We start from the raw sequence: 72,089 nt of genomic DNA on the forward strand, positions 1-72,089 counted from the left end.
GCTGGCAACAGAGATGGTTTTGCCCTGGTTGACCATCAGGTAAAGCACCAGTGATTGGTACCAGATTACTTTTCTGCTGTTCACAGGAATAATGGACTAGGAATAACAGACTTGGTAAACCCAACACAGTTTTTTTCACTAAGGCAAAAGGATATGAATTTCACATGCCTATTGTCACACCAAAGATCTTTATCTTGCCCAAATGGCTACAGCCTTATCAGAGCTGTCATAATTTACACCTGGTGAAGATGTGCTCCCAGTTGTTTGCACTCAGCTGCACTATTAACTGCAATGTTAACTATGACACACATGAAACTTCTATATTTATATCAATCCCAGTTTGACCTGTTTTCTTTCATTCCTTTTAATGTTTTAATGCACAACTGCCTGAACAGTTTTTGTATATGCATACACCTCAGAGCTGGACCAGAGTATGCTTCTGAAATCATCTCCCAGAAAAGATGTGGTACTGGCTGTATGTTTAAATATATGCCTGTGCTCCTTTCTCTTTAATGCTCCTCTTAGAAATAGTTTTTTTTGTATTATTTTTTATATGAGTTTATCAAAAAGTGTAACATTTCATTTTTTTAAAAAAGTTGTGGCTGATTGTCAAATTAGCATACCTGTTTCTGTGAGGATCTACTTTTAATTGGAAAAAAAAATCATAAACTTTCTTGTCCTCACAAGCTATTATTCTTTACCAATGCAGCAATACAGAAAACATAGCTTGGCTTACTACAGTGAAGGCTCTCTTTCAGCATTAGCATCCTAAGTTCTGTCACTGCAGATCTCTGTGCATTGTAGCAGGGGAAGGAAAAGAAAAAAGGAAAACAAAAATTTGTGTTCTTCAGGGGTAAATGATAAAAGATCTCCTAGCTGCAAACACAAATACTTCACTCATAACCCAAGCACCAGACCATTTCTTTGAAGAAGCTTATGAGGCATTTAAGATATACAATGGCACAATATCATACAATGGAATTGAAAGAATTTTCTTGAGAAACCATTAACTTTGAAGGAATGTCTAGACAACTGTGTCAACAAAATGCAAATAATTCATGCTTCTCAGCTTCTATCCAATGGATGGCCCCATGCTGAGTATACACAAACTCAGAAGAAAAAGGCATGTCACAGTCATATGACTATGGAGTGTAACAGAGTCACACAGAAATTCAAGTCAATCTTGGAAAAAAAAACACACAAAACCAAACCTTCAGAAAGCTCTTCCCCAGGGTAAGCCAGCAGTGGGGTAGGCTTCTGGTCATTTTGGCTACTTTAAAACAGAGACTTACAGCTGCTGCACCCTGGCTTCAAAGCAGGGGCAATGGAAGAACCAGCTGTGAGTCATGGCCACTCACTCTGCTAGAAAAATAAAAACTAAAGGACTCCAAAATACTGTACAACCTCTTGCAGTAACCAACAAAGTGGCTTCTGGAAACAATGCTTCTGCCAAGAATGCATCTGTAAGGCACTTAACAGGTATCTTTTATATATATATATATATGTATATATAAAAATAAAATATGCACCGAAGCAACATTCACAAATATCCATCTGTCTCACAGTATAGTACATATATACATTCACTGCGACACAGCCATCTCCATCATCAGACCTTCACTGGTGCTTTGGGCTGCCTGGTTAACTTCAGTGCCTGCAGATAGTAAACAAATGAGTCACTTTTCTCTGTTCTTCAAACACAACCACCAGCACAAGATAAGATTTTGGTTTATGAGGGGCAACAAAACACTGCGTGCACTTCCACAAGGCTGAGTGAGGTGTTAGCACCCAGCTCTGGGTTTTGTCATCATCTTTTTATCCTCCATAGCCCATGCCAGAGGAACCACAAGGAATATATATGGTTGCCCTGTCCTTTAAGGAGGCAATTGTTGGGACCCCACTCAGGAAGCCACTTGTGGCACAGACAAAAGACCTTCTGACCTCCTTAGGGAAAGGGTGTGAAGAAAACTTCTGTCAACACCTCTGTCCCCCGGGGGCTGCTTCCACATGTCTCAAAGCCTGCTTGTAGTCACGTCACTCCTGCAGTGGGGGATGTCACACACCTCCAAACCTTACACCTTCCTTTCTGAGAAAAGGTGAAAATAAGCCAAAGTCCATCCATCCAGAGGGGACCTTAGGCCAGGGGACACCTGACATCTCTGTAGCTCTCTGCTTTTACCGAGCAGAGAAACCACATGCCTTTATTTGGTGGCAAGGCCCAACTCTGTTCCCCTTAGGTCTGGCCAGTTATGTTAGCTGAGCTATTTATTCAGTGTGTGAACCTCTCTAACTCAGGAGGCAAACACGACAGCCTCAGAACATGCCCAGTTCTCAGCTGCCCCAGTCCACACCGGGAGGGATGCTGGTTGGTGTGCTCTGCAAGAAAATAGCTCAGTCTTGTCTTGTGTGGAACCAACTGGCCAAATTTGCAAAGTCCTGCAATTCTGAACCTCTGTTTCCCTCAGCCTTTTGGGGGATAGTGTCCTGACAGACTGGCACTTGCCTGCCAGTCTTAGCATTTCTGGGGGGGTTGACTAAACAAACAATTTTCAGCCTGAGAGATCTCTGATGGGCCTTCCTATTGTAGATATTAACCTTTAATATTGTACATTTACAGCTTGTAAGCACTGCTTGAAAAACACGGCAGCACAAATGTAAACCCTTGAAAAAAATACAAACCTTTAAAAATAAATAGGCTATATTCTCCTTAGAAACACCAGCATTTAGCTATTGTTAAATCTAGCCATTAGAGATTAGTCTTTTGGATATTATTCAGCAAGAGACTTTGGAGAGAGACATCATTCTACATTTTGTTGAGGGAAACAATTTTTTAACTTTGTAGTTTGGCACATTCTGCTGCCATATTTACAAACTAGAAATACCTTAGAGTAGATGAACCTCTAAATATTTAAATTCAATTTCATACAAGCAGATCACTTGTACTATCATAATTAAGTAAGAATGTCACTGCAGTTGAGTACTGTGACTGGATACCCGTCTCCTCCTGCAAGAGAGATGCCAAAATGAAGCCAAGGTGCTTATAGAAAATAAACATCAAGGGTGATGATGACATGTTTATTTTCAAAGCAGGAGGCCATTATCCAGTCACAGCATTCATTTCTATTATACTTATTGCAACCGTACCAGATCCAACCTCATTGATTTTTTTCAAGGAGTAATTAAAATAACATTTGTGAATAATACACAAGAGCAACTGAAGAAACTGCTGCAACAGAACAACAATCCTCCAAAGTGACTCTACAGTCTGATTAAGCACAGGAGGTTTATTTGATGCTTAATGAATAAGAAACTACTGCTGGTGAACTGTAAATCTCTCCAGGACTGGCTGACTTTCCTGATGCCCTGTTTAAGGGCTGTGTTACCTTGCAGCAACTGGCAGCAGTCCCTAAAGGCCATTATGGCCCCTGAGGATCAGGGCAGTCTGGATGAGCTCCAGCCCCACTCCTGGTCTTGGCAGCAGAGATCAATAAGATGCTGAAGAGAAGCCAGCATGGCAGGGATCATTCTGTCACCAGCAGTGTCAACTTTAGGTTATCTTGCTGTGGGAACAGCACAGAATTTTCTTTACACAACCTGTAACGCCTGCTGATAATTTCTGATTTAAAAAGTGACTTTCAGAGAGATGGAGAAATTACAGGATTCTCAAATTTCCATTTTCACACGCTATGATAAATACATCTTAGCAAGAGATGATTTTTTTGGACTCAGTCTTCCTGATTTCTACAATTCAGGTAACCAAAAGTGGAGCCACATAAAAACCACTCACTTGGGGAATTTTAGAGTTGTAGTTAGCACAGTGGAGTGAAGCTGATAAAATGGCAGCCTGTTGGGTTTTGCTGGAAGTTGGAAACATGGGAGTTATGATACAAAAACGTGTACACAGACAAGTGAAGAGTGTGGGGTACTGGTTGTGCTGGGCTTCCCACATTAGATCTCAACCTTCACCTAAAATGGCTCTCAAAGGCTGCTTTCAGTTGCCACAGCTTCTTGATCCCTGGTATCTCAGACCATTACAGACAGCATTTAAATCAGTTGTATGGAATAGCTTTCTGTGAGTTACTTACTACTGTTCTGAGAACCTAAAACCATTGTAATCATTTCATATAGGTAACTAAATGTCTGTCAGATGCCAACAGCTTCCATTTGTAGTAAAACAAGCAGAATTTGAATCAGTGATGTCAATACAAAAACCTCTACGTTATAGGCTACCTACAAGCTATCCCATGTCATAATTTGGCCATGAAATGTCATGCATCAGACTCCTGTAGACTTCTTGCTATTATAAAGGGTGACCCAAGGAAAAAAAAGAATGAAAACTTTTCATTCTGTTTCAGTTCAATTCAGAACGTGCCTTCATTTACCTGATTTCCCCAGCTCCCATGCCAGTGGACAGATCTTTATCACTTCTCCACTGGGAAGATCCAAAGCTGTAATAATTAGCTGGAGACATTCCTATTGGGCATGATCTGAATTCATAATTTGAATGAATTCATAATTTGAACTAACTGTATAGGTCTTACTTCAAGATTTAAACCTTTTCAGAGCCAAAGGGAATAAAGTTCACCATTTTTGATTTGAAAACACTGTGACTATGGTTGCCCTAAGGGAGGTAAAGAAACAGGAGAAGTCCCAACCATGGCATCTCCAAGGAGGAATCTGAGGAGCTTAAGACATGTTTAAGTATTTTTTTCTTGCAAGCACACTTCCTGTTATAGATCAAAACCAGCAGATCTTACCTTTTGCCTAGAAACCATCCAAGATTTTATTGTTGGTACCAACAGACTTCCAAGAAGAATCTGAGCAGGATGATAGATGAGCAAGGGGACAGAAATTAAGGACAGGTGCTCATAACCCGCAAACACAATCTTCAGCATTGGGATGCCTGCAGGCACAAAAACAGGAAACAGACTCTCACCTCAGACTTCCAGCTCCAGAGAAAAGTAAAGCACTTTATGTTGCATTGACATTTCACTCCCCCCTCCCCCTCTGCCAAAAATAAAGAAAGAAACAAAATGAAGACTGGGAAATTTTATATATAAAATCAAACCAGCAAGAATACGAACAAAGAAATATATAGCAGAGAAAAGTCTGTGGCAGAAAGGAAGGAGTAGGGGAATGCCATAAAAGATCTTTTAAAATTACACTAATAGCTGTCAAAGTCCCGCTGAAGACTTGATATAAAATATGTCCTGCTATAGCATGGCTGTTCAGTTGCTGAGCTCTACTGTTTAGTTACTGCTTCATCTCACTGTACATAATTTTGTGTTGTCATGACTGCTTTCCATCCAGCCTGCCTGGATGCTTTCCTTCCATCCAACTTCTTTTTTTAGGCTTTCTTCAGCCCATTCAGCACTAGAGGAGAGTTGTGTTTTCCTGGCAGACTCCCTGCTGGTTGGAGAGTACCCAAATGACAGCCTTGCCTGCTTTGACTGCTTCATGGTAGAGAGTCTAGTACTCTGTATGTTAGAGAAAACAACTCTTTGCTCTACCTGTGTTTCAGAAGAGATCCAGCATGAGAGGAAAGGTTTGCTGAGCTGAGTGAGCAATATGAAGTGGCTGAGCCTATGAAGAGTTAGGGAACAGCTGGAGCACAGAAGTTGCTAGATGCTAGAAGTGACTGTCAGAACTAGACATGGGCCATTTTTCCTAAGAGCCTGAATCTGCACTGAGCAGTGCTAATTCTATCAGACATCTCCCTGCATAATCTTTGCACTTGATGATGTGAAATGTAAAATTAAATTTGACTCAGTTTTGCAGTAATGAGTCAATAATTTGCAGTAATAATTTGCCAATTATGTTTACTTTGAACTTGTTCTTGTTCAAAATTATCTGTTTCAATCTTGGAACTTTGCCACCATCCTCCACAAAGCATGGGTGTGAGCACCCATCTCTGTCTCTGCAGAGTGGCCAACCAAAGCAGCTGGGATTCATCAGGACCCCCTTGAGGATAAATCTTATTTTCTCCTTCATCTTCAGTGTTATCCTAGGAATCTTTCACCAGCATCAGTCTTGCAGCAGAGCAGACTACACACAGGGTTCATCTCTGTGTCTCTTTTCTTAGCAATAATAAAAAGAAGAACTATGCCACATGCCCTTCATACTTCCATTAGCAGATGCTTCAGATCAGCCAAAGCTGGCCTGTTTACATAGACTTTTATTTGTGCCTTGGAAAAACTCCCATCCTCAAAAACCTTTCAGGTTCCCCCTAATAAGAGTTGCTTCTTCCCTGTGTGATCAAACAGATTATTTGTTGAATCTTACTGTTCAGCAGTGCCCCACTATTGCTGACACATGTCCAGACTTACTGAAATCCTCATCATGCTTCCACAGCACTACTTCTTGTCATTATTTGATTAGCTTCATCACATTACACCACAAGTAATCTTGTCCATAACTAGTAGCCTTTACTTTTGTGGATATTTCCAGGGAAAAATTAAATCAAATAAAAAAAGGCTTGCATGCTTAATTTCAATATTATAATTACCTTAACGATGACATAATGAACCTATCACAGTGCTTATTATTAACACTAATTTCTGGGGCTTGGGAATAGGTAGTATTTCAATAGAAATTAAATGGACATTTGTATTACATTAGTAGTGCAATTACTTCAATTGCCCATCACACTGTTTTGTAAGAAGATAAAAGTTTTTATTGCCTGCTTTAAAGTCTTAACTTGACCCCTGTGGGTCCTTTTCAGTTCTATAACCACAGAAAAAAAAGCTGGAGTCCCAAGCTATGAACATGCTATATTTATGTTTGTAAGACTAAGACAGTACCTGGTGTTTTGGCAGTGCAATTTCATCCACAGATCCAAAACCACTGCCCAGGACTCCTACAGAGAATCAGAGAACACTAAAGTGACTAGCCTAGGATCACACAGAAAACTGAGGGTGGAGATGTAAACAGAATGGATCCAAAGTGACTGAGACATGCTGTAAATCACTGTGCACTTTCTGAAAGAAAAGAGGAAGAATTCCAGCCTAAAAGGTAAATCCTCTGGAGGAAAGCTACTTTGGTATACTAGGAAAAGAAAATTAAAGTTGTCAAATATAGATATAAAATACTACAATTACTGTGACAACATAATTAGATCAATGGGTGGAAAGAGGTTCTTAATTCACAGCTTGTTTAAATACACGTCACAACAATAGGTTTCTGTAAGCTACTAACGTGCAATTAAAGTTCCTGTGATTTACCAGGAAAAACTAACTGGTGAAATGAAGAAATACTAAGAATTTTTTTCAGATAAGCATTAGTTCAATTGAAAGAAAAAGCCCCATTGCCTTTCTATGCAGACTTTTATAATTCCAACATTGCCAGAATGCAGCCCTCTCAGAAAATATTTCATGACAGATCCAAAGACTCCAGTCACAAATGCTTGTGTCAGTACCCTTACCACAAAGCTAAACAAAGCAGCATGGGTTTTACTTATTTTTTAAAATCTGTAAACTTTTTTATAGTGACTGCAAGCATCAGTATCACTGCTAATGTTTTCCAAATATATAAAGCTCATGCAAATTCCTAATTAGTAAAAAAATATTTTAATAGCCACTTTTGCCTCTCTTTAAAAAGTAGTAATAATAGTAACAAGTAAACAAGTAACAAGTAACAAGTAAAAAGTAGTAATAATAATAACAATAATAATATATAAAACACTTGGGGGAAAAAATTAAAAAAGGAAAACCAAATACCAACCAAAGGAAGAAAAGTGACATTATAATGCCTGGGCTGAAGCTCAAATGCTTTTTTACAGTGAGATTGTGAACTAGCACTAAGAGAAGCTAGAACAAAACCACTGAGGGTAAAAGCAGTGACATGAACAGGTGTGACTTTAACAACACTAATAAAGTGAATTTAAACCTTATGGATGGCAAGAAATGAAAGTACTAAGCAAAATGGATATGGTTATCTTTATTCTGGGCTGTCAACTCCTTTTTTCCTCATCTTTTACAGAGTATTGCTTCCAGTACTGATGGAGTATTATAGCAACACTAAGACAAATAATTTTTTCCATAGGATCAAATCACATATATTAAACCCCAGACTGCTACTTTGCTCAAAAGTTTCCTTGAAGTACACAGCTGCTCTTTACTCTCCCCACCCCCAGGTATTATTAGGGTATTTACTTGCCCTGCAGAGCATTAAGGCTGCTTCCACATATATAAAGAATAATGCCTGTAAGGATTTTTTAGTTTTGTTTTCACAGAGCCATTAATCATGCTTATCTGCATTTCAGGGTGATTGAACTGACTTTTAGGGGTTTTCATGTTGATTGACACGGAACTGAAAGAAAAAATGCTTCTCTGTGGTTTGGTGCCAGCTTGGGCAGCTTTCCTCCAAGCAGGGGTGTAACAAGCTGTTGAGTTGCCAAAAGTCTTTTGAACAGCCTTTTTGCATGTGTCCCACTCCTGGACCAGAGCTGAGCAAACACTGTGACAGTCACAAGTCAGGGTTGTAACCCATCCCACTCCAAAGAAAGAGGGAATGGGGCACCCAGCAGTGTGAGAAAGCAGGACCTGACCTGACCAGGACTGCAGAGAGCTGGAGCAGACATAAGGAGGAGGAAGTACTGAGATCATCCCACAGATATCCCTTACAAACAAGATCACTGGCATTCCCAGCTTTTAACCTTGAATTTCCCTTTTCTCCTTTGGTTGGTTATGTTTATCCTACCAGTCTGCTCTTGTGTTCCCATCTTCCTCCTTGCTCTTTGGCAAGAGGCTTTTGTTTTCTTTTTCTGTTCCTATTTTTCTCCTTCCTCTTTCCTCCTCTTCTCTACTCCCATGCTTCTATCCTGCTTGGCTTTGCTTCCCAAGACCTTGATTCTGCTCTCTTACAGAAGTGTAAATTTTAGGTACTTGCACTAAAATCACTAAACTCCACTAAATGCAGTGGACACTGTAATCAGAGTCACAATGCAACCCAGAGAAGTGAGTTAAGGCTGTGACATGGAGAACAACTAATTACTAATTTTTCTCCCCATTTGTGTCCTCCATCAGCCCGTTTCACACAAGAGCTTTGTAAACCTGAGGAAGAGCTAGCAAGGAAAAAGCTGTTTATCCATGACCTCCAACAGTGGTGAGGAAGAGTGGGAGGGCTGCTCTTCCTGTCTGGGATAGGATAGGAGAGCCCTGTTTGCTCTCCATTGCTCCAGGGTGTTCCAGTTTTGCTCCAAAGCTGTTTTATCAGCCCTGGGCAAAGGCCACTGTTTCTCTAGTAGACTCCAACACCTGAAACTTATTTATCTTTACTCCAGACCTGCAACCAGTATAACCTCCCACATCCTTCCCTTTTCCCCTCTGCTACTTTCATATTTTGTAGTCACCTTCCTAAAAGATCCATGAAAATATTATGCTGCACTTCACCACATTTAGTTAACTGTAAAATAATAATAATAAAACAATCCTAAAAAGATTTGATGGTATTTTTAAGAGAATTTAAATATAGGGCTCTTTTCATCTAGCTATCACTGCAGTAATATAAATGAAGCAAATTAATTTTAATGCTCCAAGGTACTGATTCTGTGTCACTGTCATTGACAGGATCCAACTAGACTTTATGAGATGGCATTTGACTTTATGGAAGTGAGCACTATGCACGCATTTACAATTTTACTGGGACTTTAAGCTGTCATGCTGAAAAATGTTTATAAAACATTAATCAAAAAATGCCTCTTTAATACAATGCATTGTCTGAAAGATGTTAGAAGGCACATATTGTAAATGGATTCTTTTTCTGACTGAAGTAATTTCTACCAAAAGCCTTTCCCCACTGCTATGCAAGTACACAGTGTGGAGAGATAAAGAGCACTTTCTCAGCACATTACTACCTGATCCAAACACTTGGGAAATCACTAATGTACAGCATGCCATATTTCTGTGTCACACATGACACATTTGTCTAAAATTACCCAACAGAGTTTGACATTGCAGCATATTCCATAGCAGAGCTTTCAACTGACATCTGCCAAGTAAGAACTTCAAGTAGGAGCTTTATTCTTCTAACAAGCGAGCAAGAGTTTTCTTTTATCCTATACCCATGATGGAAGTGATAAAACAATAAGTACTGGAAATCAGGGTTGGGGTTTTTTTCTATTTTAATATGTTTATTTTATGCTCACTGAATGTGTATGCTCTGCTCAAAGCACTGTTTCATCATTTGCTGTTTTCTATCACATTGCAATGGGTTCAGAGAACTATTGGAACATTTTTATTGCCCCAGAAACACAGGCCATTATTTTACACAACCGAAGCAGATGCTCTACTTATATACTTTACTGTATAGGTTTTCCACCTTCAATGTCTTCATAACAAACAATTTATCCTAATACTTTATTGCTTACATTACTGAAACACATTCCAAATCACAAAATGCTGCAGCATTTCTTCTTAGGAGAAGAGATTTGGGGCAAAACAAAGAGGTCATCACAAGGACTGCAACAACTAGGCATTCAGGACTCAAAATGCCAATCAACCCTTTGCAAAGAGGCAGTGGAAATACTCTGAAGTAAAGCCTTAGCTTCTGGATTTTCAGTTCCCCCTTCTACTCACCTATGAATTTCAGAATTGCAATGTACAAAATGAATCAAGTGTATGACAGTATCTTCTCTGACACTCTCCATGCTTCTCTCTGAAGGATCCTGTCAGAAGCTGATGTGAAGGGAACATCAGTAGGTCAAATAACTTTTTTTTTTTTTTTCCAACTGAGAAAAGTCCTGCAAAGGGGCATGTATTGCATAACACCCCCCTGAGCTGCCGAAGTAGGGGGTTTCTGAGCTTACCCCTGGCAAAGGCAGTGCCAAATAAGCACCTGAAATTTTAACACCAAGCTTCTGAATAGTATTGCATGTAGCCCAGTGACTGCATGGTGGGAAAGGATGCTGAGATCTCAGTAAAATCCAGTTTAGAGGATAATAAAAAGTTGTTCATGCAGATAAGTGCCAGAACAGCAAGCTGTTGCTAATCTCCTTTGAAAGCTTTCTTCAGGGATTCCCTTTTTCTGCCCAGGAGAGTCACATTGCTACAGTTAGTTTTGAGGAGACAAGTTTATCCACTAAGTCTTATCCTTAGGCAAAGACTAGCCAGGGACAGAAGATGTTTCTTCCCCTTGTTCAGACTGTTATGAAATACTCAGATCACAACAGAAGATGCTTTTTACAAATAAACTGGTTCAGGTTTCCTTTTCCCATGCTCTCTCCAGGGCATTCACTGAACTCCAGTTAAATGCTCTTCCTTCAGGACCAGTTTCTTTTAGTTATAGGAATAACTGAATGGTATCTGACAACCCAGAACAATACCAACATTTGCTTACTACTGAGTATACTCATTTCAGCTGAAGATACCATCCTCCAATGGACTATGGAATCACATCACAGGGAGAACGGGTTACTCAAAGCTGACCATACATCTTGTATGAAGACTTAGCCTTAAAATATTTTCAGGGAAAAAAGACAATTTTTTCAGTATATTTTCATGTTTCAGGTTAGTGATCTGTGCAGTGGAAAGCATAAAACAGGTACACAAAGTAGAAAAAAAAAAGACATCTAGCAAGGGAGGTTTTGTAAAGGACTGGTGAAGAATTACAGGGGTCTGGAAGAGCTGCAGGAACAAAACTGTAAAATGGAGGAGTATCCTAGTTCCCTTTGGAGCTCTGCATGGACCTTAATCTTCAAAAACATTTTCACTGTAATCAGACTCCTTGGGAAAGAAAAACAACTCACCAGAATATCCAACAAACCCTTGCATTACATCCAATAACTTATGTTTTGGACATAGAATTGCTATGAAGGCTCTGAGCCGAATCAGTGGTATGGAAACACATTGGCTGTATAGCTGTGCCAGGATGCAGGAATTTCCCCAAGACCCACACTATGGTAAGGAACTGGACTGGTCAAATATTTAAGTAAAGAAGGAAGATAAATCAATGAAACAGAATATACTTGTTTTGCCCTAACTTTAACAAGAACAAAAAAAAAAAAAAAAAAAAAAAAGAAGAAAACCTAATATGCTTTGAATACTTTTACTAATCCTTGTTCTTCACGTAGCTGGCTCATTATACTCATCATAGAAAGAAATAATTAAGTGCAATGTAAGTACAGTTACTAAGAGAGAACATCTTGATAATATCAATTTAAAAAAAAATGTAAAAGCTAGAGGAAGAAAAAAAAATGCAGTTTGTCTATTTCTGGATTTTCAGTGGGTACATTCAGATTGGAATTGATGTTTAGTGAACACCACAGGCAACCTTACCACTTGCTAACAATGAAGCATTAACACCAACAACTGAAGACCAGTGCCTTAGACTCCAAAAGACCTCTGCCTGTCTGCCAGCATCGTAGTGATAATTAACAGGGAACTGAAGAATTAATTCAACCACCTTAAGTCATATTTTGAATGTGACTTACCCTGAATTAGGTACTTCAATTTGGGCACAGCAATGTAAACTGATCCTCACACTTTGGTGCTCTGTTTGTTGCTTAAGTTTGAGTTCGTTTTTCATACACATAAGAATATGGAGATTATGCTCCAAACTGTTTCACACTATCTTTTAATTAGATTTCTGAAAGCTTTTTTTCTCCTGAACCCGTGATGCAAGGGAAAACACAAAGCACACATTCATGATAAATGGTAAAACAAGAAAACACTTTTCATAGGGAAGAAAGTATTTTCTAGGAATACTAAAAATTTCCTCTAACTCTCTTCATCTGTTTTCTGTGGCCAACAACAGAAGATATGAGGCCAGAAAAGCTTCAATGCTCCAGTCTTTTGGAAGGCATTTTGAGAAAACTGCTAACTACCTAGAAATACTGAGGGACACAATTTCCTATCCTAAAACTCTATGGTCTAGGGTTATGTGCTCGCAGTGCTTGTGGCAGTGTTTAGAGAAGGAACTCTTTTTCAGATTCCTAAGACCATCCTGCAATAGGAAATTTCTAAATTTTGCTGCTGCTGCTGCTGTTTTTTTTTTCACATCTTTGCACCCACTGTTCTGAGGTGCCTGGAGTCAGGAGCTGAGCCTGGCTGCCAGAAGGTGCCCTGAGAACAGCAAATGTAGATGCAGCTCTCAGGGAGACTTTGCATCAGCTTCAATACTCAACAGCTTTAGTGTGGGTGACACTTGTAGCCTCTGCCAGCTTGAGGTAACAAAAAAAAAAGTAATCTTGAGTCATGTCCAAATGTGGGTCTTCCCAAGGGTAACCTGTCAGCTATCTGCTGAATATAATGTAGTTTCTAAAAGTAGATAAATTAACTTTAACTGGTTTTGGTGGGGAGGGAGGGCTCTTGAGTCATTATAATTTTACAGATGGGTATGTGTTTTTATTTTTATTTTTTCATTACAAAGACATATGAGCTTGCTGTCATTAAAAACCTGCAATCTGGTTTTTAGTGTCTGGTACAATTACATGTACATCTAGGAAGACACACAACCAAATAAATAATTGGAGAGATGCAGCTCTGAAATGACAATTGTTATTCATCGATCTCTTTCTGCAAGTGGAGATTGAGAGATGTAAACTTCAAGTGAATGAGATCTCCTGGGTGAGATTCTTCAGTTCAAACACAGTAAACAACTGTTGTCCTCTGATGCACATTTTAGTACTGCTGGAGGCAAACTTTCTAAATATTAATAAAAAACCTACTACTGGCAGAGTATACAGATGAAAAGGAATCCCTGGGAGATGGTACAGAATTTCTTGCCACATTCTGAGTCTAATCAAAGAAATGTATGTTTCAGGTCAGAGAAGAAAGGAGATTCCCTAATATATTCTAGTATTTCCCTTTCTAGAATCACACAGAGGTTAAATTTGAGTAAACTGCACTAGATAAGTGATGTTATATTGTGAACCTTGTGATTAAAATCAAGGGAGAATCTGGTACTCTGTGTACACTGGACAATGCCATCTCCTACTTTGATACTGGCCCACCAGCACATTCCCTTCCCAAAAACACAGCCCTGAGAGTGCTCTGGTCTGAAGGAGAAAAACAGGGGGTGCTTTCTCAGCCACATACGTGATTAATAAGGGAAAATAAAAGAGAAGTTCAGGCAGAGACTATCCCAGCAACCACGGCCCACTCAAAACTGTGAGTTTGACTTCTTGTGGGGACAGCCCCTTCAAGTCAGTGGTGGCCTTAGCTTTATAGAAATGCCTACATATGCAAAATGGCAGCTGCCCTTGGGTGGATCTGTCAGTTCAAGCAAAAGACATTTAAAACTGTTCCCAGTTACAGAAATCTTTGTTCTGTATCTGGTTTTGCTAATATTCTGGTATGGCAGCCACACTAGAAATAGAAGCAGTTCCTGGGCTTGGTTTGGGGTTTACTGAGAAAGGAGACAAGCCAATTAAGTGGTATCAACCCGACTGGTAATATTGTTTGCTAAAAACCAAATGTTGGTCCTAGAAGACTGCAGAACTAGTGAAGATGATCCACCTGCCCTCAGGTTGGACAAGAGAAAAAAGATGCTGACCCGAGAGAAGTGCAGTGGATCCAGGTGCTTATTCCCCCTATCATCCCATGTTAGCATAAATCCTTCAGATTTTTTTTGTTTGTTTTTTTTTTTTTTTTCTAAAGAGAAGGGGAATAACAGGCCAGAGGAAAAAGCCCACTGAATCACTAGCTGTTTCTTCCAACCAAATGCCGAGCGAAGACTGAAGAGAAAAAAAAATTCATTTTGGCCCCAAGAATCACAGAATCAAAACTCATTAAAGGTTTCAGCAGCCAGTAACCCCCCCTGGGATCTCAGGGACAGGAATGGGAGAATTTTTAACTCTCTAGCAGTAGTGAGGGGCTCATATTGGCTGCCACAAGACACTGATTCTATCAAGCATATTCCTCCTATCAGCTTCCCTTCTGCCCCAATGGTCAGCACCCACCAGTTCTGGGCAGAGGAGCAGCCAAATCATTTTCACTTGTACTGTTCTATTGGACATCTGGGCAAGTAATTAACTCCCCCAGGTGTTCAATAGACACAATAAAATTAAATTTAAAAGATGTTTGTAATATATAAGTAAATACACAAGTTCAAGCACTACTAACACCAAGAAGTATGACATGGTGCCAGCAGTTATGTCTCCTGTTCAACATCCACAGGACAATTTTAAAAGGAACAGTATAAGAAGTTGTACTCTTCCAAACCCACAGATCACATAACCAAGATTATTTTCCATATCTTCATGTGAAAGTCAGAGGAATTATTCATACATTTATAGCTAGCCACAGTCAGTACCTTGATGAATAATTGCCTTAGAGGACAGTTCTCTGCCAGGAGCAGAGAAAAAACACCACATTTTAAAAATAGCACAGAGCAAAGCCTGAATGCTCACCCAAGGCAACACACCCCATTTTACCATCTTACTCTCTACTGTAGAATTATTAAGAAATGCCTCCTTTTTAGAAAATCAGAATTACCAACCTTTTATCTTGACACAAGTTTGAATATTTTGGCATTTTTCTCTCTAAAAGGGAAAGCTGATTATCACCATAAAATAAGAAGTGTCTTGCTTAATTAGTACATTTCAGAGTTTGGGTCTAGGAAAAAAAAACCAAAAAGATGAAGCAAAGACCCAGCTACTACTAAACAGCAGCAGTTTAAGCTGTGCATATATATTATTTATCTCTGAAAAATCTTGTAAGGAGATATCTGTAGAAAACATGAGGAAACTATATATAGCTGTGAGCAGGCTGGAGCTCTATGTGAGCACGATGCTCTCTGTCACATCCTGCAGCTGGGGACCTCAGGGGAAGGCACAGGCTGATTAATCCACAGCCTGATGAGCCCCTCACAGACAATTGAGTTGTCTGGGAAGCTACTTGTGTATTACAGGAGGCTTTTAACAATTGTTCAAGCCCAGATCACGAGTTTGAGACTTGTGCAGTAAGAAGCCAAATTTATTTTTAAAAATAAATTTGAATGAAATCAAAACAATAGATAAGAAAGTCAGTCCTTTCGCTTTTGTTTGCAAAATTAGCTCCTGTTATTTCCTGAAAATGTTTTGTGGCCCAGGGACTTTGATTGAATCGCTTCAAGAATTCCATAGTGAAAGAACTGCTACACTGATAAATCCAAATGAGGAAAAATACACTCTGCATCACAAACAGTACCTTGTTTTTATAATAAAGTGGGGTTATTGTTATTTTTCTTTTGGTATTTTATGAATCTGATGTTCATCAGACCTACACTAATAACATTTGCACTTGCGCTAGCCAAAGTTGATAGCAGTACTCCATTTTTTTGCTGATAAAATAATTTTCCACAGTAAATACAAAGAATTAAAGTGAATATATTTTTTTACAGTCCTGCATTTTCCTTTTGGAACTGTTGTAGCTTCTAGCTAGCAATTGACTCTTTGCATAATTATAATAACGTTCTGTACCTGGCTACAACTTCTGTGCAAGCACAAACACCAACTCTGCAGTATTTTTCCAGGTGAACCACACTGATAGCTTTGCACTTCCTTGAGGCCTCTTCTCTTTTCACTGAATGAACTCCAGGGAATGGCATCATGTTGGGCTTTCCAGATGGATTATGTGAAGCCATAGCTCAATGTCATTTTCAATAGCAAGGCTCATAATTAAAGGTCAAATAGTCACTTCATCTGCAATCAATCAATAGAAGAAGTACTAATACTAAGTACTAATCAATCAATGGCAAATGCACTAATAAAAGCCATGCATCAAACGTCCACATATGTGTGTGCTCACATGTCCTGTGCATATATGTGAGCAGGGAGAAGGAGAGAAAGAGAACCGAGTGGGTGAATATGCCAGAGGGCATTGTGAATACTGTATTTATCTCTGCTACTTCCAAGTTTATATCACTAATTAACTGAAATACAAATATACATTGGCTTTTCTGCATATGTGTTGAAAAACTTTCCAAAGCACCCACCTCTATGCAGAAATACTGGCTTGTGATCTGAGCTAAGAGACACAAAGGCACCCACCCTGTGTAATTTGTCCTTACACAAACATGCCCTGCACTCTGATCTCTGAGACAAAAAGTGTGTCAACTGTTCTGTCTACAAAATAAAACCCAGCATATGGGAACAGCACTCATCTCTGTGCAGAGCAAGCACTTATTCATGGATTCAGCACTGGAAGTGGCAGTTGGCCTCATGAGCATGCAGTGCATGGGAATTAGCTGGTTTCATAATATGGTATGGGAGAAAGTGACTTAGAAAAGTCTTCTTGTGCCTCTCCTATTACCACTTCTAAAGCTTTAAAGCTGTCAGCTCTTCTCCCACTTTAGTCAGTGCCGTTCTGAGCTCCCCTGGGAATGGGCCAGACATACCTATTTGGAGTTTCACCTGCCAAGCTGAGAGAAATCAGTTTCAAAGTGAAAGAACAAGTGTTGGGGGGTCATTTATACACTACTGTTGGAAACCCAAAGACAAACAAAGCAGAGCTCCACTACGGATGTGAAACCAGACCCTGAGCCAGGCTTGTGCATTCGGGCGTTTTAGTGATGGAGGGTGAAGGAAAAACTCCCTCTGCTACAGGAGAACAGAAGGTTCTGCTTGCATGTTTTATAGTAACACCTCAGGACAAGGAGAAATGTCACAGAACAACAAAAGACTAAGGGCCAAAATGCCTAAGTCTTCTTTTTCCTTCTAAGAGCAGGGTGGACAAGGCTGTGTTGCAGATTAAACTGTCCTCAGAACAAATCACAAGTACTCTGCTTTCACCTGCACTGAGGGAATAAATGCAAGCTGGAATGTTAACAACATTCCTGTGTACATCATCAGCTCAGGGTCCTGCCTCCTTGCACAAGGAGAAGCTGCAGGAACCCTTGAATTCAAGGAGGCCCAAGTATTTATGTTTGTGTGCCTAGGCAAAGAGAGCTGCAAAATATAAAGCTTGACTCACTGCGTGCTAATGAGAGCAATACTTTGGAATTGGGAAAATATAAGCCAAAAAAGTCCAGCAAACTAGGGACCTCAAACTAGGCTCTTCTAAAGGAGAAAATAAAATATAAAAGAATAGTGTTGTAGCAGAAGAAAAGTGATCCAACTCAGCTGTGTGCAAGGCTGCATGAGGATACCTGGTAGAATAAGCAAAAGAAATGAAGTGTCTTCATTTTTTTCTGGACAACAGCAAGCCCTGCTAGGATTTGAAAAAAGAGCTTTGTGCTTATTTTCTTAGTATCATAGCAAGCTGCAGAAGTGTTTAACACAGCATATACAAAACTATTTTCACTGGGGATGCAAGGGGAGCCTTAAACACTTGTGCTGTTAAACACAACCAGCTCCTCTTCTGTAGCATCAGAGTTGTGTCCCAAGTTTATGTTCACCTCCAAACACCAGTGCATTCTGACTTAGGTGTGGGATTGCTTTCTATAAACACAAGTGTAACTCTCCTAAATACAAGCTCTTTTATTAGTTGAAACTTCATCTTCATAGATCACTTGGCTGAAAAAGCCCTACTATCATTTAATCCGAGTTCTGCTTCAAGGCAGGATCAACTCTAGTTATTTAATTCCTGTCTGAGGCTTGTCTGCAATGATAGGATAATTCAAGACATCAATAGACAACATATTCCAAAGCTAAGGTGTTATACAGGTTTCCCTGACTGCTATCTTAAATCATCATCACTGTAAGAAAGTTTTTTTTTAAAAAAAAGTCCACTGTGAAAGAATAACTCCTTTGCTTTCTTTCATTTTAAACATTCAAAGACCACGACTGCATTTCCTCTGATCTCTCTCAACCATCCCAGTTGTTTCAGCCTTCCTCCAGGGTCATGTTTTTGAGATCTATGATCATTCATGGCACCCTCCTCTGATCTCTTTCCAGTCAGTCCACATAATTTTTGAATTGTGGATCCCAAAACATCATGCAAATGTCAAAAGAAGACATAATGCTCTTAAGCCATACAACTTTTGCTACTTCTCTGCAACCCACAGGACCTTGTGTGAAAGGAAATTAAGTTAGTTTGGTATGATAGATACTGGACAAACCTAGAAGGCTGTTACTCATTTCCTTCCTTCTTCCTACACTGCTAAAATCATTTATTCAATTATTTGTTTCAGTAGTTTTCTACAAAATGAAGTTAAACTCACTGATCTATAATTCCTCGTCCCCTCCTGGTTTCCACTGTGAAAAAGAGGCATTATGTTTGCCTTTTCCTTGTCTTCCAGGAACTCCTTCACTTCCCACAGACTTTCAATGGCACTTGCTAACAGTTGTGCAGCACAGGCCTGGCTGAAGCAAAAAACCCTGAGATGAGTTTTGCTGTATCAAACTGACTTGGAAAACATCTAACTAATCCCAACTTGTTCTTCCCCTGCTTCAGGCAGAGCTCTTACCTTTGTTATTGACACCATCTGTGTTTATCTTTGACAGATACAGTCTTGAAAAGGCATTTATTCAGTCACATATGCTTTACCAAATACGTGTTTTCCCATTTTGAAAAACAGTAAAAAATATTCAAGTACTAATCATTGCACTGGCTGAGCATAATGGATGAAGCAGCAGCAAGAGGCTGCAAGCATAACTGATTTAGTAGTGTTTTGTGAATTTCTATCTGAACATCTCAGTACCACTAAGGAGTCATAAGTGACAAATATCTCAATGATGTTTTGATAAATGAATTCTAATAAATAGAAGTATCCAAAACATCTGCAGACTTGAAATAAACACATACATTTTGCTCATGTTAAGAAAAAGACAGTATGCTCTATTATTTCTGCTTTCTGAATACCCTGAATGCTTTGAGTTTTCACTTGCACATCCCAGCTGTTTGGTATAAGATTTTACTGTCAGACTGGGTAGACACACCTTACAATATTTTCAGTAACAAACCTGAAATTTTATCAATATTGGATTAGGAAAAAGAACAAAATGAGAACAGAAAGAAAAATCCAGCTTTTCATAAATAATGTAGTCTTACTGTATAACCTCTAAAATCTCTATTGTCTGCCCTCCAATAAGTAAATTCTGTGCAAGAATGTTATCTGCTATTAGTATCATACTGGTAGCATCACTTGACACACTAAAACCAAAACCATTTAAGCAGAAAAGCCAGCAAGCAACAACATTTTTTTTTTCAGCACAGCTAGGTATGAATGGTACTGTGGTTTAGCTCAAAAGCTTATCTCCTGACTTACCCAGGGTGAGGGATTTGTGTGTGGAACAGAAAATGACAGCCACTGTGTCTGCTGGTGTGAAACTAGAGTTATCCCTAGAAAAGAAAGAGTTTTAATGACCTCTGATAGCAAAAATCTTCTTCAAACATCATCGATCAAATATATTACTTTGAGGATCTATATGCACATTCACATCACTTTGATCAGGTCTGGTGACAGAAATAATTCTAAACACAAATGAAGAGTAGTGTTTGATTTTATCTTAAAGGAGAATTGTTTCTCAGTTGTGGCCAGCTCCCTAATGAATATGCTCCCATGTGAAGGAGAGAAATTCTGAACACATGGTATGTAGGAGACAACTTTATTCCAGCCAAGGTTATTATTGCAAACGTGCTATATTACAGCTGCAGCCAGCTTGATCTCTGATTTCTTTTCCCATTATGTTAACAAAATGCTCAGTTTTGATAGTGTATTGAGACTATGCTCTGAGCACTGGTTAGAAGATGGAGGTACCTTGCACTTCAGAGAAAAAAATGCATCTGGGGATTTATACACTGGAAGTAAGGCCAGAAAAGATAGAAAATTGACAGAGTATGGCTGACCAATGATTCATCCTTTAGTCCTAATTAGGCATCATTTTATGAGATTCTAAACATTTACCTTACTGTCTGAGTTGGTGGCTACTTGAGGCATTTTAGATTTTACAGCTGGGACAGATCTTCCCTTCCAGCTTAGGTCTAGAAGTTCAAAAGTTACTTTAAAATGCTTTTTAGAGGTATGATCTTGTCACTGAGAAATTTTCTTGTGGAACTGTAGAAGCTCTAAGTAGCTCTAAGATACTGCAACTTTGTGATTCTCCCTTACAGATATTGTATAATTTATATAAAGTGTATGTCTGGAGTCTGCTGTATTGCAGCACTTCCCATTCAGCAGAAAATGTTCCATTGAGCCTAAGTGAGAGGACAGTGGTGAATACTCTGATCAGCTGCACTGATGTTACAAAGCCACTGACCAACACCTTTCTCAAGGTATCATTTTTTGAGAAGTGAATGTAAAACTGCTCTCCATGGTTGATACTTAAAAAGAAGAAAAAAAAAAAAGCTCTACTAAACATTAGTTCAGGACAACTGTCTTTTAAGAATCACCACATAAAAGTAATACATTTGACATGTACAGAGGAGAGTGAATTGCCAGCCCAGCAAATGTATCTTGAGATGTAAAAAGTCAAACTGAGCTCACTCTCTCATATGTCATCAGCATGTCTGCAGGGCAAATTATACCTTCAGTGACATCTGTGCAAATCCATTTTTTTCAGTGGATGAGGTATAGCAGTGATTGATTGAGATTTAACAACTCTGTAATTAACACACAAGAAAGGACAGAATTCAGGTCCTGCTCTCTCAGCCTATGAAACTCTAACAGAGAAAAGGCAGTAAGGACAATATGAAATAGCAAAATGAGGTCACCCCTATTCAGAAACCTGCCCTTGAACATTTGCATAAACCACATCACCCAAAACAAAGACATTCCATGCAACAAATATTCAAAGGCTCTGATTCAACACATTCAATTACCTTGTAGAGAAGAGGAAAGTCAAAAACATGAAGCTCATCTGAACAGAGAATACTGAAAGAGAAACAAGTTCAAATTAGACCAAGAAGCAGAGATCAAGTGAATTTCTGTAATTGCTGTGTACTTTGCCTTTTGCCCCCATACAGCAGGTCAGAAGCTGGACCAAGTCTAGCCAGAGAAATGCAATGAGAGGCAACCCTGAAAGACAATCATGCCTGGAAGAACAGTATCTATCACTACATGCAAGAAAACCAGAGCTTTAGCTCCACTCGTCTTGGATACACGAGTTCTTTCTGAGGTAAGTCTTCTGAATCAAGTATTTCTTGCCATTAAGAAAGGCACTAAATTTCACTACTGCATGCTGCACATCTGTGTGCACTACAGTTTTGCTTATTGGGCTGACAACATAAAATCTCTCAGACATACTCTGGTTGCCAGAGTATTTAAAGTTAGCCCCTCTCTCTTCAATGGGAGAAAGCAGCATGTGCAAGCAAAACCCCAACAAATATCCTCACCCCCTGGGTATATCATCCTCCTGACGAATGATCACAATTAAGAGAATATCATCACAGATATTTGAATTCCCTCTGAGACAAAAGGCTAACTCCTGAAGGAGCTTTCATTCAAGCCCAGGTCAGCTTTGTGCTGACAGTGCAGGGGATTTCTGAGCATCCTGAGGGGAGTTCTCCTCTCTGGCCACTCTCCTGACACTTCCAGGGGATGTGGGATGCACAGAGCCCACTGTGGACATGTTGAGGGAAAGAAGTGGCTTTCCTGCTGTGCCCTGGGGTGGCTCCTGGAACTGCAAGGACTCAGCATCAGTGCTGGAACTCCCCACAGAGCTGGAGAAGAAACCCTGTGCCCTGCACAGACCTTTTCTGGGTGTTTGTGGGTTACAAGGGAAGAGTTTTCACTTGCAGCAAAATCTGGGCTGGATGCTCTCCCTTCTTGCAAAACTTGTTAATGCAGTGAGGCTAACAGGTCCCACAGGGTACTGCCAGCAAAGACAATATATTTGATTTTGACCCCAGTTTGCAACTGGACAACATAGCAGGGATACAAGCTATTACTTGTGACATTTCCCATTCTCTTACATTTCCTAGGATGTATAAATGGCACCTCAGAATGCACTTCATGAACCAGGGAAGCAACCCATTGATCCTGAATTTCAATTTTTTTCTGCATCTAAGTACATTAATTTGATATGCATAAAAAAAATATCTCTTAATATGTATAATTCTGTAAAGCAATAAGCATGTGTTGCTACCAATTATCTCTTGTGCATATTTTGCTGCAGCTAGAATATTAACATAAAAATTACATAAAAAAACATTATTCAGCAGAATAATAAATGCAGTTTCATTTAAACTCTTTGTGTTGGTCTCACATCCTGGAATAAAACAACACCCATCCAGCCAACTTTTTCTAGAATACAATGTGCATATCCATCTCCACTACATCCCTGGTTTTTGGTTTCATACATATTTTAGAAAAAACCCCAAATGCCTAATATGCTTCAAGCAGTTTCAATGCTTATGTTAATATTCTTACTAAGAAACTGCAGTTATGCACACTGGCAATGAAAATGGATATATAATGATTTTCAGTGTATTGCACTGCAAGTGGTATGTATAATTACATATGGCACAAATGCAGAGTTGTCTCAGAGAAATAAAAGAAAGGACAAGAAAAGCAAGGGAAGCAACCACATTAACTGTTCAAGGAAGAACAAGTATTTTTAACTAAAAAAAGAACTTTTTTTTTTTCAAAGTAACAGTCAGCACAGTAATATAAAATCACTTAATTCCAAGTTTCTTTGAATGTTCCATATCCCTCTTTTTTGCTGACAACTCTGCACTGATCTAAGTGCATCTGGGATGTGGCCCTTCTCAGGTGCCTATGCAAACAAGTATTTGGAAAAAAAAGCTCCCTAGCATGGCTTACTTATCCTTTGCTTTTAGAATAAAATATTTATACAGTACCATTTATAATTCCATGTAGTATTTTACACACATACACATAATCCAAAAACCTGCCATAATTAGGACAGAATAAAAACTGACCCACAAAGGGCAGGGGTAGATTTCCTACTGACTTGAGCAGAGGCTGAATTTATAGAAGATATACTGATTTTTTTTTTTTTTGGACAGAAACATGCACATATACACACTTCAAGGTAGGTGATGTGTTGATTTCTTGGAATGTAACAGTTTTAAAGTGTAGGGGATGTGATTTATACTCTAGTTACCTCTCCCCTAAGCAAACTGAAACTCCTGTCTCTGGACAGTCTGAAGCAAGACAGGAATTCCCTGCTGGGAGAGGAGACAGAGCCTGTACAGCACTGCCTGTCCCTGGGAGGTAGTGATCTGCAAGTGTATTTTTAACTGATGGCAAGGATACCAGCAGTCTGCTCTCATGTGTATGTTATTTAAGGCTGAGTGACTAGAGTGCTTCTAAAACAAACTCTGCAAGAAATGTGTTCATCCACAGAAATATATCAACTTATTTAAACTCCCAAGTAGTTTCTAGGCTTGTAATACAGTAAGGAAGAAATATTTAAAGATATAACAGTGCTTCTGAGTAACAGCTCAACCCCAAATCTTCCCTTTGTGTTTGGAATACATTTCTGGTTTAATAACAAAGCCCAAACAGAATGGTTGTAAACACTTGGAAAGTTATGCTGTGCCGCTTTAGAGATGGAGGACAACTGAGCAATATCAGGCACACCTAAATGGCAGGGTTCATCCCTCTCTGAATGCTTATTCAATCCCCTAAAAGCATCCAACCCCTGAGAAGTCTGGTAATCTGGTTTAGCAGGCACATTAAGAGCACAGACCCCAGCCTCATGCATGCAACCCCCCCCTTTCCAGTACATACAGCTCATTGCACCCACGAAACACAGACAACAGAGATGCTTTAAGGCTGAACTTACTTATGAACACGATTATAATCAAGCTAAATTTATCAAGGTCAATATTTGGATTGGCAAAAGTATCACAGAATGTTGTGTAGATGATCATCAGGAGCACACAGCTGCTGATAGCACCAAATGGAGGCTTCTTCCTTTCAAGCCAGTCCTTGATGTATCTTCGGACAATCTGAAACACAGAAACCAACAGGTTGCCTCTTTTCAAAGATGCAGGGAGCCAAGTTGGGCATCACAAAGTGAATCTGACAGCAGAAAGACACAAAGAGAAGAGAGTAATTTGGATGACGGCCTCAGTGGATTTCAAAGCTTCCCTGCCACACAACTCTTCTTCTGGGGAATTTAACATTTGTAGTGCAACTTCCACTGGGCGTCCATAATGAGAGTATATTTTCAAGTACATTCAAATCCATCCTTAATCATGCCAAATGTTCTTTGCTAGCTGTCACTGAGACATGCCCATTAAGCCTCCCCAAAGTTTATCTCCTCTGCTGATACTAATGGATGTATGTAATTATCACAGTCCCCTTTGCATCAACAGACAATTCCAAGTGCAACTTTGGGAATCTTAAGAATCTGACATCTTCAGGAATTTCACAATGGTAGATAATCGAAAGTGATCCATGGAACATTTTAATATTTAAATAGCCAGCGATGCACCAGAAGTTTTTAATTAAATTATAACTCAAGCTTGAAAAGCAAAAGTGCATGTGTTGTGGGAGTTTAAATAATTCAGACTCTGAATATCTAGAGTTTTTGTAAATCCAAAGACAAATGCCATTTGCACGCTTTTAGAATACCAGAATTAACACATGAAAACAAGGAAACCTGCTTTACTTAGAGGAACTTTTGCACTTTCAGGAAACAGAATCTGTAGGTTTTTTTCAAGAACTTCTTAGAAACAACTATACATTTTAAAGTAATTTCAACTTCCAAATTATATCAAATACTACAGGACTAAGCCTGAGCGGATACAAGGCATCTATTTCAGCCCTGCCTGTGGAGTCACTTCTAGTTTTTCCCTTACTTTGAAAAAAACTTTTTAAACCTCCTATCATAAAGCTGCTATTTGTGTTAATTTCTCAGCAGTCCCATTATCTTGCCTAATTTCTCCCGAGGCCTCCTGATGTTCTCTGTTACCAAGCTGTTTCAGAAATAACAGCATAAAATCCTGAAACATTTCTACCAGAGAGCTCTCAAGGTGCCTCATTACCTTCCCATAGAGGTGCCACTCCTAAACATCCCCACCACCAGCTGAACAACTCAGAACATTTTAGATCTGTTCCAGATTAATACTGAAGCATCACCACCAATGCTACCATAGGACCTTTCCACACATTAACTCCCAAAATTGTGGGCCTGACCTCCCAACAGTCTCTCACCTAGCAAGGTGTGGAAGCAGCTCTCCCAGTGACTCCAGCAAACAGACTTCATCACCCACATGGCAAGGAACATATTAAAAATTTGGCACATGAGGTTCATGCAAACCTAAGCAGTCTGAAGACCAGCACTTGCCTCCCAGCACTTTGAAGTTTCTTGCTGATGAAAAATAACAGATTTACAGGAAATCAAGAAAGGGAATGCTCAGCACCCCAGTGAAAACACTCAACTTTAAAATTTCACTCTTGCCAGATGTTAAAGAGAGAACACAATTCAGATTATATGGCCAAACTTCTGAAAGAGCATTCACTGGACCTCCTTCAGCCACATTCTTTGGTGAAAGAGAAAACTGATGAAAAAGAAAAGCAAGATAACTGAGTGAAGACATTCAGTGTGCAGAGTGGAAGACATCAAATGGACAGACTAGATTACTCTCATCTCAGCAGATTTGGGAGCCTGTAAATATGAGAAGCAAAATACAAATTCTTTTGCCTCTAAAGTGAGTGTCTTCTAAGAATGTTTAATAAAAAATCCTAACTATCCCCTAAATTAAAGTCATATTGGAGAGAAAAGCTACTTAAGACCATCTATTTATGGTCCTTCCAGAAGATTTATACTGGAAGTAATGAGATGTTGAGAAAAGGATGGTTAATTAAGCCACAGTATAACTTACACTTTAGGTATTTATCATTCAAGTTATAACCTTGTGTCTGTATACAATGATAATCCGACAAGAATAACTTTATACACACATTTATCATGGACTGACAAATAAGAGAAAGAAAAACATTTAAAAATGAAACTGCAACCAGTATTTCCTCCAAGTCTTTAATTAGCTAGTATCTTCTTTACAGATACAGCTCTATCTGGTCTGGAATTACTGTGAATTAACTACCATAAATATGAGTAGGGCCCCTTATTGCACTTTGTTCTTTATAAAATTTACACAGTTGGACCCTGAAGAACTATATTATGGCATCAGGAAATCATATAATGAACCAAGTGTCATGCTGGGTGTATACTGTTAAAACACAGAATCCCATACATTTTTATCTTCTCACAAGACTCTGTAACTTCAGAGGTTGACTCAGCCCATGGTCACAGGTTCAAGGTAATCTAAATTCTTGTATAACTTAAGAGAGGAGAAATATAACCCTACAGGTATCTGTAAAAGCTCAACTAAGTTTTTTCACAGGGAAGCTCACGTCAGCTGATTCATTTTGACTGAAAAACAACCTATTTGTTACTTATTCATGACATGCAGAAGTTGTTTCAGGACAAGGATGCTTTGAAAGCCTTTTTAATTCTTAATCAAATTCTGTAACTTTTCAGGGTTAACTCAGACCTTAAAAAAATTGTGAAGATTTGAAGTGGAATAATGATAAAACCCAGAAATACAATGAAGGCAACACACAGTTAAGTACAGAGCCAGCCAGAGAACCTTGATGGTCTGTGGTGTGGGTACTCTCTAACAGAAAGTCTAAAAGGAGTTGAAAAATCACAAGCAGCAGAGATTGAAATGATTAAATAAAGACTCTCATATGTAATTCAGACCCTGGGCAGAGATATTAAAAGCTTCATTTGTCTGCAAATACAGCAAAAGTTAACACAATCATTTCTGCATGTACAAAAGAGGCCAGACTCAGGCACCATTCCACTGTGCCACCTCCCAGCTGAAATAACAAAGTCCTGTATTTTAAAGTATTTATCAGTGCAATGAGGAGGGAAGGGAGAGACAAGCACCAGAGAAACAGGCAAAAACATCTCATCAGGAAAGCATCTGAATTGATGCTCCTGTGAGAAGATGAAGTTAGAGCATGGAGTAAAAATAGGAATGACTGATATCCAAAATAGATGCACCAGATTGTGACAGTGATGGAAGAGAGCAAAAAGGGGAGTACTCTTCAGATTCTATAATTACATGGTTGCTAATTAAAGGGAATCCCTCACATGAAAAATGCAGTTTAAAAAAAAATTAAAAAACCAACCAGCCTGAGGGGAAAAGGGGAGTCAGAGATATTAGAAGAATAATCATTATATGAAACATATAAGTATCTTAAAATGTTCATTGGGAAATGCTGCAGGATGCTACCATGCTGCAGAGAATACACACAGTTTTTAAGGTAAATCTCAAGGTGCAAAGGCCTTGCAACCAAGATCCCTGGTAAGGCTCCTGAAGAATTACTTCTGTGAGGAGGAATTTAGGGCCTCTGATCTTATGGTATTAGGCATGATGAACTACAAAGCTTTTTGTGCAGATTTAAATGTCAGCCCCAAAGAGAGCAGGGAATTCCTGATGGCTGACCCAGAGGTTGCAGATGAAAGTGCATGGTGAATCCTCTCAAACCGTGGCTCAGTGGAGAGAAGAGAGGATGATAAGGAGAACTTTATAGTAGGTGGTGTTTTACACATAACCTGAATGATGAACATTATTTACAAACTCACTGAAAAGTTGGGCAACAAAAGATTATAAATGTTCCCGTCAGGCAACTACCACCGGGTTACTACACCCTGGCAATCCCCAAAGGTTTTTGGAAAGGCATAAGCTCAAATTTACTTTAAAACAGTTCCAAGCTCAAACTTTCCTCTTGCTCCAGATTTAATTCTTAACAACAAAGGACTGTAATTACACATGAATTAACAGTGGTGTCCCCATTTCAATTTAGTTCTTCTACCAGAAGGGTTATATTCACGGCATTTTTCCTCCAGACAGCTCCCTATCCTTCCATAACCTTTTTGGCTAAACACCAGCCTCCCAAAGCAAACAGGATTACTGCTCAGATGCTTAATTCACTTAACATCCCCTCTACAAAGATACATGATCTGCTGTTCCAGGCAAGCAGGTAAATAATGCTCATCTGTTCTAGCATCACACATGAAAATAGCAGAAGATGTATTTATAGAAAAAACAATTCACTTAGCTAATTGTAACTTTGATAACAGTCACACTCCATACCCAGAGAAATTTGTCAGTAAAATACAGTTAGACTCCTTCCACCTGTCTGCTCAAGAGCTGGACACACAAAATAAAAAATGCAATAAATAAAGTAATTCATTAATGTTCATTATTAATTGAACTAAATAGGGCAAGGAGCTTCCTACCCATAATAATTTCTGACATTTGTAATACAGCACATGTTTTAAAAATTATCTAGACTTTTTTTTTTTAACTACAAAATTAAAAGAAACAGGGGAAATGGCCAGGAAGCCAATATTGTACACATTGGAATATCTCTTGCTCTTTACATAATCACACAGACTTTTCCTTTTTTGACTGATTTAATATTTAACAGGATTTACATTGTTTTTATTGTATTTCTGCACCTCTTTTTTATTATGTGTTTGTATGTACTTCTGAATAGCTGGCTAACACACCTGGGGCTTTACCATTTCAACAAAGAAACACAAGTCACTTTTCTGGTATGTTGAAACACACAAGGAAACAAGCTGAAACTATGCTGGATTATCAGCTATCAACTGCAGCATTTACCTTATTTATTTGCCTTCTCAGGTAAGTTTCCTAACTCATTCTTAACTAATATTATTACTACTTATACCACCAGACCTTTGCAATCAACTCTGCAATGCAAAATTTTCTTTTGGAAAGGTTTGAGTCAGGCAAGGTATTTGGAACAGTTTGATAACTTCTCAATATCTCCTCTTACACAGCGATGGCAAATCAAGAAATAAGACTAAGTAGAATATTGTGAATTACTTCAATAAAGCTTGGATGACATGAAAGGAAAACTAAGATGACAGCGACTGAGAAAACCAGCAGAAAATGTAAGATACTGGAAGGGAAGGGAGATTATTTGGGTTGTAAAAATGAAATAAATATGATGGAAGATCCTTCATAGATTCCCATAGCACAGCCACTCCCCAAATACCCAGGGTCTGCATCACAGCTCAAATGCACAGACCCTTTTCCAAAGCAGAGTTCACAGAATTTCACCCAGAGCCTGTCCTGATAATTTTACAGGTGTGACACTGTGTGAATGTACAGATTCTCACCTGCTCCTCTACACATCTATACACTCCCAAACTTTGTACTGGTTCACCCACCTGTTTATACCTTCTAGAACATCAACAAATGTCATATATATTCTTATTCTACAGTGTATGCAATCTAGTATTTCTTTTCCGCAGATGGGATGGCAAAAACCCAGCTTTGCCATCTAGGGAAAAAAAAAAATCTTTTTTTACAAGCACCTTGTTTTAGCTCAGCTTACCTGACTCCCCTAAAAGCCATCTTACTCCATTATATCAGTCAGTTTACTCCCAAGAGAGAGCTCCTGACACATATATGTCTTCAAAGGAAACTTCATAAAACCCACATGAGGCTGTTTCCTAAATTATCTTTCACATTTACAACTGGTGCTTTAAAACCTTACAAACAGGTGCAGCATGGCAAACAGGTAAAGGGAGCCTGTAACAGTGGCACAGGTTTTCTTCATTTTTAAATTTTTTTTTTTTCTTTTTTTCCCCAGGGAGACTGAGTTCTGTTCCTCATTTGCATCACACATCAGAAGGGAGCAAACTGAGGTCTGAGGCTGTTTATCTGCCAGCTCAGTTTTCTGCAACAAGCTTCTAGAAGCACTCATATCCCAGGGTACCACTCCTCCTCTCTGCAGCTCCCCTGGACTTTGAAGGGAAACCAGGACTGCTTCCATGTAGATTTAAGTTACAAGAACTAAAGGATTTGACACTGTTCCCTTTTTGTAACAGTTCCTTTAACTGCTGTTTTCCTCATCCAACCACCCTAAACAAACATTAGGCCAGGTGAATCCTACTACCCCAAAACTGCCACCTACATTTCACTTTCAACTTCTTATTCTTTAAAAAAAAAATGAATAAGTTGCTAAGCATTTTAGTTTCAATATCACTGACAACTTGTACCATACCACCCTTTTAGAGCTGTGTTTATAAGCACCTCCCAAATGCCATCCAAGAGGGTTCTTCTGGAACGTTTTGGGCAACACCACATAAGGCACTTCAAATCCTTTAATTGTAGGGGACCAGGGTTTTTTCTGTGTGACTAGGTTAGGCAAGGATTTCTGTACAACTGGCTATATTTTATAGATTTGGGAAGAACTACTTAGGATTGTAACATTAATTTTACCTTCAGTTAAGGTCTGTTTAATGTGAAGTGCCCACTTTACGCTGGCAGACAAATTACCAATGGGGTAACTAGAGAATGCATGAATGATAATGTACAGACAAGCTTTTTATTATTTATTCATAGAAAACAGTGGGTTTTAGTGTGCTGCTTTGAAAAATGTTCAAACTAGTAGAATATAATGAAAGCACAGTGAAAATTCTATTTCATTAACATTTAATCATAAATCCCTCTTTAATATAAAACATAAAATAAAAGTCTGTCATAAGCACTTAGGTGTAGAGAATGGAGAAAGTCTGCAAAAAGCATAAAGGAAATATTGCAGTGGTTTTCACTATTCCTGTTATCTGTCACCTCAGAAGAAAAGAATAAGCAAAGAAACAACAGTCTTCAGCCAAATCTCACAACTGGTCATGAACAAACTGCTTAGATATTTCTTGAAACCCTATGTTCTGCTTGCTACAAGTACTACCAGCATCTTGAGACAAAAAAACAATTATTTCAGTAAAATCACAGCAGCTCAGGAGCAGCAATCTTTATGAGAACTCTGCTGCTCAGGGAAAAAATAATCCCAACTTCAAGCTGCCAGAGCAAATTCAAAAATCTTTGCCGTGAAGTATCCATTACCACGTTTCTCGTGTAACAAGGATTCTCAGATTCCCCTTGAAGATATACAAGAGGGGTGCACAAATAAACCCTTACACACTGCAAAGCTTCAAGGCTTACAGAACATTTGATTTTTATAAAGTCCTACAGATTATGTCTCTTTTCGAGGTCTCTTGTCAGAGAGGCAACACTGGGCTATTAATACTGATTTGAGTAACACCACTCTGTCAATCAGCACAATACATCTGTAGGTGCAGAGAAGCCAGAATGATTTTTGGCTTTAGACAACCTGCACACCTCTGACAAAGAACAGAGCCATTCTCCTTATTGAAGCCCATCTGATTAACACAGCATCTTTCTCCTTTTTTACCTAACAAATGTGGCAGCCACCACCTGAGCAGAGCCTGTGCCTGCAGCCCCTTACACATTCTATTGTCAGAGGAGAGAAAAGCCTCTTTGACTCCTGTCAATGGGAGGCTTCCTATGCTGAAAAACTGTTCAAGAAACGGTGGAAAATAAGCATCAATTACACTATTGTGACTTCTTTCTCCCAGTCATCATTAAAAATTCTGACAAGTCAGGTAAGCAACCAAAACTCTTGATACATTTTGCCATAAAGCAAATAAAAAAGACCAAACAAAACAAATCTAAAAGCACCTTCTCATCTGCTTTGCTTGTTTCCCAGGGGCTGCTCAAACAGCCAGCTCTGCAGCCTGCTCAGGAAATGAGCATTTAGGCAACACAGTTTTCCCAGAGGCAAGATTTTTTTTAAAGGAAAATAAAGCCCTTGGAGAATGCTTCTTTTAAGCAGCCTTCTCTGTTTTACACTTACATGGATTGAGAGCAAAGCCTCAGTTGATCACAGCTGAGGTAGGAAGGCTGAAGAGAAGCAATCCTCCAAGCAGGCAGGTTCCAAGGTAATTTTTTTTTTTTTCCCCCTGATCAAGCTCTTTGCTACCAGGTAACATCACCAGGCAACCTTCCCCTGGCTATATTGCTGAGCAGGCTGACTGTGCATGGCAAGGAATGGGCACTGTGGGCATGAAATGATAAATTAGAAGTAATTGCTGAAACCATCATTCATGAATTGTGGGCCATTATATCTTAATGCATCTGGAGTCCCAGAGTGAGCAACTTGGGATTCACAAAGCAATGTTGCTGTGCCACATCTTCAGCAGCAATTCAGTAATGAGTGAGTAGTGGTCTATGAACTAAATGCAAAACTTCCCATTTAATCCAAACAGATCCACACCACCTCTGGGTGAAGAGCAAGCACACCTATCACTGCATCTTTCTTTTCTCAGTCCTTTTCTTGCTGGTTGGTTTTTCCTCATTGCTGCTTATTATTTTGGGACATCTGCCATCACAAACTATTTCTATTCCTATCTGGGCAGGTTGGTTTACCTTGGTACAGTTCTACCTAATCAAGATAATCATAAACTACTCTGGGCATTTTTGATCTGTAGCTATCCTGAGCATTTCCTCTCTTTCATATCCCCTAAACACATAAAATCCAGCACAATAACTTAGAATCAAAGTCTGCATGATTAGAAGGGTGTGAGCCATTTCTGTTGACCATTCAGTTCCACAAACTGCTTCAAACACTTTCAACACTTTAAAGAAGAATCATCCTTTTCCTTGTTGAAATGTATGTATGAAAACCAAATTCTTAAATTTGTGGTTAATGCAAACTTCAAGATTCTCTATTTTTTTCTTTCAGTCTTTATCAGCACTCCTAAATAACATCTGTTTTCATTTAAGTCTCATGAAAATTCTGATTTTGAACTTAGCATCACTTAAAGCACTTAATTGATACACTTGCTGCTTACTTCATATTGCTCATTATTTGGTGCAATAAAAAAACCTCCCAACTCCACCAGTAAGCTCACATAGCAATTTCTTGTAACATCTTCCCAAAAGAACATGTCATTATGAATATACATATATATATATATATGAAAGTTCTCTTGAAATTTTGCATTCACTCTGTCCAGCCATCTTCCCTCATCTTCTCCATAGATTCTTGACACTCCACCACTATAGGTTACTTTATTGCTAAAACTGCTGCTGTGGTATTTGTGTCCTAGAAGTTTCCACCTGATAGCTTCCAGGTTTTGGACCTCTGAGGATGAGAGGATTTAAGCACTTTTGCTTGACTGCTTGGCTACAGCAGGGGAGATGTAACAACTTTGTTAAGAATGTGACACACAGGTAGGTTCATCAGCAACCCTCTGTGGTCTAAGGAGATGAATTAATAAGGAGATTCTTAGGCATTTAACTCAAATCATGTGAGCAATTCAATAGCCTTCAAGGTAACAGAGGTTATGTCCATTTTCCCCATGGTATGGTTACAGCCAGGTTAATCAGATAGTGATGCTGGTGGCTACTGTCATGCTTATCATTATTAGAATTTAATGGGGTGGTTTTTTATCATATAAGAAATAAACTTGACTCAGACTTCAGTGAGTCACAGTACATGCCAATTCTGAAATGTGCAAGTACAGTTTGATATAAGACTGGCAATGGCAGATATTCTTAACCTTGTCCAGGGTGTTCCTGTAGAGACTCCACTTTCATTCACTTCCATTTTAACCACGTTTTCCATTTGCAAGTCTGCTTTAGGCTGACAAAATTCAGAAAGTTCCAGCTGAACCCAGAGTTAAGTTGGATGCTAGAATCAGCAATAGTACCCCTTGGGAATAAAATTCCCCAGATATTCCTTTCATGCACTTCTCAATGAATACTTAAAAGTATTTAAGAATTAGACTTTGGTTGTTTTGGTGTCCAAGAGCAGTGGACACTTCTGACAACTTTTGGTTTCAATATAGCTATTTCCCACCATGACGTGGAAGAAAACAAAAAAATACCCCATGAACACTTGTGCAAACAGATACCACATAAACAAATATCGCAGAAAATCTTATAATTAATATCTTCACACTCAGTGAAAGATATCTATCATATTCCAGGAACAAAAAGACCTTGTGTTACAATATGAACAATGAGTATAAAATGAAATGCTGCCCAGCTGCTCATTCCATGAATCCCCTCCATCCAGTGTAAAACATGTCAGAGGAGCCATGCAGAAAGAACAGTTTGCATTTGTGCAATTACAGCCCTTATGGAAAAGTACACACAGCCTTCATTTCATGATTTCTTAACTTCTGGCTGCTAAGCCCTTTTATGTTTTCTTAAAGCTGAGAATTTTTTTTTATTCCTGTAATTAATACGAGATACTACACTGGGAGAACTTCCTTCAGGATCCAGGCAAAGGGCATGTGACAAAGGACTAAACAGTATTCACAAAGCTCATTTGTATGGGGCTGGAATTTCTCAGAGTCTGGGCTGCCATTTTTCCCAGTTTATGTTCACAAACTCCCTTCTCGATATGCAGTGGTGTATGTTTGGGGTACTGAGAGACAGATGCTCAGTCTCAACAAAGATCAATGTGGCTCCAGGGAGCTCTGTAGCATCTTTTCTCTGATATTAGACTTCACTATCCTGAGGCTGTTCCTATGTGGCAGCTTACCAGGTTGCCAGTCTGTCTTCAAGATAGCTCTCTATCTTATTTTTTAAGATAAGAATGTATATTTAGAAGACATACCTGTCCAATAATAAGGGGGACTACAACAGTCATAAACAGCTGTGAGAATATAGATGTAAAAGGCACAGAGGAAGATGATCCAAGCTACAAAATAAAAATATACCATTAATATTGCACTCTCTCTTAGTATCTGCAAATTTCATGCACAGATATCACACTTAGTAGACATTTTATATTACACATAAAAACTTGGAAACACGTGCATGAACTGTTTAATTGGTTACATCCCAATAAAGCATTTGGTATCCCACAATAACAGAATTAAAACAATCTCTGGTTATTTGATAACCTAAGGTAACAGTTGCATCAATATAAATTTAATTGAAACCCCACTACATGCATATGCCAAGTAAATTATATCAATATAGTCAACTCTTTGCATTTGTAGAATAATAGTCTAAAAAGACAGGGAATGAATCTTCCTGAACAGTTAACCCAACTAAGTTCACCATTTGCACAAACAGCAAGCAGCAAAGTTGCTGTGGTTATTTCAATCTATCAATCAATCAATCAATGGATAATAAAACAGTGAAGAGTTTTACTTTTGAAATGTTTTGTTTAAATGATGTTAAAACAGATTTACTGAAACCATATCACTATTCCTTCACTAGACAACTAAACTGTTGGCTTGGTCTTCAAATAGGTGATCTCCTTAACTGTGATAGTAAGTGGCAAAAGTATTTTTTTTAAAGATGCAGGTGGAAAAGGGGAACATACACAGCCAGTGGGATTTTCCAACCTATTTCAGAATGCTTAGGAAAATACACAGTATTTTTTACATTCTGATTAGACTTGCTTTATGCTAGATCATTCAAAAGTTTCATTTAATGTAATTTAACAGATCTTTAACAGCAATAGAATATGACTAAGAAATATATAGTAAGAAGATTGAAACAATGCTTTTGGAGCTTCCCCAGACAACTGCTTGCTTCATGGTGAGGGTGATTATAATGTTAAGGATTTCACAGACATGCATTATTTTATATGTTGAACTTTACTTTAAATTTCCTCAAAACAATTGTGGAATCCAGAATCTTTTCATATCCACCTAAACATTGCTGATTTCCTAAAACATTCTCACATCCATAATTCTCATAAAATTATATCTCAGATTGGATTACTTTTTACACTTATTTTCCCTTTCAAAGCTACCTGCAGGTGTGATAAACAAAGTGATCATACAATCCAAACACTTCCTATAACTCTGCCTAGGAAAAAATCAAGATATGTCCACAAAAATTAGCTTGGCATAAAATCAGATTCTTCAGAAATTTGAAGAACAGAAGAATCAGACATGTCACACATTATTTTTTGTTTTTGCAGAAATACACAGCTGCAACCTTTACATACAAAAAATAATGCAATGAGAAAGCTCCAGTTATACCACATTGGTTGTGGTTTACATGTGTTTATATTGCTTTTTGTAAAAGTGTACATCCACTTGTGTGTGCACTGCTTGGGAAGGTGCTGAGCACAGCTAAGGGCTGTCTGTATACGAGCTGAGCTTTGGGTGCAGGCAAATGGCATCAGAACTGGGAAATAGCACAAAGTGGAACAAAATCCTGGCACTAGGAAATCATGGGACTTTAAGTATTTCTTGACCAGCTCAGAGTTTAAATATATTCTTTCCTTGAACATGATCCACCACGTGCTTTCATAGGTCCCTTTCTGAACACAGGGAGAGAGCCCTGGGCAGAAGACACAGGATGTGGCTGTGTCCCTCAGCTTCTGTGGCCACATCAGCTAAGACTGAGTTTGGCCATTTACTAAATCACAGCATCTCATCATCATCATCGCCTCCAGTTTTAACAACATGGGTACAGAAGACAGTTGGAAGGGTCCTGAAGATGATATTCAGAGTTTTGGTTTGCAAGTAGGGTCCAAGTGAAAGCACCAAGGAGCCTAAATTTCCCATTGGGTGGAGAGGGAGATGTAAAGGCTTGGAGGGGAAGGTTCTGATGAGCCAGATGAGTACCTCAAATCAGAGAGAACAGCCACTCCGTTCCCTAGGGACATGGGGCTCTCTGCCTGAGCCCCAGCTGAAAACAGAGCAGAAAACTCCATCATCCCACTCATGATCTCCTTGCTTTAATTCTTGTAAGGAGCTTCTGAAATTTTAAAAAGTTAGTAGTTTTTCAAACTGTATTTGGACTTATTTTTTGCTATGTGTGGAGAAGCTAAAAGCATTACTTACTGTGTATTCAAGGAAGCTTTTTCAAGTCAAAGTGAAGATTTTTAAACTTTAAAATCTGCCTGGGTCACAGAGGAGTGAATCTAAAGCAGCAGTCTGCATGCCAGGCCCTCTGCAGAGCTGCACAGAACTATGACACTGTAGCAATGTTTTTTTTTACAAAAAGCATTGACTGGACTTCCCTCACTACTTTGTTTTATGCTCAGTGGATGCATAATCAGTTTCTAAGTCAGGAATGAAAAAAAACCTGTTCAATCAGATTAACACAGTGCTGAAAAAGGCAGCCATTCAAACAACAGTAGTCTTCCCAGCTTTTTAAAATGTTACTCCAAAGGTAGTGTCTTCAAGCCCTTGTGGATTCTTAAGTACTTGGTATATAAAAGGTTATGTTTTGTTTTGGAGTTTTGGCTTTTGGTTGGTTGGTTGGTTTGTTTTTTACATTATTAGAGGCAAGTACAGCTACTCTGCTGGAGTTGTAAACCAATTCACTTTGGAAAAAGAAAATTATTTTATTAAAAAAAAATTATCTCCTATTATCAGGATGTCACCCAGCCCATTCAGGCTTTGCTCACAGTCCACCAAAAGACATTCCAGGTAAATATTTCACACTGACTACATTTTAAACAAAACAGAAATCCACATATCAGTCCAAAATGTCAAAATAAAAAAAGAAACAACTCCTTAACCTTCCTTTTGTCCAAAGAGCTTCTTCAACCACACCTGGTTTGAAGGGGAAAAAACCCTCTTGTAGAAAAAGTCAAGCTTTTCTGCTTTTAATGTGACTCCTCTCCTCCATAATCCTATGACCACACTATTTTTGATCCTGTTTCAGTTACATAGCAGAGAATCATTTTCATCTGCCAGTCTCCAGCAACCTCATTACCTTCTACAGAATAGCATGGAGCTAACTTTGGGTTTGGGTCTTAAAGGGGTCCTCACACTGCTCTACAACACTCAGGGCACAGAGGACGGGAGCTGTGTGCTCACTACTCTGTGTCCCTTTCACACACAGATCTGGTGTGAGACTTCCCTGTCCCACCTCTGCTACTGACATTACTTCTTCAAACAGACTCCTGAACTTTGTGTCCCTTCTAGATATTATGATAATAACTTGAGTGGACTGATTTTTATCAGAATCTCTCTGTTAGACAACATCCATAAACTCATTTCACTCTAATCTTAAGTCTGTTCCTATAAAAATACACAGGAGGTAAGAGGCTGAAGAGAAGTCAGGAGCTTCTCAATCACACCAAAGAGACATTTTACCCAGCCTCTGGACATACAGTAGCTAAACATGAAGGATCACAAGTGTTAAAGGAGTCTCAGCTACAGATGCACAACCTGACCAGGACTGCCTCAGCATTCAGAGTGTGCAAACTCATCAGGCTCACAAAGGTGCCTCATGAGCCCCCAGATGCTGCATGAATTCCAGGCTTCATTTGAACTTGGGTTATGTTCATCACACCCATTTTTACCGAGAACTGAGGAACAGAGGCAACAAACAGCTTGATATAATGTTAATCAAACCTTCCTGCACACTTACAAATGCAAATATTCTGTCTGAATGAATAAACAGGATTTTTCTCAGGTTTTAGTTGGATCAAGATAAGTTCTGTATTCCCTTTGATGTCACAAAAGAGTGTTTTTTTAAAAACACCCAGATGATCTACATTGCACCAAAATTATCACTATGCTAAAATCCCTGATTGTGTTGTGCTGACCACCTCATTAGACTAATATCCATGCCTAAAAATGAACCTTTCTTCACAGGCAACCAAACAGTAGCACTGTAAGAACCAGTGTAAAAACATCATAGAATCAAACTGCTGATATATAGCTTTAAAAAATAACCTGATTGAAAACTCTTACGTAAAATCAGAATGTTTGGGGTTGGAAGGGACCTGAAAGATCATCTAGATCCATCCAGACAGGGACACCTTCCACTTGACCAGGTTGCTCAAAGCCCCACCCAACCTGGTCTTGAAGACTTCCAGGGATGGGGCAGCCACATCTTCTCTGGGCAACCTTCTCACCATCTCATACTGAAGAATTTCTACCTAATATCTAACCTAAATTGATACTCTTCTAGTTTCAAGCCACCATCCAGTGTTCTATTGCTACGTGCCCTTGTAAAAAGTCCCTCCCCAGCTCTCCTGTAGCCTTTCAGGTACTCTTGCCTCAGAGAAAGGTGATAAATACAGAGATCACATTTAATATTTTTGCAGCCATGTACTTAAAAAAATGGATCTTTCATTGTTATTCTTAAAAATTAAAGGCAGGCCTAAGTCCCTAATTTTGCTAAAGAGATGTTCTGGTCTTGTGGTGTATTTTGCCAATGACTGCATATTCTGTGTGCTCCTGTGGCCTTGGGAACTGATTTGGCACAAACATAAAAAAGCCAGCTGTGTACTTATAATCCCCAGTTTTGTGTGAAGAAAAAAACCCCAAAGTTAAATAATCAGAAGTGTGGAAAAAGAAAAGCTGACAATTTGTCAATTATATGGGGTTTTTTTCTGTCCTAGGTTAGGAGACCATATTTTGGGGTTTCCCTTGTTAAAGTGACCACAGATGACTAATCCTGTTCTGGGTTCCCTATGACATGTTAAATGCCAAGCCAAGCTAAGCATTTAAGCCTTCTATAGAGCTGTAAAAATAACCATAGGTATCATCAAGCAGAAATGTAACAGGGTTAATCTTCCACTTTACCATGGCTGAATGATCTTGAGGGCTCATGTAAAGAAATCAGATCAAGCATACAACCCAAAGACACCTAAATGGGAATTAGGTGATTAATAAACCTACAGAGCCAAGACTTAAGGACTAATACCCAAAAATTCTGCTAGGGTGACTAACTGGGAAGAAACAGATAAGTAAATATAGGATTTACTAGTTTCTAGCATTGCAAGTGTGGTGGGAGGAGAGAAAACCTTACTTTTCTGTTGGATTATGCTAAGTTTTGAGGTTAACTACAAAGCATGGAAAAGAGCTGGACTGGGGGAGATGGGACAGGGTCCTCCTGCTGTCCTGGTCCTATGATTCTATTAAGACAAGTGGTTTGCTTTGTAATTAAAAGGCTCCCCTCCTGTCATTGTATAGATGAAAATTTCAAGAACAAATAAAGCCTTCCACAGAAAAACAACATTTTTTGTCTTCAACCTATTCAAATTTACAGTATTTTGTGGATGTGTGTGCATCAGGAACACAGAGGGCCCCCAGTATTCTCTGTTATTTGTATGCAACTTATATACAAAGCCAGAAAAGGTGAATTTGAAAAAGGAATAAAACGATTAAGTACATATTTCAGGGCAGTCATTAATAAGTTCTGGTTAATTGTAAAGGGCTTGGATCAGATTATTAAATGATTAATCATTTTCCCAATGATTAAAGAGAAATAGTGAGGTAAATAACCAGGTAGAAATAATGATGCACTGTAAATCTTCCACATGAATGAACTGATCTGTTAACAGCTAATGCACTCTGCTATCCCCCCACCCCTCCCTGTAATCAGCCTTTTGTCACATACTACTGAAATCCATTAGCTGCAACTTCCTTATTAACTTCCAGGACTTTCCAGCTACTACAATATTTGCATATTTAACAATTCACTTGACTGGTATCAGCTCTCATTTGCCAAGTGTTTGAGAGAAAAGCCAAGACATAGCGTGTAGAAATCCTCTTTTAAAAAGTATGTAATGACATCTCCTTTGAATAAAAAGATTTACCTAAAATACAAAGGGTTGGAGAAGACTTGGCAGAAGTTTTAGAAGTATCAGTAACTTTTAAAACAATATCTTAATTTAAGGACTGTGAATATAGGGGAAAGTTTTTAACTTCATTTTTTCAATCAAACTTTTAGCTACACTCATGTCCTTATTCAGCAGTCATTTTATTTCAGTTTTATCTGTGATACTCACACAGAATTTCCTTCACTTGTCTACTCCTGAATTCATTCAGCAATGCTGCTTCCCAGTGCTCATGGAAGTACCACTACAATGACTCCATAAAAACATCTAACACAAAATTCAGGCTTTTGAGAGGGTACTACAGAAGAAAACATCACTGAATGATAAAAGCCTTGGGAAGATTCCATTTTGACACAAATGTCGTGGCAATCTTCTTTGGTAAAATAGAAAACATGGGAGGGTTGTGTGACAGCTACATGGGGGCTTTTGCCAAGTGTATTTTTAAAACTGCAAATGAATTTTGCATTGTCTTTAACAATCCAGGTTAACTGGTCTGCAGGCAGGCTTCTGAAGAAAGTGAAGTACATAAAAATGTAAAACACTTATCTCTAGCATTTTCTTTGATGGCTTTCAATAAAAATGCACAAATTCACACACCTTGACTTTTGTTACTTTGATAGCTGACTGTGCTTCCAGCTGAAGAGACCACATCCATCAGGCACTGAGTCTCAGAAGTAAGGGTAATAGAGAAAGGTGACTGACTTGGGATACTGTGCCATAAAAATCTCAGCATCACAGGTGCTCCAACAGGTGTGCAGATGGCAGATTTCTTGCATTTTGATACCAAATACAATCAACAAAACCTTAAACTTTTGTGACTTCTCAAGACTGCCAGTCCATGGGTTTAAGTGACTCTAAGGACCAAGAAGGCAACTCTCTCCCTCTATCCCAGTGTGGCTGGAAAGGAACAGAGCTGAACAGGGTTCACATGGAAAGGTCACTCAGCACCATCCCCTTACATGGTAGGACAGTATCTTTGCTCACTCTGCTTCCAAGGCAAATCCAAGAGACATGACCTTGCTGAGGCAGCAGCCTGGCCTCCATCCTGTGCAATACAAAGCCATAGGAAATCCCTCATGAAAATAAAGCTATATTGAAACATATTCCTGTGTTTCATGACAGAAGTTATAAAGGATACAGGTACAACTGCTGCAGAGTGCAGGGATACTGAAATTGTGCCTTTCAAAGGAGACATCATAAAAAGGTGCTGACATCTCAAGATCACAGCACTGTTACCTTCATAGGATGATGACAGCTTTAAGTGCCTTTTAGTAATGTAAGTGTGCCCATATGCAGCACACTTAAGAATTCAAATCATAAACTGTTATTACATATCATAAAATGTTATCACAATTATTAAAGGAAATAACACAGAAAACAAGTGGCATGATAAGTAATGGGGGACAGTCAGACCTGACTGACTGACATCCTGAGGCATTGCTTAACCTCTTCATACTCACTGTTTATTGATAGAAATAAAGCTATTTCCACATGCAAAATTTAGTCTTTCAATTTCTAGTTAGTCGTTTGGTTTTCTTTGCCTAAATGCCATTGAATAAATAAAACTTATTCCCCTGTTTTCAAGTAAATGTATATGTTACATCTGTTACCTCTGGCTTCAGCTAAGTGTATGAACAGACAAGGGGAAGGGAGAGAGCAACCTTCTCCAAATGCTTTGGTACACAACCCCCCAGTCATCATTAATGAAACACTGTAGTGATGCAAAGAAATGTGAACAGTTCAAGCTTGTGCTAACTTGAAGCTGATCTTAGAGTGCTTTTTCTAAATATTCCTGCTCACCACATGTATGAACTCTAATCAGTTACATACAGTTCATGGCACATTGCTGGGAATACAACATATTAACTGTTAGTACTAAGGCTAAACATGAGGATGATATTGCAGATTAACACATCTGGAAGCCAGGTTCAATAGCTTCTTAGTAGGGAAAATCTGAATCAGAGGTATCTGTGAAGGCAGCTATTCTTTAATAGAATAAAGAATCCTATTAAATCCTCACCAGGATACAGTCTGGTAATTATATGCAGTATTTAAGATTTTGTTAGATCAATCAGAACCTCCTGAAATCTTTTTTTGAGTAAGCTTTACAGCAAAAGTTTCACAGCAGAAATTATGGAGTAGAAATACACTTTTGAGAAATGTAAATGATAATCCTATGTTCAACACCATTCACTTAAGATGATAAATTGTTTGCATTAAAGATATTTATTATAAGCTTCAGCATGCCTATCAGTGCTGTTTAGACAATTTATATTTACATTACTAAGCAACTATGAAGAGAAAGGGCAGTTCAGAATATTATATTCTCTGGTAAACATAGGGCAAAAATTTAAAACATAACTGCTACTGTGGGTTAAGCTATATAACTAAAACAAGCTAATGGACAACAGTGTAATTCATTTCTGGGAGCACTAAGGGATTTTTTATGCACTGTATAGAGTGAGACTAGCAAATAGGATCCCTATTAATATATAGTATTAAGAATACTGCTGAATAACTGTGGAAGAGTTAATGGCCATGTGTACTAAATTCAGGAATTAAAATTCACTGAAGGATTTGACTTCAAAGGACAATGAGTAGAATTCAGAAGCCCAGCTCAGCTGCTGTTGAGGTAAATGTGAGTTTTATCTTGAAACTTGACAATTCTACCCTTTATTAACTAAGCAGCCAGGTGAAGTTTCATGACTAAACCAAGGAATGGTCCAGAAAAGATAACCAGGAAATTACTTAGTCAGTGTTTCTCACTCCACAGTAACAACACAGCACCCATGAAATGATCAAGCACGAGGCTGTAAAGAAGTGAACAGAAGAGTGTGAACTGTGTGCTTCAATCCACTGCATGTTGAGCAGGACAGATCTAAAGGAAGCTCAAAGGAAAATTAGAGAGGTTCTCAAGAAAAAAAAGGTCTCAGTTTGGACAAACCACAGACTGCCAAGTTACATGAACAGCAAAGCAAGGCATGCATGTTTAGTTCACTATCCTAAATCCTAAATACCTGCTACTGGGGAAGCTGAACCCTCAGAGAAGGGGGAGCTCACCTTGGCAAGATGTGCTGCTGGGCTGACCACAACAGCTGGTCTGGATGTGCTAAGTGCTCAGCAAAGAGCCCAATCAGTTTTAAGTTTTTATATGCCCCAAGAGAAGTCCTCAAGTTCTGGGCTGACAAAAAAAATTGCTGCTTTTGTAACTCCTCCCATCCCCAAACTGGTTTGCTTATCACATGAATGAAAAAATAATCCATGTTCCTCCAAAGAACAACTCTGATTCCTATTATAAACCACACGATTGATGTGTATTTTACATACTTGCAAGTGTCTCCAGGGCTGGTAGAACAGAGGCATGCTTTGCCCTCTTGTTTTTGCACAGATAAAGATTTATCACCTCTTTTGAGAAATAACAATGGAAATTGCAATTTATGGAACAGAATATTTTATTATTTGTCCATAAAGTCACCAAATGACTTATCTTACTTGAAAATGGATCCCAATCATTAACATTTCAATTTCTATAGAAAATATCACTTTTGGCTATGTAGAGCACCAAAACTCAGTGAGGTATAGCAATGTTAAAGTTGCCAGTAAGAAAAAGTAAAAAATGAAGTTTCAGTCACTTAGAAAGAAAGGCAAAAGGTTCTGGATGAAGAAACACGTTCCATACAGGAGGGAAGATGACCTCCATACAGGAGGATGCAGATTGCCTGGAATCAGTGTATTCAGTGTATGAATAAATAGCCATTTAAACAGTTACGTTTTTCAACCTACACTAAGCCTGTGGTCTCAGGTAAATCAAGGAAGCTTTGCTGGTGTGTATTGATATATATAAAATAAGGTCAAAGCAGTTCTTGTGTAAACACAGCTACATCAGATGAATTACAATTTGTTACTGTAAAATAAAAATCTTCCCACACAGTTTTACTGAAGCAGGAGTTTATAATGTTGCAGTCAGTCTCAGTACTATTTATCTCAGTTTACTACACACTGCTATATCTGTATACAGTACATATGCTGCTTAAGCATGTCTACTATAAACAGCATGGCACTTGCAAGCCACTCTCAAATGGCTTCAAGATTAACTTCACACTTACCCCCCTTCCCAGGGTGCTGGCTTCCACACAAAGCAATCAGTAAGATAAATATAAAAGACAATCTATACCTCTCCTGAAATCCCTGAAGTGCTTCAGCCTATTTCCCTGCTCTTCACAAAGCCACAAAGTCCTCACTAACTTGCACCACACTATTTGTGCCAGCAAATCCTCAAGCACCAAAACTTCCTGACAAGGGACTTACTAAAGCACCACAACTGTTAAAGCTGCTTCATTTTACACTGATTAATACCCATACATCTACAGGACATGAAGATAAAACTCTGCTCTCCTTTTGCTTCTACCAGGAGCTCTAAGGAACCCTGAGTGTAGACTTAATGCCTGAAAAAGAAATCTTGAACTAACAGTAATAAAGCAGCATTTAAGTGATACACAGAGGCTCTGGTTATTTGTGCTGCTGCTGCTGTTTCACTCATCTCTACCCCAAAAACAGCCATGGATTTAGTTGTCCAAGGTTCTGTTTATCTGTTTTTCCCAATTGTCCCTGTCATCCCTGTACCGATGTACAATCTTGTCCAGCTCTTCAAGAGATTTCCTAGCTGAGCTATCACCTTACTTGGCAAGTGTTTGTATTTTACCCTACATATGGTTCTGGAATTCTGAAAGAACAACAGGTTTTGGTCCTCTTAAAATGAAGCACAGGTAGTGTTTGCATTCATTGTAGCACACTTTGATGGCATCTGGGAGAAAGCTTATTTCAAATACTGACCAGAATAATCATCCTCATATTTTAAATGCTGTCAAATCACCCAAATGTATATCTTAACTATACAGCCCAATCAGTGTAAAAAGTAAGAAGACACCTTAAGATCAGGATACTTACAAAAAGCAGAAGCAGAAGTGGAGTTATAACAATGCCCTGGAAGAAACAAAGAAAGTCTGTTAGTCAGGGAAGCAGAATGGTCTTTACTTCCTTGTACCTTAGTGCATGGGAACACACAAACATTAAGTGACATTGTAAGAATTAAGTAACCTGAAATAACCAGTGTAAGTTCTTCAATACCTGTACCTCAATCATTTTATACTGTACTTAGAACAAATTATCATTTTTTTTTCCTAGCTTTGCCCATTTGCACCTGAGCCCCTCTGATTTTAAATGATCTGATGTGGAGAAGTAAAGGTAATTTATTAAAAAAGACCTTTTAAAGCTCTCCCCTCACTGTGCTGTATCTTTACTTCACCAAGCTGCTCCTCCCTACAGGGAGAGTTGTGATCAAGTCCCATGCTACCCAGTCCCAGATACTCTGTTGAGCAAAAGCTGCATGAACTGTGATGAGTTGGGTGTTGTGACTATGTAATGCAAACTGATATTCCCCAAGGAAATCAGCCGAGATCTCAAAACTCATCTCACTTGATTAGACTTTGCATTTCACTGGTAGAAGATAAGTCTTTCATCTAATCTAATCACACAGGACCCCCTCAGCTTTGCACATCCCCCAGGCAGACACAAGCAAAAATATTTGTTGTCCTCATTGACAAGGAACAGGTTTAAAGATGATGATTGGACAAAACAGAGGATTTTAAGTTTCATGAGAGCAAACCTTAAAATGAGTTGTTTGGGCTGGGAGTTAACATGACACACATCAGTTCCATAGCTGCAAATAGTAATTCCCCACCATCCTTCCATCTGACTTCAATATTTTATTATTGCTCAGTAAACTGATTTTATCATTTGGTGCATGCTAATTCACAAAGCTAGATCAGAACTTCTCTAAGACAAGATTGTTCTTCATCCAGAGAGGTCTCAAGAATAACCAGCCTTTCAGCTATTCACCAAGTTTATTGTTTAAAGGACAAAAGTCCAAAACTTGTTCACACTCATCTAAAAGGATGCTTATTTTCTGTTTGTTTTCAGGTCCAAGTGAACAATATTTAAAAAAAAAAAAAAAAAAGCACAGTTGTTCCCAGATTTTCAGTTAGCCTTGAGCAACACAGCTTTACTTCAATCTTTTGGAAGCTAATATAAAGAAAAACATTGTATGACTAGTTTTGTATTTGCTTTCTGAGTCTACAAAAAGCTATGAATCCCGACAGCCCATAAGGCACAGGGAGTTCCTATTCTGCCCTTAAAACAAAATGCAACAAGTAAACACCACAAATGGTAGTAGACAAGAAGGATCAAGGAGGCAACATTTAAGCTGTACAACTTGAAGGCTCTGCAGAATTTAAAAATATATTTTGAAATAAATAATATATGCCATATCTGACTGCCCCACAGCCTAGCTATCCATAATCATTTATCTTTTTGCAAATGTCACAGCTGAGGTCATAAAAGACTAGAAAGATAAGAAGTAGAAGCAATAAGAATTGCTTCAGGGAGTCACTCACTATTTACAGGGAGACCTAGAGCAAAATGCAGATAACAGTTATTAAGAAATATAGGTATTCAAGTATACCAGCCATAGAGGAAGAAACAAGTTGAGGAGGGGAGGAAGCACCAAGAGATGAACTGACATTTGTATACAGGAGCATTTATGATGCTCAGAATGCAGAACTGACAGTAAAATCTTTATAGTATAGATGCAACACATTTATCAGAATGACCAAACTTTTATGATCTACAAGTACGAAGCCAGATTTTCCCCTTCTTCCCTTTTTTCCACTGACAACCACACGGCACAGCTCCAATATTACTGTCTGAGCATTCCCTGAGCCAGCATAGGGAGAAGCATCATGCTGCTAGCAGAGGAGTACAGCCAGCTCTCCTCTTAATCTGAAGGAATTGATTGATTCAGCACCAGTAGTAATTTCTTACACACTTTACGCCTCAGTATATTTCACAGAGCTTTTCTACATTCCCAAACAAATGCAAAAGTGAAAAAAAATAACACCAGCCCAGCCTTCCCCTTTATCTTGATAAATAAAGATTGTGTCCTTCCTCTTTAGGATGGAGCCTCTAACTATTGGTTTTAGAAGTTTGGTGATAACACAGTGAACAACCAGCACTGGTAATTCAAAGCATACACCACAAAAGGAAATACTGCTTCTGTGAGAGCAGCACTTCGTAATTCTGCTGGCAGAGAGGAAGAGAATCCTCATACACATCCTAAGCAGATTCCTGACTGAGGTTGTTGAAAATCTAGCATTCATAAGGTCAATTCTGGCAGTTCTATACAAGATTTGCCATTAAACCTGGTGATTTTAATAATCAGAAGGACTTTTCCTGTTGCCTTACAATATAAAGCTTTACAAGGTTGAATTTTTCCTTTTTCAACACATGCAATTCCCTGGGGAGCTGAACAATTACCTGACAGAGCAAACAAGTTCATATTAAAAACTAGATGCTGTTGCTGAATCAGAGGAATTTGATCTTAATGTTTTTATTTTGATAAGGAGCACTGGCTTGAAAAACCACAGGGATTACATTAAAACCAAGGGGTTTCCTTCAGGCAATAGTGCTGTGGTGAGTGTGATGGTTTCCTCTGATGGTTTAGGGGGAAGAACCTTTTACCAGACTGACTCATGGAGTTGGTCATCAAACTTTAGGCACATAAATCCCATTTGTGTTACCTAAAAGCATTGATGCACTTTTAGGTGCAAAAGCCCTTCCCTTCAGGTTTCTGTTCCAGATTTGAAGGAGGGTTATATGACTAAAGTGTATCTACATATTCCTTTCCTTGCTTCAACACATTAACTCATTAGAAACATGCTCACAACCATCCTGCCATGCATCTTAACTCATACTCACTAAAGAATAATGCACAGATCACACTAAAAACTACTGATAATAAAAAATGTAAGTATTTAGGTTTTGAGGGTAAAACCAAAACCTGATTCATTCTGAATCCAGAAAAGGCGGAAGAAAACAGCTCCTCTACACAGTCCATCTCACACACCAGCAGCAGAGGCTTTGCAGTCAAGTATCTTCTCACACTGGCAGTGTGGCTGCTTTCTAAGATTGCCAAGGAAAACTAAAATAAAGACTATTGCTTCTAAATGCACTGGACACTAGCACTACCAGAGAATAAAAAGTGACTAAATTTAACTATGCTTTTCCCTGCCTTGTTTTTCAGGCAAGTGCTGTCAAATACATAGTATATGGAGATAAACAGATTGTAGATTAGCACTTCCAGCAGAAGCTGAGCATCTGCCCTTGAGAATGCAAGGTCATTACACAGTTTTAGCATCTTCAAAGTTCGGGTGGAGTGTTAAGCTTTCTGACTGCTGCCCACAATGGAGTCAAAGTTGTAAAGTGATTGCCGTTTGCTATCAGCAGAAAAACTTTCAAGAAATCCATTTACACCTCTGATGTGAAAGACTGACTGAATATATTTCAATGATTTTAGGTGGAAAAGGAAGAAAAAAAATCTCAGCCTGACCTGAGACACTGATACAACATAGGAGTCTGAATATTCAGATACCTGCAAACACTTTTCTTTTTATAGTAAAGATCACGAAACATCTTAATTAGAAGATTTATTAGTGCAGGTTTATGTGTGCAAGAATGTGCACACAGGTATACATTACGGATGTATTTGGGAGATCTTTTTAATTGTTATTTATCTTGTATAGATAAAGATGTTAAGAGGTTTTCTGTATGTTTCATCCCGTGCAGCACTGTTGTAGAGTAGCTACTAAAAGGTGTTTATTCTCCAAAGGGATATATAGGATTGGCAGTGTAACTGACTGCCAAACTGGACAGCAATGGGAAGTAACACAATGGATTTCAAACTATGACAGCAAATCACTAAGCAAGAAATTATGCAAATAGTAAGAGGAAGGTGGGCACATATCCAGAGGGACACATGGTAGAAGATGAGTAAGGATTATTGTAATGAGGCATGAAATACATCAGAACTTTTCTTCGTTTCCTTTACCCACAATTTCCCATGCAATTTTTCTTCATTCTTACAGGTCATCAGTATGACATGCATGTGGTGATCACTAATGAAAAACACCTTAACCAAAGTCACATCTGATTTCTCTTTAGAAATAGGGCTAGAAAGAAAAATTATAAACAAAAGGGGTTTTGTAATCAAGGTTCTGAACAAACATGTATTTTATGAAACCCATTATTGTGCTTTAAGCTACAGATGTTCTTGAATGCTTCATCAGAGAAGGACACAAAAGGAGCAAAGGTGTAAGCAGTGTTACATTATAAACTGAATAAAGGTTAGTAAAAAGTTAGCTGGGCAGCATTTCCATTACCACTGGTAGGGTGGTATGTGTGATAGATAAAAATGGCTATGAACTGGTGATAATTTCATCAAAAGAAAAGCAGGAATAAGAACCGCAAATCAACCTTCATTTGTGTATAGCAATATTTTCCACATGCTTTTATTTAATGAATCACTGACACTTTTCAGAAAGAAAGAGTAACCAAAAAACCCTCTAAATCTGGGCAGTTTTTCTGATTGCAACCTGACAGACAGACATTACCATGAAACATTTGGTCTTTCTTATGTGTTTTGTTTCCTTGCTTTTGTGCTTGGAAGTGTGTTTATTTGTTGTTTTTTTTTACATAATTTTCCTTTGTTTTGTTTTTTGACAAATTTTTAGATGACTTTATGATGTTCTACATTTCAAAAAGTGAAGCCTGCCTCTAGCAAAGTTCCTTTAGGTCTGATTTAGGTGTGCTTGTGAGCAACAGACAGTACCAGACAGAATGCAGATAAACACATGCTCTTAAAAAATCTGGTACCATCACAAAGGCAAGAGGTAGATAGGTCAAAAAGCGTTTTGTTCAGTGTTTTCAAGAACATAATAGAGATTGTAAAGACCATGACAGCACTCAAAGACAACTCTCAGTCTATTCAGAAGGAGTACAAGACTTTCTCCTACCCTCACCCCTCAAACTGTTCACAGCTCTGCAATTCCATATCCAGACACGACTCCTGTGTAAAACACTGCTTATTTGCTGCAATACCACATTATGCATAATTTTTAATAAAGTATAGTCCTGTGCTAAACTGTTTTGCAGTAATCTTAGTTTTAGACATCATATAAAGTATGACTCCCATTGCTGAAACAGGGCATCACATACCTGGATAACCAGCCAAAATTCTCAGAAATGAGTTACCTGCTCTTGTCCCTTTTTCCAGCTGCCCCCACTTGTTTGGAACTACACAGAACCTCTTGACAGATACCACAGAACCAGATAAAACTACATACATTAAATAAACATATTTGTTTCCAAACCAGAAGAGCAAAAATACCTAAAAATCAGGCTGGCACATCTTTGTGAAACCACTGGTACATCCTGAATAAAGAGGGGTCATAGCAGAAATGGGCTTGGTAACAGGGTTGCATAGGCAACTGTGAATTTTGCCTCAGTTATTGAGTACTAAATGATTTTAATATGACTTCAACTCTGTAATGCAAATTATCTAGAAAATATTTCAGTGTATTTGTATTTGGATCATGTAGATGGAGGAGCCCATGTGAGACAAATTCTTTCTAGGTTTTCTAGACATCTTTGATATTTGTGTCAGCAGGGCTCTCCAAATTCTGGTGTTCATTTTAAAAACTTTTTTTTAATTAGATGAACAAGAAGGTTTACACAATAAACATATGTTTTTCCCCATTTCAAACTTCATGCCCATGTAAATGACAAATATTTCTTTTTATCTCTTGCTGTCTCAGGCCAGGTTAGAACTGCACTTGCTGGTGTGCTTGTATCTTGGTTGTTGTCCCACGATATAACTTCATTGTCTCTGGGTCATTCCCTTGTGGACATCAGAGAAGCTCCTGATGCCAAATAATGACTTTTTGTTATCCAGTTTATTTTCAAAAAAATTTCAGGTGTGAAACACAAGCCTTTAAAATCCTCCTACCATACATCCCTTTTCTGTTAGGTGCTTCAGTGACACTGCTGGTTCTGAGAAGGTTTATACAACTGTAGGATGCCAAAATAAAATATGTAATTTAGATCTTTACTGTCCTGCTTTATATCACGAGTGACCTGAATGCTGGGAAGAACAATGGTTTATGAATCAATGCTTTTTAGGATGCTAAGTATACCCATCCTGTTCCTAATACATAGTAGGAAAATCTGACATTTTGTTAAATCCTTAAACACCATAAAACACCAAGGCAATAAACTTCAATAGAAAACAGAAAATACAATTCTATATAACTGTAATTCAACTAATTATGAATAGTACCACAGCAATAGCTGCAACTCATCCAATTAGGCCAATATTAGAACTCAATTACAAAACTTTAAGATTAGAAGCACTACGTCAAAGTGGCTTTTGCTCCATCAGCAGGGTCACAGTAAACTACATTTCATATTAACTACAAGCTTATGCATGGTGCTTTGTGAACTGTTCCTGACATTGTACCACTTCTGTTCTGCTGTGTCAACCTAGTGGCCTCTGCTGTGGGAAGGGAAATTTAAATTAAGTGTCCACAGTATTTACTAATAATTATTAACTGCAGAGGTTCCTATCACAGACATTTTATGCAAGTATGAAATCAAAACAGAATTAAAAGGGAAACAAGCAGCTAGAATGCAGCTCTTTCAAAAAAACAGAACTTAGGAATTTAGAAATAAAGCCCTCTGAACACACTGCTACACTTGTCATAGAGTCAGTGTAAAGAATAAAAACAAATGGTAATTGCATTTTTTTCAGTAGGGTGGAGGGCTGATGTTTCACTATCAGACTGAGAGTTAAGCCAAGATATGCAAAGAGTACTTCAGAAAGGTAAAACTCTGTAAAAACCTAGTTTGCCTGGCTTCCCAGCAGAGGGCATCTTCAACACATTAGAAATTTTTCTTCTTAACACAGCAACAGAATAGTTCAGAACACACACACAGTATTGTGGACGTTTTAAAGGAATTACAAAAACCTCTTGGGGTCTGAGTTGGAAGTGAGCGATTCCATTAAACATCCTGAAACCTCATAACCTATATCTGCAGTATTTTCACAATAATTACATGAAATTCTGTTCGATGGGAGCCATGGAATAGCCCCTCCAGTAAGCAGGTGGGTGTTGCTGGGGAAGCCACTTGTGGATGTACTTCTCAAGTGCTGCAACCTCCTGCTCTTGCAGCAGGAACACAACACTGTGCATGACCAAGGGAAACTTCCATGTACTTTTGCTTGTCTATCTAGAATGGGATCAACCAATATTACCCACTCAAACTTGTAACACATTCCTGCAACTTTTTTTTTCTTTTTTCCCTCTATTGGGCACCACATTTAAGTTGACAGCCTTTTTAACTTCTTCGTAGCAATGATGCTGCCATGCAGGAGCTCCAACTGCTTCCCACTTGCTTTTCCTCACCCTCATTCCCGGCCTTAAAACTTTCTTCCTCTCCTTCATCTCCCACCTCACTAAGAATCCTTTAAAACTTCCTCACGCACAATACTTTTCCTAATTCCAGCTTGTTAAGTCATTGTCTGTTCTTATTCAAATTTATTTCTCATGCACTGTCAGCAGAAAACTATCACTGTAATTCTGTATGTCAGCCCAGGAACTGAATTTATACACTGCCATTAGGTGGGCCTTCCCTAGAGGAGGCATAAAAGGGAGAAAAGAACTTCTCAGTCATCCACACCCATGCATCTTTCAAAGCAACCCTCTCATCTTTGCAAAAATCATTTTGACACAACCCTGTAATCCCTACAATGCAGACAGGTTCCCACACCATCCAGCATAGCCCCAGTGCTACTGAGGAGAGAAGACACAGCTTGTAGGATCAGGGTGTCTGTAGGTGTAAGCATGGCCCTTTCTCAAGAATGAGTTTAATGTACAGTAAGGATATAGCACACTAAAGTTACATGCTTTGGGGTGTATGTTAGATGCAAGGTGTGTTAGTGCATTGGTAAGGATGCACCACAATTTATCCTTTGTTTTGCATGCAGGGAACAGAAATACAGTGCCATAAACAGATTTCAGAAGCAAAGGCGTTTTTAATTTTTAACTTTGCTTTCTTGCAGAAGTTACAAAGGACGTAAATTTGTCCTTTATTTGGATCTGTGCCCATAAGCAGCAAATTCTCATTTCAATTACCAGGAAAACATTACTAGCAAAACCTTCCAGCCTCGGTGCCTCTGCGACAGCACATTTGGCAATACGGGAGGGATGTCACACTAGATGGTGCTGTGGGACCTTCCAGGAACAAGAACCGCCTTCCAAAACTGAAGTTGCAGTGTTAAATGAGCCGTACAGTTGATCCCGTATTTTGAATCACGCTAAAGAGTCCTGAGTCACAACAAGAGGAACCAGAACGGCAGAAATGGCAGGAAAACACCAACAATACACCAACACTGCTTTTGGGAGAGTTTCCTTCCCAAAACAAGAGAAAGCAGGTTTTGTGCTTTGCTTTACCTGTAAAACAGAACTGAAACAGGGATGTCCCAAGTCAGAGATCCAAAACAGAGCAAGGTCCCTGCAACCTTTCTGTCCTTCTTTGTGAGCTGGGCCTCATCACCCTCTAGCACTCTTTATTTCAGTGAGTGTTTAATAAATTGTCTTAACACAGTAAGCTTTGAATTAAGTAAACTGCAAATTAACTTTTCCAGTTGTGTGAAAGAAAACATAAGGTAAAAGAAATAAGAAAGCATAAGGTAAAAAAATCCACAAAGCTAAGAGAAAAGTTACGCTAAGGAATGAGGAGTCATAAGCAGTTAACAAAATTGATTTAATTTCTATAGCTTTCCTTGTAACTGAAAAATCATTAAGTAGAACAATTCCTGTTGAATACACCACCATTATATGAACCAAAACACACTATTTTTTAATAAACAAACTATGTTTAAATAAACTCTTACCTCCCTCCTCCAAGACAAGCACCTCAAACAGCGCAAGTATAAAACACCGTACACAAGCCTGCTTTGCAGTATGAAATTAAAAAGACCCAAACAAACTTGCACAGGAGTGTTGTGCCAATAAAAAACTAAAAGGGTTAATTATGAATTAGTAGAAGTAAAACACTTTCTTAGCATTGCACAGGTCTCTTGGTGACCTGCTACTCAGAAATACCACTTCAAAAGTATCACTTAAGTGCTGCCATAATTCTCATGCTCACCCAAACTGTGGGTCTCTACGAAATGAATATCATCCTCCCCAAAATCAAACCAACAGCAGACTGTCTGTAATCATTGTTACAGATAAATTCAACAGCTTACACTGGTTTTGTCAGGAAATGTCTCATCAGCCAAGGTGCTAATTACACTCTGCAAGGGGAGAAATGCCCTCCAAATCCCTCAGGGTAAATGATGCTCTGGGCCCTTCTAGATCCTTTCCAAGTCTCCTGGAAAGTTAAGCTATTAATAATCAGTTGAAGCGCACTCATACATTCCTTTTTTCCTTCAGCCTAAGTGCCCTGAATTGTTTTACTGAAATGCATCACGAAGCTCATTCAATCTTGTTTCCACTATTATTCCCAGATAACATTTCCTCTCAGAACTATTTCAAAGGCCAAACCCAACCAAGAGGCAGACACTCGTGTGGTGTCTGTGCGCAGGCGCGTCCACGACCCCCCCAGACCCAGCCCCCAATATGATAATCTGTATTGCCTGTGTTCTGTGCTGCCTGCCTGGCCCCAAGTCATCAATAATGAATAGAAATGTACAGCTACAGCAGTAGCCTGTGTCATGGGCTTGTCAGGGATTTTTGAAAAGGAGCAAAAACACAGGTTTGCCATTTGATTGCGTCTTCTTTTGCAAACACGGGGCCCGACAAAACAAAGGGGTATTAAAAAGGGGTAATATGATTAGCTCTTTTCAGACTAATTGACAGTTTCTTCTATCATTCAGAATGAGAAATTATTTGCTTCTAATGCAACCAGTATTCTCCTAGGCCTGGGTATTCAACAATAATGTTGATTCTGAGCACTGGAAGAAGAGGTGGTTTCTTTTTTACAATAATTAATACATGCCCAAGAGGAGCCAAAGAGCATGGTTTAAATAAAGGGAGGGAAAAAAATGGGTTTGTTTTCCTTGGATTCCAGCAAGTTCAATCTCAAATGAAACAGTTCTTAAAGAAGAAACTTACTGCATGCAAATAGAAACACATCCAATCAATTATAGCAACAGCATTTTTAAAAAAACGCATATTCTAATAAATGAGTTAGACAATGTTTAAAAAAGAGGTGGTTCTTATATTTATTCTTCCTTTCCAGTGTTCCCAAAACACATTTCTACAGACATTAGGACTGTAATCTTACAGCAGTGATCATCTCACATTCTACAAGCAGAACACACCAGCTGGTGTACTACCAATCCACCCTCCGGGGAGGGTGGGTGGCAGACTACAAAACATCTACAGGACACACACAAACTGAACTGAAAACCCAGTTGTAAACCCACGTCTTTCTTGCTTTCTGTATCAGCATAAATTCCAGAATAAGTAATGCATCTAAATTAAATTAATTAAAAAAAATTAAGTCCTGCACTAACTTCTGCAGTAGGTGAGTAAATATTCTTCACTTTCTAAGATGTAACTGAAAACGAAGCCTCTCCTTCCAAAAGCCTGAAACTTGCTAATTCATGTAAGAAATGAAACTATTAAGCATGTATGTTCAACTAGGCATCAAAAGCAAGGTATCTTTATTTAAATTATGTTGCCAGGACAGCTTTTTTGAGAGCTGGTAGCAAATAAAGGCTAAAGGGTTTAAACATAACTGAGGAAAATCTTCACAAAGCAGCAATCAATAATACTATTTAAATGGCCTACTCTTTGTTCTGACCTAATGTTATCTTGTGATAACTGTTTTTAATGGTTGGAATGGGATATTACAATGTTCAGCTGAAATGAACTGTGCATAAATCGCTGAACGTTCATGAATTGAATATGTTATTAATGCCTGAGAATAAGGGAAAAGGACCATAAACCACCATTCTGTGGAAGAGAATAAAATAAATGCTTCAAAAATTACAAGTACACAGTCTAGCATGCTAACATGAAAGAAACCCAAACCATAGAAACATGATTGTTTAAATTGACTGATTAAAATCATTTACTTACAAAGGAAACTTTTTTCTGTCTAAAGAACTAGCACATTATTTTACAGTAGAAAAGGTGTTTCTCTATTCTAACTCCAAATACATTTCAGCATGATTAGACTCAATATTATTCACCAATTCCATACAATCAGTCAAAAATGGCTTCTTTTCTGCAACTGGCATGATTTTGTGGTTTTGCAAGTGCTCAGTCACCGCTCATCTACTGTACTGGCCAAACACAGGGTTAAAAGCACAAGACTTGGGTGCAGTTTCTGATACCCCTGCAGAATAGATAATCTGCTTAATACACATTTTAATGTGCTCAATCTGCACATATGCAACAAGAAAATGCAGGGGTTCGTTTGTACGCAGTAGAATGGGCCAAACCCCCCTGTCCTTGTTATCAATTCCACCTGAGTCTTGGGATATCTTGTAATGTCTCCACTTTTTAATCATCTGCTTCAAATATGTTAATTTTTTATATGTTACTCACTAGATACAGATGGAGATCTCACAAGATCCAAGACAAAGGAATGGTGCATTTGCTCAGTTGCCTGCTACTGCTGGAGTCCCAGCTGACCCACTGGGCCATGGTGTAGCCTGTCCCTCAGCACAGCATCCTTCAGTGCTCCCTGCATCTGCTGAAGAAACTGACAACTTCTTTGAAGCATGCAGGAAACGGCTTAAACCTACGGTATTGTCACATCAAAAGAGCTCTGTCTACACTGATTTGGAGCTGGCAGGTCCAAGGAAAATTCACCTCCCTGAAACTCACCTCCACAAGCCCATACTGCCTGGATCACATCTACCATTTGCCCTTGCAAGGACACACCTAGGAAGGCTCCTTTGCTGCCCAGCATTGCCCACATCACCCCAGCAGACTGAAAGGCAGGGTACTGGTGTGAGACTGGGCATGGCAGCTCACACCAAAGCCCATGTCCACCCCAGTGAGTGTTTGCTGGCCTGCCCTCTGACAAAGATGATGTGTCACAAAACTTGTAATGTCAGGGCACTCCAGGGGTAGAGGAACAGGTAAATTGTAGAAAGGTAAAAACCCAGGCAGAGGCATCCTAAATAACTGTTAAAAAAAAAAATTAAAAACAATTCCTGTATAGGTATGCTGCTCAAACTTGCCAACAGAAGCAGCCTGCTTTTCCCCTGTCTGATAGGAATACTGGTTGTGCATTTAAATCATCTGCCCTGAAATGTGGATCTTTGATTCAGTAACATAACAGAGTATTTCCAGAGGGAGAAAATTGTTTCTGAAAACAACACAGTCCTAGTTTAGCAGAGACTGCTTAGCAGAGGAGGGAGCTGGCATGCAAAACTGGAACTGAAAGCAAAATATTTCCCTCACAGCCCCCACAAAGAAGGTTTTGGTTTTTTTTATTTGAGCTCTCAAAAGGTCAAATGGCAAGATGGGACTAATTCCTTTACAGAAGGTAAAACAAGAGAACAACTAAAATATGTTATCTCAGATTCCTACCTTCCCCTTTTTAGGGCAACAAACATCAGTCTAATCTGGCCTCAGGGACATCCCAGCTCCTGCAGTACCTCCCTTTTCTGACTTCCTCAGGCTTTTGCCCCAGCTTTTCCCAAAAAACTACTGTAAGGCTGGAAGTTCACAGTACAGGATTTGGCTACTTGGGTACTTAAATTTCCAAAGGTCCCAGTCCTCTGTTTCATAGAATGATTTGGGTTGGCAGGGACCTCTAAAGGCCATCCAGTCCAACCCCCTGCAGTCAGCAGGGACACCCTCAACCAGATCAGGCTGCTCAGAGCCTCCTCAAGCCTCACCTTGAACATCTCCAGAGATGAGGCCTCAACCACCTCCCTGGGCAACCTCTGCCATTGTTCCACTGCCCTCGTGGTAAAGAACATGTTCCTAACATCTAAACTAAAACTTCTTTTCACTAATTTAAAACCATTGCCCCTCATCCTATCCCTCCAGGCCCTTGCACACAGTCCATCTCCAGCCTTCCTATAGCCCCTTAGGTACTGGAAGGTCCCAATTAGGCTCCTGGAGCCTTCTCTTCTCCAGGCTGAACAAACCCCAGCTTTCTCAGCTTAGCTTCACAGGAGAGGTGTTCCAGCTCTCTGATTATTTTTGTGGTTCTCCTCTGGACCCAACTCCACCAGGTCTGTGTCCTTGCAGTGTTAGAGGTACTTTCCAGAATAATTCTCATTTTACAAGTAGAATACATTTCTTTTAAAATGAAATCCCTTGTAACTACTTGGTTAAATAACTTGTTACCCACATTCATAAAACCTCATTAGCTGAAGGGACAAAACATACCCCTAACAGCCCTTAAATTTTACTGAGAATTTCTAGCCCTTAACTTTTGCTGAGAATTTCCTAACCACCAAGAGATTTGCCTGTGGTTTGTTTTTTTTATTTTGTGTACCTAGCACTTTTTGTAAACTGTTTCACATGATGGGTAGCAGACAGGACTTCATAGAAGTTCTAGAACACGTAAACTAACTTCTGTCTCTACACTGAACATGTGAATTGCTGAAAGCAGAAGGATTTAACCCATCCTAACATTAACAACTGACCTGATTTTCAAAGTACCTCTCAGGTGCTGTTTGCCTTACTGATCTAGCAAAAATCAAGACATACTACCTGGAAAGTACTGTTACACATCGTGATCTACAAGTTGGGACCATGTTGAAAATACAAAGAACAACCCAACATTCAAGTTAATGTGAGCTGTTAATAACAAAAAGTTACCCATTACAGAGCAGTTTTAGTCCCCATAACATGGAGGGGTTAAATAGCCTCCTCCTGGTGTTAAACATCTTTGTTGGTGACATGGACAGTGGAATCAAGTGCACCTGAAGGCCCCTTCAACCCCTGCTCTGATTCTGCAGTCTATACCTTACAAATGAGAAATACAACAGCTCCTGGCTACCTGGTTGTGAAAAGTATTTGCATCAGAGAGGGGTTTTCCTCACTACCAGTTTATTATCAGCCATTTTTGTCCCAAGCATAATTTCTGTGTGTAATTTCCTTTGTTTTCTTGAAGTTGTGCTGCACACTCAAACAGGCAACAGAGTAAAAAGAGAATCACTTACATATAACTGTTTCTTTTATCTCAAAAGCAATTAGAGGCATTACAAATAAATGCAGCTTTGCATAACACTGCATTGGACAAATCAAGGCTCTACATTACAGGGCAGCAATGCCAGCATCCCTCTCATTTCCAGATCAGACACAAAGGACATCAGCTTAGCACAGAGCAGAAATAACCATCCTGTCAGCTAAAATTATCAAGAGCTCAGTGTGGTCATTCTGAATATTGCTGCTGTAAACAAGCTGCAAGCTAACTTAAGACTTCAAATGGCTTTCCAGAAATAAAAAAGAAAAAAGAAAAAAAAAAAAAAAAAGATTTAAAAAAAAAGGAAAAAGAAAGGAAACTGATGTGTTAGTTTTTATATATATCTTATGTAAGAGGGTTTTTATAAAAAAATAAATATTATGTTTAAATTAGCATTTCTGGTTTGTCTACAGTCAAAAGCCTCTAACATCACAAATCATGGCAACAAGGTGGCCTAGCAACCTAGACAGAAAGACATAGGAAGTTCAGTCAGTCAGTAATAAAAAGCTCTGGCTGTCTGGCTTCAGGGAGAAGAAAATTGCTTGGATGATCACTTCAGTACTCTGCTAGGTGATGCACTGTTTTATTCTTTCTGATAGCTGCAGTTTAAAAGAACTCAAAACAGGAAAATGTACATGTAAAGGCTGAGCAAAGATGTGGACTGAAGCTTTATTTTGTTTGGTTTCAGACTCACACTTTTGATAGAGCCTAGGGAGCCAGAGAGAGAAGAAAGGAAACTGTCCCTTGACAGTATCAGAAGTGAAAACAGCTGCTTAAGTCACCAGCTACCTGTGGAGTAGGTCTGGGAACAAGGGGGGAAGGGGATTTACAGCCTCTGCAACACAAGCAGGTGTCACTGCAGTGTACCTGCCAGCAGAACAAAACTCATTTCTCAAGTCATGGTTGCAATAAAATTCCCTGTCATTCCTTGTTCCTTTTTTTTTTTCCTGTCCTGAAAATCTTTTCCAAGAAGATTAAAAGTACAACCCTCCAAAGAGCTGATTTCCTAGTGTACTTAGCATTTAGACAGATACCTAGTAGGAAACTGAGGGTCTCTGCAGTTTTGACACAGCTGAGTGTTTTGAAGAATTACTTAATTATGAGACCGAAACACCTAACTTCATTAGTAGTAACAACACCAAACTCCAAACATGAGCTTGTCCTCAGTCCCTCACATCAACCAAGTAGCTGCAATAACAGTTGGCAAATAAACCTAATTTGGTGATTTATGCAGCAGAGTATCAAGATGAACATTTCCAGATCTGATTAAATACCATACAGGTAAGTTTCTCAGAAACTGATGGTCCATCCATAGAATACTTATTACTAGCAGCAATAACCATTCTGGTAAGTGACTGTTCACTTCCAAAGGTAACAGCATCTGCTTACATAAAGGTGTATTTCTGGCACATCCTCAAGGTCTTCTTTCTTCTGCCCTGCTGTCAGAACTCTCATCAGGTATGCACAGCACCTCCAGTGCTCCTGCATACTTCAGGTAATTAGCCTCTCCACTAATCAGAGAGCTTTCCTCATAGCTGCAAACAGAGTACACTGCTTCTTCCTTAACCCTCAGCTTTCTTTTGCTCATTTCTTAAAGAACTGACAGAACACAGGTTACTTTTAACTCTTTTCTCAATGCACACCATTTAGAGCTTTCCAAATCAAATCATTTCTGAGCATTTTGCTGGGAGCTGGATTTAAAGACATGAATTATCGATGTTTCAGCTAAAAGGTATCCCTGATCTTTACCTTTTCTTCTAATAGTTAGGAAAATAAAAGCTTACAATGTGTTTCCTTGTGACCATCTTCACATGCCTCGCTGCTTGAAAAATTGATCACCTTAGACAAAAAACTAATTTACGCCTGTGATTTATTAAAGCAAGAAACCTGCATTTAAAGGGAAAAAGGCTGCAGTGTGTCTATGCTCTGACAAATGGCAAAAAATACAGCTGATTTAACAAATGAGTGCTCAATCAATGAAGCACTGAAGCACATGACAAAGGGAAGTCAAAATCCATTACATTCAAGAACCTCCTTTAAATTCCACTTCAGTGCACTGACCCTGTTGCTCAATGCTAAAGACTTTACAAGGTTTTCGGAAACATTTCGAAGAGCTTTTGTTTTGGCATTCACTCAGCTGCACCTCACAATTAACACTGCCAGACTCCCTTCTAATCAATTATTCATTAAGATTACTAGCATATCTTTTGAGCCCCTTAACTTCACATCAGAAGTGTGCCAGGGATGACACATGCATGTGTACTTTGCAGAATAAAAGGCAGACTCTGAGCAGGTTTTAACGCTAAATGAGAACAAGGCTGAAAGAAGCGAAATCAACACTTTTAGTCAAAGTTGAGCTTCAGGCGAGCTGCAGGCAGTGCACAGCATGAGAGAATTTGGCTCCAGAAAGTGCCCATGTGTTGACAGCTGAGTAAGAGTTTGAAGGCTTAATGGTAAGAACTGTTCCGTCAATGATAATGTTACACATTACTTACTCAGTTAACTACTCATCTTCTGCAGCCCTGACAGCTGATGACGCAAGCCCCGTTCGCCAGATGTTTTACCACTTGCTGTACAAACATGTTTATTGCAGTTACCATGGCTGGGACTTTTACCAGTCAAACAAAAAGAGGGAAATCATTTTTTGGGAAGTAACTACCAAACATGATCGTGCTGAGAAATTAAGAATGAAGGAAAAAGAAAAAAAAGCTACTCAAACCATTGGAAGGACACAAATGAATTGGAGCCTACTTCTACAAATGTAATTATATTGTCTACCAGTGCAAAATTATTGTCAATTTACATTATGGTAGACCCTATTTTACTGATTACAGTGTGTTGCCAGGGAAGGGTATTTGACCCCTTCAACAGTAAGACTTGTAACTTAGACATATAGGTTAGGAGGGCTTTGTATTTAAACACCCTCAGAAATTTAACTCTGGCACTGAAGTTAGATGGTGTAAATGCTTCTCCCTACAGTATACAGAAAATCTCTGTCATAGAATCATTTAACCTGAATCATGGAGTCAACCATAAAAGCTCAAGTTATGAAGTTTGCCTCAGAAACTTAACTCCTATTAACTGGATTTTTTGAAGCTATTTAGTTATCTAAGGACAGACAGAGGTGTCCAGAAGCATTTCTTTTAAAAAGAAAAAAAATAAAAAGAGAATAAGGGGCTTTGGAGCAAAACTCCCATTGAAATCTAATTGGGTACTTTGGGAAGTTTTACCTACTGTGGCTTTGCAGAGCATGCAGAAAGCTAATGCATGCTGTATATTCCTGAAGTACTATTCATTATCTCTCGTGCTGCAAATATTTGCAAAAAGTCTCACTTTATGAAGAAAAATGCTTGAAATCTTAACAGCAAAAGAATTGTTATTTGTCCAGCACTACTGTCTCTAAGACAACAAAGAGATTTAAATTGTCCGTGAAGAACCAAAACTTTACAGAATTAATTAGCTGTTCACTTAATTCTGAAAGAACTTCAGAAATGAAGGTAAACAATTAGAAGACAAATCCAGCCCTGAAATTCCTGTTCTGGAAATCACTAGAGTCAGAAGGCACCATTCTTATGTAGCTGTGGACAAAAAAAAATGAAATTATTTCACTGTTGCAACGTTCCAGCCTCACACCACTGCGAACACACGGGACTTGGCAAAGGACTGAATTTGAATCATGGAGAGCTTAAGTTAGTCCTTCCCCCAGCTGCACCAGTCTACCAAAAGTTACGAATTCACCATGGTTCCCATGATTGGGACTGTACAGAACACCAGTTTTTAAGATGCCCCTTGTCCTTGTTAAATTTCCTGTTACTGCATAGGATTTGTCTACTCAGAATTGCAGAATCCACAGTTAGAAAAAGACCTCAAAGATCACCATGTTCATCTGTCACCCACCCCCAATCAAAAAAAAAATAAAATAATTACACCACCATGCCCACTAGAGCACATCCTGAAGTGCCTCATCTACAGGTTTTTAAATACCTCCAGCAATGGTGATTCCACCACCACCCCAAGGCAGCCCATTTCAGCATCTGATATAAATGTTTGAAGCAGAAATAAAATATCACAGTAGCTCCTAGAAAACAGATTGGCATTGCAATTGAAGTACAGTCTAAATCCTGAGAGGATTTCTTTTACTGTCCTGATTTGTTCAAATCATTCAAAGGTAGCACTTCATAGTAGTGTGACACCTGCAAAAGTTATCACTGCTCTTCAAAGAGAAAGTAATCTTTTAGATTTAAATGTAAAACCCTGTGTACCTTCATGAATCTTCATAGCAAGGCAAGACTGTACAGTATTATGGGCAAATGTATAGTATCTTAAATGACAAAATAAAGAGAACAAGGCAGAAAAAAAGGCCTCATAAAAGCCTTACAAAGATTCTGTTTAGCATCAAAAACCTGAACACAAACTGCAGCTCTGCAAGGTAAAGCAACCAACCTCCAGCCCTTTCGGACTGCTGTGTCTCATTTCTGGCTGGTGTAACACAAAGGCCTATTTCAATGCCCAGTCTTACAAATGTTCATTGTAGAGCTCACCATCAGCTGTAAAAGAGATCAAATGGTACCACTAAGCACCTCTCCACTCTGTTTATAATGGTGAATTTAACTGTCCTCAGGGTGTATATGAACAATGTTCAAAAGAAAGCAATATGCACAGCTGATCAGACCAGCACCTGATCAGTATTTAATCATCAAATCCAATATGGAAACAAATGAGGCAGAGCACAGGGTGGAAAACAAAGGTAGATGGAAAATGTTAAATAAGCCACCAATTATGGAAGATAAAAACACTCTCGGAAACAATTTACAAAACAATTTTCTTTTCACACATTTAATAAACATTCTGTCAGTGTAAACAAAATCTCAGAAGCTGGAAGTTGAAAAAAATCAATTAAAATGAAGTCACAGAGAATGGTGGGGAATTGTTCCTGGCAGTTATTTGATATAGTATGGTTAATATTTCTAGTCAGGCAAATTAACAGTTTTGCTGCTGTAGACTTGCACTCACACAATGAGGGTTAGAACAAATCTCTGAGGGTTTGTTCTGAGAGTCACAGAAATCTATGGATACATTTTAGATGTACAGTAACAGCCATTTACTCCACAAAATTTTGTATGGAGGAATTCTATGCCACTAAAATCAGCTGTAAAGCATGGCTTCATCTAAAAACTAACAAAATATACAGTGCATTCCATGGGGTCCCATTTCACTCTTAAAGAATACTTCCAAAGCTCTTAGATAAAACCCTGCATCTCTAGCCATCTGTAGCCAATAAGCTTTTCTTTAATATTATTCTATACTGTGTAATTTGTATTGTGCTACACTCGTATTGATTGAAAAAAAATTTAAACGAGGCTGTGTCAGTTTCTGTTTCTACAGGAAAACCACTGAGCTGAACAGCAAAGCGTGCAAGGTCAAATCAGGATTCAACTTGCTGTGCTGCTACCTTAAAATCATACAGTGCTAAGGAAAAAAGCAATAGTAGGTTTTGCAGACACAGTATAAATATGTAGAATTAAACTTTTTTCTTTTCATTATCCTATTTCTGCATCTTGAGTAACATCAGGAGGTGTTTGCTTTCCACACCCTTTCATGCATTAAGTCAAATCAATCTGTAAGCAGAAATTGTATTTTCTTTGCATGCTTCAAGCCAAACTTTGCTTTCCCTTCTGTGCTGCCAAGTGTGGCCATGGAACGAAGTTCATTTACTTTCCCAGCTTATCTTGACATTCTGCTTAGGAGAAGCTTCCTCAACTTCTGCAGCTGATGTTTGTATTAGATATTTACCCACCTGGACTTCAGGCGCAGTAAGGAACAGAGAAAGCAACTTATCTTTATCACAGTGCAAATATTCTCCATTTCAGGGAGGAGGTGAAAGTATGGACAAACTGAAGTGACCTGAGCTTGTTCAGAGGACTGGAAAGGAAAAGGAACACTCATGCTTCCAATGCAGTTCAGTTTGTACAATCTGAACAAGCTGTTATTTTGTTATTATGTACAAGCTGAACAGCTCATAGAATCATAGAAATCTAGGGGTTGGAAGGGACCTCAAAAGATCATGGAGTCCAACCCCCCCTGCCAGAGCAGGGTCACCTATAGCAGGTCCCACAGGAACACGTCCAGGTGGGTTTTAAATGTCTCCAGGGAAGAAGACTCCACAACCTCCTTGCGCAGCCTGTGCCAGTGCCCTGTCACCCTCACAGTGAAAATTTCTTCCTAATATTTATGCAGAACCACCTATGCTCCAGTTTATAACCATCACCCCTTGTCCTGTTGTCAGTCACCCCTGAGAAAAGCTTTCCTCCATCCTCCTGGCACTCACCCCTTACATATTTATAAACATTAATGAGGTCACCCCTCATTCTCCTCTTCTCCAAGCTGCAAAGCCCCAGCTCCCTCAGCCTTTGAGATGTTCCACTCCGTCATCTTGGTTGCTCTGCACTGGACTCTTTCAAGCAGCTCCCTGTCCTTCTTGAACTGAGAGGCCCAGAACTGGTCACAATATTCCAGATTTGGCCTCACCAGGGCAGAGTAGAAGGGGAAGAGAACCTCCCTCAACCTACTAACCACTCCCTTTCTAATATACCCCAGGATGCCATTGGCCTTCTTAGCCACAAGGACACATTGTTGGCTCATGGTCATCCTTCCATCCACCAGCACCCCCAGGTCCCTTTCCCCTTTGCTGCTCTCCAACAGCTCAGTCCCCAACCCATACTGGTATCTGGGGTTGTTCTTTCCCAGATGCAAGACTTTACGCTTTCCCTTGTTGCAATTCATTACATTTCTCTCTGCCCAACTCTCCAGTCTGTCCAGGTCCCTCTGAATGGCAGCACAGCCACTCTACCCAGTTTTGTGTCATCACCAAACTTGCTGATAGCACACTCTATTCCCTCATCCAGGTCATCAATAAATATATTGAATAGTACTGGTCTCAGTAGTGACCCTTGAGCTAGACTCCATCCCACTGACTACAACAATATTCTGTCATGGGCACCTGACTGCAAATACCAGAAAGTGGAATACAGAGTACCTCTGGCCTATGTGTTCAGAAACAGGAGTTTTAGTCTTTAGGAAGTCTTCAGCAAATAAGACTTCCCCTATGCTGAACCTTGGACCCTTCAAGCCACAGCTCTATTGCTATGCTTGAGCATCCATTTGTCCTAGTTCTTCACCTAACTGCACAAACGCCCCTTCCCCACTCTTCTGGATGCAAACAGCTCCCATACCATGGGGTTTATACCTCCTGAGCCTGGCTCTACCCATCAGTAACACTCTTCCCATGAACTGCAAATATCTCAGAGCTACATGCAAGTGAGTACTTGGCTCTGAGCCAAGCAACACCACCAAACATCTGAAAAGTTTCCTTGCTCAGTCCACTACTGCATCATACATTTGCTTGCACACATTCAGGATTTCGAGCTCTAATGTAATGGTATGAAAATTGAGCTGATGATAAAATGATTCAAGGGAAACGTGGACAAAAAGAGTTGTATATGAGCTAAAGAATGTGCAGACTACAGAAAATTTATGCTGGCATGAAGTATCCCGTATAAACCCTTCTCTTTTTCCCACCTCTACAGATCACACAAGGTACACATGCAAGTCCTGTTAGCAGACACATGCTCAAAATAGTGAGAATACACTGAAAAGATCAGCAGCGAGTTTTAATAAGCACTGTGCTTAATTATTTGGGGTTTTTTCAGTTTAAAAAACACAACACTGTTATCTCAGTTTGCTTATAATACCCTTGAAAGCCTACTAAATAAGCATGAAACAGTAAGCCACTTCCCATCCCAACAACAGTAGGAACATCAGAAGTAACACAGAAAGGAAACCTACTGAAAGGAAACCACCTCTGAACTACTTAAATTTGATTTAAAAGAGCAAACTAATTTAGCAGACAACAACGCACACTTGATAACCTTTTGTGCCAGGTTAACAGGTGGCAGTGCATTTTTCTTTGATGTTTGTTGTGAAGTGAGATTAAAAGAGCCTCTTTAGTTATTCTTTGTTACATCTGTATTCCCTTACGTTGCTAAAAAAAAAATTACATTAAAAAAAAACAAACAATAAAAACCAACAAAGTGAAACACCAAGAGAAACCTTCCACCTACTTTTAACCTTATGAGATAAACCTGCCAAACTGTGCACACAATCACATCATGTGACTTTTAATATATAATTGAAATTACATGCTTTTGACTACTGAAAGATATTGGTTTTCACAGAAATTTTGTTTTCATAGTCTGAAGTTATCAGAAAGGATATATTCAAAGCAACAAAGGGAAAAAGCAGAGGAAGGACAGGCTACATATACAAACTTTGCCCAAACAGTTCCAGTCTGTTTCTTATCCCAAAAGCCAAACTTTGGGGCAATCTCCTGAAGAGAATGATCTCCCCTCAGTGAACCACAGACCTAACCAAGAAGCAAACAAATCTAAGTTTTTCTGATGCTCATCTCAAGTCAGGAATTAAGACCTGTCGTGTTTCTGCAGATAAACCTGTTGAAATTTAATAGAGACACAGAAATTATAACTAGCTGAGGAAATAGAGACCTAGAGAGTGGGAGAACTTCAGGGGAAAAGGATAATGTATTAATTCCCCAAACTTTAAATAAAGTGCTCTTTAAGTATCTGCTCTCAGTAACTGATAGAGAAATAACATTTGGTCAGACCCAGTACAGCAGATTTTGTGTTTGCTGCAATACAGTCTCGGCTATCCATGTGAAAACTCATTTTCATCACAAGAACATATTCTTTGTTTCCTCCCAGACTCATAATACAATTGAGCAACCACAGAATCTCTGCTGGTTTATTGCCTGTACACTAGAAGAATTTTAGAAATCAAGACAACAGATTAAACTGTACAATATAATTAAATCTGTGAAGAATTATGGATCCAAGAGAAAGCTCCCTAATCCTCTGCAGATAGAGCTATGAAGGAACAGTGAAATTTAAAAATAGGCTACACGGCCAAAGTGCCACAGAAGCTCCTTTGACACTGAAGTGATCCAAGAACCTCAGGCATAGAATCCAGAAAGAAATGCCTGCAGATTTAATGTCTCAGGGAACATGCAGTTACACCTGCACTTACTTGCAGTTACAACCTCCAGGACTGCTCAAGTCAGTCTGAATATTATTTGAGAGATGTCATCTCTGTTAGCAGAGCAGATGCTTCCTGCCAATCCGCTGCCTCAGCAGAGAGCATCAGCTCCTCACACAGACAGCAAAGACACCACAATGGACACTGCTCTGCTTCTGAGAGAACATTTCCAAGCTAGGGAGGAAACAAAGCCTGCCCATCCAGTTTCCTAATGAATTGAGATGTACTGCTGGTGGCTGAGGGATGTAAAATGTCCAGCAGCATGGAGAATAGCCCCAAGCTCTTGCCAAATTATGCACTTCGGTATTACAGATCTGCTAGCAAAATGTATCAGGTTTTCCTCCTGTGTGATGCTTATTCTTCTAGACAAAGAGGACAGATAAAAATAAACTGTGGAACAAAATCTGAGGCCAAATGGAATAAAGTGGTGTTCATCAGGGAAAGGTTTTCAGGCTCAGTAAAGTTCTGCAGAATCTCAGATGACTGGGACATACACACACAGTAAATGCAAATGCAGTTACTGACATAAAGAAGCGTGGAAAATGTGTAAAAATACAATTCATCAATATAAACATAAAATCGTGTTCCATTGCTGCACCTGCCAGAAGAGTTAGCCATCCAGTTAAAAAAAAAAAAAAGAATTGCCATAATTTTCAAAAATGTCATTGCAAAACAGATATGATAAAAGTTGCATGACTTTACTGAAACCACAGTACACAGGATACATAGAATGTGGTAATCTGTATATTTTGTTTATCCACATTTTGGGACATGCAGTCCCAGAATTAAGAACAGTAATAACTTGTTGAAAAAAAATATCCCAAAACCACAAAAACTCCAGTACATGAATTACAGTATCACTTGGTTCCATACTGGTGCACCTGGATTAGAGGAAATTCTGCATATGGATATATGCATGTTTGTCTTAACTGGCATCAACGCAATCACAGCTGAAAAAAGGATTTTACTTATCATATACTTGCTATCACTTGAAAAGAAAACCTGGCAACAGTTCTCTAGTAGCCATCTGTCCTTCTTGTGCCACTACAGTGTAGACAATTATAGGAGTATTCCTTTCAACCCCTTGAATTACAGACATTAAAAGGTTTGATCAAACCCTCTTTATGCAATATATGTCACATTCAGTGAATACAAATTGCTGACCTTGCCCTTTGCCCTGGCAAACTGTCTTTGGCATTCCTCTATGAAATGGCATATTTGAACATAGCATTTTCTTAAATGTTGCTTGGATTGATACGGAGAGAACTCGGGCAGTTAAACATAAAAGGAACAAAAATGATGATTCTTAAATGCTTTTCTTGTATACTATTTTAACACTTTCTCTCTCACCTCAAATATTATCTGTAAAATGAAATTCCAGAAAGGAACACTATTCACGTAGGTTAAAACGAAATGGCACAACCTCAAATTAAATAATGATACAGTGAAAACATAAATCATCTTTTTGTACCAAAGCACCAACAGATTATCTTTAAAGGGAATACAATAAACTCTTAAAAAAACTCAAGCACAAATTATGTTTAAGCTCTTACATAGCTATGGACAATTCACCAGGCTGCTGTGACTATAATGGACTAAAGAGCATCTCTCATTTTTGTTCAGTTTAGTGTGCAAACAAACAGTTATACAACAACCAGAGTAATCAGATTCACTGATTTTTCTACACTACCAATTCATCAGTCCCCTATTTCATCTGTATGCAGCCTTCATACACACATACCAGAGAAACAAAAGCATAAGGAAGATACAAGTGCTTACCTACAAATTAACAGGGGACCCTCAGCACTAGAACAGTTATTTGCATTATTTGTTTTACAGTAGAGCTAACTGCTTAGACAACCCAATGTGCAGCAGATGTATTTGTCAGGCAGTCTCTTCCTCCAAAAGTCTATAACCTGGCTTATGAGACATATATTAAAAAATCCCAGAGGACAGAAAAAAAAGCCAAGAGACAGATAGATATATGAGGGGGTTGCCTGGTTTCGTTGGTGCTTTTTTTTTTTTTTTTTTTTTTTTTTTTTTTATTGGGGGTTTTTTTTGTTTGTTTTGTTTTTTCTAAATCAGATTTTTAGCAGAAACCCCCAGAGAGTCACAGTTACCAGTAATGGCACGATGTGAACAAGGGCACCTATATGTTCATGTGCTCTAGAACAGAATGGATTCAGTAAATATTTGTGTAGGGAGTCCAAGTCCAAGGTACTGAGATCTAACACAGGATAAGATTTTGCAAAGTAGCCACCCAGAGCATTCAAAGGATATAACATAAAATTGTGTCTAACAAGCTGGCAAAGATGATGGATTAAGAGGAATTGTCCAATATGTTATTTTTGCCCTGACATTGCTTGAGCACCAGGAAGGTAAAAATTGGTATTTGACAAGGGGCTGGTTACTAGAAGGAGAAACAAAGAATACTGTTTGTGTCACATGCATGTCACCCTTCATATTAACAACAAATAATGAAGAAAATAGTTTCTTTGTTCATCTTTTGGGGGATAAGAAGACCTGCCCATTTATTATGAGGACTGATGATTGCCCCATTTTGCTTCATCAAGCAGCAGATAAGATAGAAGCAGTGTAGCCCATAACCCCACTGATTCAACACT

General features: G+C 38.9%; 1 protein-coding gene across 1 annotated transcript; it reads right to left on the minus strand.

The window, feature by feature from the left end:
* Positions 1-543: 543 nt before the first annotated feature.
* On the minus strand, positions 544-46,216 carry LOC103534824 (sodium/bile acid cotransporter 7). Its single transcript, XM_030450825.1, has 7 exons — positions 46,189-46,216; positions 35,308-35,391; positions 24,608-24,773; positions 21,678-21,729; positions 20,125-20,198; positions 4,758-4,903; positions 544-1,654 (listed from the first exon to the last, which is right to left on the minus strand). Exons 2-7 carry the CDS (start codon positions 35,338-35,340, stop codon positions 1,610-1,612), a joined length of 516 nt encoding a protein of 171 aa, XP_030306685.1. The 5' UTR covers positions 35,341-35,391; positions 46,189-46,216; the 3' UTR covers positions 544-1,609.
* Positions 46,217-72,089: the final 25,873 nt, after the last annotated feature.

The sequence above is a fragment of the Calypte anna genome, chromosome 4B (assembly GCF_003957555.1).
Source record: "Calypte anna isolate BGI_N300 chromosome 4B, bCalAnn1_v1.p, whole genome shotgun sequence".
Classification (NCBI taxonomy): domain Eukaryota; kingdom Metazoa; phylum Chordata; class Aves; order Apodiformes; family Trochilidae; genus Calypte; species Calypte anna.

Coding starts and splice junctions, on each gene's coding strand:
- LOC103534824 (XM_030450825.1), bottom strand. CDS start 35,340: ATGACTGTTGTAGTCCCCCTTATTATTGGACAG. Junction 21,730..24,607: donor GATTATAATCGTGTTCATAA/GTAAGTTCAGCC, acceptor TTTCTCTTTCAG/TATTCTCTGTTCAGATGAGC. Junction 20,199..21,677: donor ACTTTCCTCTTCTCTACAAG/GTAATTGAATGT, acceptor TTTCTTTTCTAG/GGATAACTCTAGTTTCACAC.